Here is a 64,833-nt window from a genome sequence, read left to right as displayed (position 1 = left end):
GTGGTGTGGGCAGGGGATAGGGGAGGAGGCCCATGAGATGAGCCAGGGATTGATCTGACAAGGTCCTAATCAAATGGTCAATATCGCTGACCTGACCACTTAACCTATTGATAAGCTGGCAAGGTTGGAGCAGGCAGTGAGTGGGCTCAGGGCGGGAGGCAGTGAGAGGGCTGGGGGGAGCCCGATGGGGCAGGGCTCAGGCCTACAGCGTGCCTGGGTCTGGGGGCCTGGAAGAGGGTGGTCTCCTCCTCAAGTGCCCCCACCACCTCCCCTCTGACAGCTCACATGTCTTCTGTCTGGGGGCTTCCACCCAAGCTGCTTCCTCCGCTCAGGGCCCCTCAGCCCTGCCCTGAATGAGACTGGGAACCATCCCCAGCACCCAGGACACCCCCAGCTCTTCTTGGATAGTGCCTTAGCTTTTCATCCGCGGGAGGGACTTCTCCAAGCCTCGATGTCCTCGCCTGTTAACTGGGGATAATTATAATAGGGAATGCCAGGAAACAACCTAAATGTCCTATGACCAGGGACCAGAATGATAAACCCCAGCACAGCTGCCACAGAGCGGAGGATCGCAGGCTTGTAGAAAATATGCTCAAAATAAATCCATTGACAAGGGAGCGAGGCTCATAGTCCATTGTTAGGAAGAAAAAGGCAGGTTATAAACTGGTATGTCACATAAGATCTCCTTTGTATGAAACACATACACATACACTTCCCTCCCGCCCCTCAAAGAAAGAGGTTCAGAACAAAAGTCAGAATTCTGAGTTTGGTCCCAGGCATCTGAATTTGAATAAGTTCTTTGGGTAAACTCGTAGGGATGCTCCTGTTTGAGGAAAAAATAATCCAGAAAGACAGGCATCGAGAAGTTAATTTTTTTCTCATTTAACTAGATTATCACGGTGGGTTTTCCTCTCAACTCTCTGAACATCTGCATTTTCTCTTTTTTTCTACAATGAGCATGTGTCACATCAGTTAACATCTGTAATTGCAAAAAGTGGGGCTGAAGCCTGGGTGGCTCAGTCGGTTAAGCGTCTGCCTTTGGCTCAGGTCATGATCCCGGGGTCCTGGGATCGAGCCCCGCATCGGGCTCCCTGCTCAGCGGGGAGACGCTTCTCCCTCTTACCCCTGCTTATGCTTTCTCTTGCTCTCTTGCTCTCTCAAATAAATAAATAAAATCTTTTTTTTAAAAAGTGGGGCTAATTAACCCTGCCTTGGCAGGACTGTGGCGAGCTGCTCAGTGTGCTCACAGTGAGCGCAGTTTCTCTGGCCCTCTTCGCTCTCCTGGCCAGGCTGCTCTTATGCCCCACTGCATCCAGGCCCAGCAGAGTCCAGCGCCCCACAAAAGGTGAATGAATCTAAAGCCTACTGAGCAGAGAAGCGCTTGCTCCTCTAACTTTCTCCTCTATCAGAGAAGGCAGGGTAGGCCCAAGCCAAATTCTGTGCCTTGTGTCCTCATCGGGAAACTGGCCAAGGGCTTATAGATAGGAAGGACAGCTGGAGGGGAAGCTACAGCCCAGAGGGGAGGAAAGAATCTTCCCAAAGTCACGGAACTGGTTGGGACAGTGCTGGGACCAAAGCTGGGGCTCCTGACTCCTGGGTCATGCCCTCCCACTGCTGGGAGGGGGACAATCGTAAGAAAAATTGTTCATGCAGGTCAGAGGGCTCTCAAGAAAGCGGAAGAGCATGGTGGCCAAAACAGCTCTGCCGCCGCCTTGCTGCGTGACCCTGGGCAAGTCACTTCACCTCTCTGAGTTTGCTCAAACATACAATAACAATAATAATAACATCTGTCTCACGATGTTGGTGTGAGAAGTCAACAAGGCCAGGCTTACAACAAACTCAGCAGAGAACCTGACACAGAAAGGTCAAGGGAGTGGTGGAAATGATACTGGGATCACCAGCCGCCACTGACATACATGAGTAGGGTGTGCAGCAGGTGGAAGGGGGTGGGCGGGGGGAGGAGGGGAAGGGAGAGGGTGTGTCCTGGCACTCTCTCTTGGGGTGAGCAGATTCAGTGAAGGCACCTGCCTAAATGTGTTCCTTTGTTCATTCACTCATTCATTCAGTAAGCATTTCCTGAGGCCAGTTCTAGGCCAGACCCTGTGCCAGGCCCTACAATCCAGATCCAAACAATGGAAGCTCCCACTAGGTTAGGGAAGGGGAATTAGGGACGGCTGGGGCTGGTCTCTCCTCTGAGAGTTGCTGCCTCGGTGGCCTCTGGACTATCCCTGGGGGGCTTCTGCTGCAAGGGGGCCGAGTCCAGGAGCACAAGCCCCCACCGCCTGACCGATGCGGCACTTCGGGCGTGTGCGTGTGCATGCACATTGGAATAGTAAGCTCTGTGCAGAAGGGTTATGTTCACCTTTGTGATTCCCAGCACCGTGCACGGGGCCTGACACTCTGGGGACACACCACGCTCAGGGCTTTTTTTTTCCTCCGTTTTTTTCTAATGAAAAAAAAAGGTTCAAAGCACCTAGCACAATGCCTAACACCTGGCAGGTACTGGATAAATAGCAGCTATTATTAGTACCATCATCACACGGGTACGCTCACTCTTCATCCCTACAAAAACCTTATTTTGCTGAGGAGGAAAGTTGAGGCTTGAAAAGCGTGATGTGATTTGCCCTTGGCCTGGGATGGGACTGGAAGCAGGGCGTGTGGACCCCACAGTCTGGGGTCCCCTCCAGACGCTAGGGGGCAGGGCCGCCAGGGTGAGTGCTAGGTAGAAAGGAAGAAGGGAGGCAGGTGGGGAGTGGGGGTGAGCAGGTGAGATGAGGGGGGACAAGGATGAGTTGGCTGGGGTGTGCGGAACATGGTGAGGGAGACAGAGTAGAGCGTACAGGCCCAGGGTGACAGGTCTGGAGTCTGGCTGCTTTGGGGTTCAGGCAGGCAGGGGCCTCACTTGCCGACACCCAGGTAGGTGCAGCCCCCCCCCCACACACACACCCCCAGGAAGGTGAGCTCCTTCCCCCCTTCCCCAGCACAGCAGACGCCCACCTCCCCCATGCATTATAGCTGGCAACTAGGATGACAGAGGACTTGCTCCTTATCATCTGATAAGCATCCACTGGGCATTTACAGTGTGCTGGGCACCATTTTAGGCACTGGGGATACACCTTCAAACAAGACAAAGTCCCTGCCCTCACAGTATTGACCTTCTAGTGGAGGGAGAGATACAATAGACAAGAATACATACCTAAGAGCTAAGAAGGAAAATAAAACAGGTGAAGGCACAGATTACAAGAGAATGTTTCTTTAGACTGAGAGGTCAAGAAAGGCCTGTGGGGGAAGGTAGGTTTTGAGTAACAGCCCAAATAAAGTGTGGGGTAGGAGCTCTCCTGGCAAAGGAAACAGCAGGTGCAAAGGCCCTGAGGCAGGACCAATGTTGGTGTGTTTGAGGAACACAAACAAGGCCAGAGTGGCCTGAGCTTCTGGGGGCAGGAAGAAAGGAGTAGAGGGACACCTGGGTGGCTCAGTCGGTTAAAGGTCTGCCTTCGGCTCATGGCATGATCTCAGGGTCCTGGGATCAAGCTCCGTGTTGGGTTCCCTACTCATTAGAGAGCCTGCTTTTCTCTCTCCCTCTCCCTTTGCCCTCCCCCCCGCCCCCGCTTGTGCTCTCTCTTTCTCTCTTGCTCTCGCTATCTCAAATAAATGAATAAATAAATAAAAAAGAATGATAATCATGTGGGGGAAAAAAAGAAAGGAGTGGAAATTGAATAGGCAGGCAGGCGTCAGCTCATAGGGGACTTCTAGGCTAAGGAAGATGTTCTAAGTAGAGAGGGGGAATGACAAGCTTTCTCACTGTGGCAGATGAGGGTTGGTCTCACCTTCAAAAACCAGGCTCCATCCTCACCCTTTTCCCATATACCCTTTGGGGACTTCTGACCCATTCACTCTCCAAGAACAAGCTCAAGAAGCCTTCAATAAATCTGTGGAGTTGCTGACATGGCTTTGTTAGGGGACTAGGGACTCCCCTGGAGCAGGGAAAGGTCTGGCTCCTCCTTGTGCCCTGGCATGCAGCTCAGGCCTGGCCACCGGAGGCCTCAGAAAACAGTAGCGTACGGGCAGTCACTGAGAGGGACTGTAACCCTTGACCTCCAGCTCCCAGCAAATCTCCGTGTGGGAGAAGTTGTAGGTTGTTCAACTCTGCCCAGAGGCCAAGAGATGGGGCTGGGAGCAAGGGGAAGATAGTCTGTGTCACTTCGCTGGCCAGGCCTTGTCCAGCGATCCCAGAGTGGTTGGGCAGGGCAGGAGGTCCCTCTCTCCAGGTCTCGTCATCCTTGTCCTGTCCCTCCTCCACACCAGGGGATCCTCCAAGAGATCCCTGACTTAGTTCCCAGCTCACATCCTGTGGAGTCTCTCCTCAAAATGCTTCCGGGCTATGTGGTTCACCTGGAATAAATCCCGAGCCTTAGAGACCTTCCCAGTGATGTCAAGCCTCGTCGCTCCCCCCTCCCTGCATACCCTGCTAATCCAGTGACTTCCCACACTGGCTCACACCTCTGTACCTGTGCACAGGGAATGCCTCCATTTGGAAAGCCCTCTGCCTCCCCTTTTTCTCTAGACCCCACCCACCATTTCCCATGTCACCTCTTCCGGGGAAGCCACCAGACCCTCCCAGGCAGCTTGCCCTCCTGCTCAGCATGGCCCTAGCCAGTAGGGGAGAGCCCATTTCCCACCAGAGAAGTTTTCTAGAGGGGGCAATGAGGCACAGCGGAGTGGTGGTGGTGGGTGAATCTGTGTCCTACATTGTTTATGCCTGTGTGGTCTTGGTGAGTTTCGGGAGGGATGCATGTGCACATTTAGAATCTGTGTGTTGTGTCTAACGCTCAGCTTAAATGTCACTTCCTCAGAGGTGTTCCACCTGACCCACCAATCTAAACCAGGCTCTCCCATGACCCCTCCCACAGCCTCTTGTTTCTTTCCTTCCCAGATGTTATCACCGCTTATAACTAACTATACACTGAGGTCCGATCAGTGCCCATCCTGTTGGCTCAGAGCTCTTGGAGAGCAAGGCCCAGGTCTGTCTTGTAAATCATTGTTTCCCAGCTTCTAAGACAGGGCCTGGCTCACGTAGGGCTCAGTTCCTACATGATGAGTGGATTTACTCCATGAATATTTTCAGACTTAAGCATCTACCCATTTTCATTTAGCTTGAAGGGGATGAGTCTAAAGTGGGGGATGTTTATTTCTATAACTCAGAACATGACCCTTCCACTCACCATGAGTGTTTTCCCCGTGGGACCTCTGAACGTGGCCTACATGCACCCACCGGCATGAGGGCTGGGATGCTACCATGTTTTGGTATCCATGTTTGTACCTTTTCTGTTGAAAAAAAACCTTCTCTAGGGGAGGCACCCTGGTGTTTGGATATGTCTTGCTCTGTGGTGTCTAAAGGTCTGCCTTCGGCTCATGGCATGATCTCAGGTTCCTGGGATCAAGCATGCACGAACATCTGGGCTTTCCTACCTGTGTGTATGTGCCTCCCCTTTTCAAATCTGGCATGTCCATTTCAGCCTCTCCACATATGTATGCGCAAATGTCTATGTGGATCTGTAGGCTTTAGAACCTATGCGTTTTCTAAGAGAATCTCTGGCCAAGGGTCTATACGCCTGGGTCTCAGGACCCACAGGTGTACATGGCCAGCATGTGTCTGAGAATCTATGTGCGTGTCCGTCTCAGCACCACCACATATGTGTATCTACTTCAAAATTTGCGTGTGCATCCATTCAAGACTTATGTAGCCTCTGTAGTTTGGAGAGAGAGAGAATGTATGTGTATGCGTGTTGTGTGTGTGAGTCAGGGGTGACATAGACATTTGAATACCTGTGTGTCTCTCTTCCCCTGGAGGCTGCCGCCTCCCCAGGCTGGATGAGTACCTATTCTCTATCTCTCTCCCTCACACCCATCCACACTCATGTGTGCGGTGCGGATGGGGAGGGGGCCGGGGTGTCAGCGAGCTCCTGTGTCATAAGGTTAATTTCTCCGCAGCCAGGCAGGCTGGGCCCTGAGGGGAGTGGTGGGGGAGGGGCTGGTCCCCACAGCCCCTCTGATAAATATGTATTTGGGGCTGCTGTGCTCAAAGGTCATGGGGGGGAGAAGGAGGAGGAGGGGTGGTCCGCACTGTGCCGTGCTGCTGGGTCCCGGCCCAGGCCCAGTGTGGGTTGTGCGTGATCACCTCCAGAGGGATGATGAGATTCAGGGAGATGCCCCCCTCATCCTGATCTGGCCTACCCCACCCACAGCCATGCTCAGTGGGAGATGCTGTTGTGGACACACAGATATTCCAACTCTGGAGCAGGCAAGCACACAAGCCCACGCCCGCCCATACCCAGACAGAGGCTCAAGCGGATGCACAAAGACAGCCTCGTGAGCTACCAGATACACAGACAGCTGGGAGCCCAGAGCCAGACCCACAGCCTTTCTTCCTCACCAACCCTTCATCCCAACGCCAAAAAAATACAAGCCCACAAGAGTGCAGAGCATCTCACAATAAGAAAGGTCCCTATGCGCTCAACCAACACACGCACACTTGAACACAAAGGCGCACAGGGCCCAACGAGAAAGGTGCCCGGACACTTTGTGGGTGTGCATGTACACACACAAGCAGGTGGACACACAAAGGTGCACACACAAATGCATACCAAGAGTCCTGAAGACGCGAAGTTCTACGCAGGTAGATGCACACTGACAATCGCAGATAAACGCGCGTGCGCACACACACACACATCCACAAGCACATGCGCACGTGCGCACACACACACATACAAAGACCCCAAAACCCACACACCAGGCAGGACGCATGGTGAAGCCAGGCTGGGAAACCCACCCTGCTGCGGCACAGCCCGCATTGGCCCTTTCCCCACTGAGGTGAGAATGGCCGCCTGGTCTCGGGTCTCTGGCCCCCTGGCCAGCTCCAGCCAAATGCGCCGTCATTTGTCCAGCCCCGATCACATCAATTGTCGAGCGTCCCCTCCTCGCTGACCAGCCATCTCGGCCATCAGCGGCCTCGGCCATTAGCCGGCTCCTGCCTCTGGCCCGAATGTGTTGAATCTCCCTTACCTGGCAGACCCGTTCAGACCAATGGAGCCCTTCCAGGGTGGTCTCCCTGACCCTTTCCTCAAGGGAGGCTGAGGTCCCTGTTGTGTGACCCACGGCCCCTGGCTCAGCGCGACCCCCCCCCTCGGCACACTGCTCAGGCTGTCATTCTTCAATGACCGCTGGCCACGGTGGTTCTGGTGGATCGGGAGGCTGTGTGTTTGAGTGTGTGTGTGAGAGTCCGCTTGCAGGCATGTGTGTATGGGTGATGGGATGGCTACAGCTGTGCTTTAGGTCAAAAGGAGTGTGTGCGTGCGTGCGTGAGTGTGTGAGTGTGTGAGTAAGGGGTTAGGATACCAGCAGCTGTGCTTAAAGTCAAAGAGTGTCTGAGTGTGGTTGTGCATATGGGGAGTTGGGACGTCAGAGGCCAGGCTTCACATGTGTGTACACGCATGTGTGCAGGGGTGTGTGCTTTAATGCAGGGAGTGACTCCGTGGATAGGGCTAGCCTTGGCATGGGGGGCCAAGAGGGGCTGTCTTGGGCACGGGGGGCAGCCCAGCACAGGGGTCTGCCTCTCAAGTGCTTGGGAGCAAGTGGAGTATGTCTCTCCCAGACTCCGTTGCCTGTGTTTGTGAAAGTGACAGATGCTGTCTCCCTGGCCTCACTGCGGCGGATTAAGTCTGTGAATGCCACATGAGTCCGCACCCCAGTGGGGGAGGGTCCCCAGCCTGCTCTTCCGCGCAAATGTGTGGCCACAGCCCTGGACAGTATAGGATCCTGGGGAAAAGGGCTAAAGTTGGTTGCTGCAAGGAGACTGTGCCTCCATGGATGCCAGGGCGAAGGGCTCTGCGTGTGTGTGCAGGTGCCTGCACTCATGCTCACATACTAGTCCATGTTGTCCAAGGCACATTGTCGCGAGGCACACACGTGTGCCCGTGATCGCACTAGTGCTAGCTCTTCACGGCTGGCCAGATCAAGTCCAAACTTCCCAGAGCCTCCACAGAGGGGTCCTGCAATGCTTGTGTCAACCTCTGGTCCTTGGGCCACACGCCCAACCTGGGCTGCGTCCTCTCAGGTCCCCTCGGCCAGCTTTCTGTCCTCCCACCTTTCCCACTTCCTTCGTGCCTGAGCATCCTCAAAGACCCAACTCCCTGTTTAAACCCATGCCTCCCTCCTTGTCCAGATTCCCAGTGACCTGGAAACTCCCTCTGATCTCACAATCCAGGCACCAGAATCTTGTCTGAGGCTGGGATGGGGTCCACTTCGGAGTCTATGGTTGGTGTCCAATAATTGTTTGCAGGGAAGGAATGATGGTGCCACCATCACCTGAATACCCCAGGGAACTGTACTTCATTTTTTCAGTGACTCACACTGCTCAATAAATACCCATTGAATGAGGGGACCTAGTATGTGGGGCCACTACCTCCAGCCTCCTTCTGACTGTGTCAGAGCTGGAAAAGCTGCCTGCTCCGAGCCTCTAATGAAAGTGGGGCTGTGGGCAAGTGAGGGAAGGTGCACCTGCCTTGCAAGGCCACCATGTGCACCGGGAAGGAAACTGTGCAGCCTGGGGCTCACCAGAGGGGGTTCAGGGGGCAGGTAAGCTCATCTGTACCCAGGCCCAGCCCCAAACTGTCACCAACAGAATGGGCTCTTGACCTCGCTCATTTGCCAACTTTCCCTTCAGGATACAAAGCAAGACCCAGGTCCTCGACGCCCTCACTGAGCCACGTAAGGCATCTATCCACCTGACAGGTCCTGGGAGACAGGTCTGTGGATGGACGTCTCAGGGGGCAGGGAGTAAGCGGGGAAGAGGCTGAGCCCAAGAAAGGACATGGTGCTGGGACAGCTAAAGGGAGGGGGACAGACCTCTAAGGACAGACCAGGTTTGGTACCAGGAGTCCAAAGGCCTCGGTGCTAGCATTCTTGGCAGCTTACAGACTAGGAGGATGGTATGGACCTCAAACCCTCACCTGTGAAAGGGGCACCACCAGGGCTGCTATAAGAGCTAGGTGGATGTAAGAGGCATATCATCATCATCATCATCATTATTAGATCAGAAGGTGTTGAGCCCAAGGGGAAAATGATGAGTGATATATATATTTAGAAGAAAGAACAGACCCCAGTCTGAGACCCCACACTCACTCTCTCTTTGAACAATTCTCCATACCCGGGTTTCTCAAGCATTTCAATCCTGAAAAGAAATCCTGGAAATTAACCAACACATCAGACACGGAAACTGCTCCCTTTCCCCCATTGAGGTCCAAGCAGCCCCTGGCGTGGCCATCTGTCCCCCCAGGCCTGCATCATGCCCCCCACATTAGGATTATAAGCTTGGGCTCTGACAAGCCCTAGCCAGTGGGGAGCTGAATTTGAGGCCCCTAGCTTGGCTGTCACACTAGTAGGAGAAGGGGTTCTGGCCTGTGGCCCCTACGCATAAGGAGCTACTGTGTATGAGCCTGAATGGAGGTGGCCTGGGGTGGCCATTGATGGATCCGCTGGAAAATAAATCTGGCCAGCATGCTGTCTAGGATATATAGGTAACCTCTATGACACACACAGCATGGGTGTGGGCATGCACGCACACACCACACACACACACACACACACACACTGTGGCCAAGTTCTTTCCCTACCACGGCCCCTGTCGCAGACACCCTCCATTTTCCCTGCAAAGACTGACAGAGGGTAGTGAGGGTAACTGAGGCCCTCAAGAACAGCATTGCAACCAACCAGAGGGTTGGCCAGTGGCTCAGGGGAAATGAGGATGGGGATCCGGACCTCTCGATGGGCACAAATGGGCCTCTGTCCAGCATCACCCAGAAATCAGGAAGTAGACACAGAACTGCATTAGCAGCAACTAGAGATGCAGACTGCAGCCCTGATCTGCTTCCCTCCTGGCCTGCCTGCCACCCCCTGACACGGGACGCTTTGTTACCAGGGAAGAGCCAGGGAAGATTTCTGTGGGTTGGCTGACTTCGGGGAGGGGGCATCTTTTCTTGTTTTGTTTTCTTGAACCCAGCTTCAAGGTTGCTGTGCAAGCATGCCAAGCCCACCCATACGCCTGTGACCTCTGCGCGCATCTTTCATCACTGTACCCAGACCCTGCTTCGTAAGCCCACCCTCTCCCTGACCCAGGACCCACAGAGACACCTAACAAAAACAAGAGTAATAATAACAGCTCTGTCCAGCAACGGTACTTTCACATGTGACTTTATTTAACACAGATCCTCGTGTGCACGCACCACCTTCAGACCTAGTACACACACGCAGAACCTCTACTCCAACCACGCTGCACGTATGCGCTGACGCACCCACTGCCGATGGCAGACTTGGCACACAGAGCTGCACACGCGTGGATGGCTGCCATGCACAGAGCCAGCGAGTGCCTCCCAAGTGCACACTCAGCGAGGGGCCCCTGAATGTCTAGACAAGGGAAGAACTAGGATAAATGCATGTAATGCCCACAATGGGGACCCCCGGTACCCAGCCCCCTGCTGAACACACATGTCGTCGTTCTACACCTTTGGCTCCTCGCTCTGCCCAGGCTCCCGAGCCCTGCACATAGTCAGTCCATCCTGAACACCTCTTGCAACGCACACGGGCCTTGTACACATGTACACACACACACACACACATGCAGCCACCATGGTCTGAGTCCATACACACCAGCCCCCCACTGCGCAATGACGCTATAGTCTCATGCCCTGGGGGAGGGGGGCAAATTCACCAGACAAGATGGCAAGAGACTAAAATCTATGGAGTTAAGCAGCTCATGGGGTTTTTCTCTAAATCTAAGACTTGCTCCCCAACTCCGCAGGCCCCAGGAGCTAGGGAGAAAGTGGGGAGTGGTCAGCAGGCCAGAGGCTTTCTCTTAGGACCTTTTACTTGGGACTCAGAAGCTCTAAGGACCCTCTCAGATGGACCACCCCCCCTCAATTTTCTCCCCTTTTCACTTCCCACTAGCCATCCGTGTCATTTTCTTCTCTGTCCACACCCTTCTCTCTCAGTGGGGCTGAGTCCACAGCCATGAGCCCTCACTTAAGGTATTCCCCTCCCCCTCCGATGGCCCCAGTGAGCATCCAGCGGGACTTCCCTAGGAAGCCAGAGGAAATAGGGGGTGGCGCTAGAACCCCAGGGCAGACCCAGGCCCCCAGCAGGGAAAAAAGACGGGAGAAATACTTGGGGGGTATGGAATGGGGTTAGACTGTGGTGGGAACGCGGGGGATTGTCTTTGCACAGAGCCCCTCTCCCTGGCACCCTGCTCAAGGCCAATGCTACCAAAGTGATGCATAAATGAAACTGAGGGAGGGGATAGAAACGACAGGGCAACAGGGAAAATGAGTGGCAGGGAGGAAGAATGAAAGAAAAGGGGAAAGGGGGGAGGGAAAAAGGAGAGAAAAAGAAAGGAAGGGGTGGAGAGAAAGAAGATAGGGAAAAAAGAAAAACTGAGTGGGGAGGAGAAAGCTTTTATTGAGAGGAGGAAGAGACAAACTGGAAAACAGGGAGAAAGAGAACCGACAAGGGGATGGAGGAAAAGCAGGCAGAGAGAGGACAGGAGAGGAAGAAAAGAGAAGGGGGCACAGAGGCAGGAGGAGGCCGCCAGAGGGGTTCCCCAAGTTACAGACTTTGCCCAGAGAGCTGAGGGGTGCACCCCAGCTCCCCAACATCACTCCCAGGCCCTGGAGCTTCGCTCCCACCTCTCCTCCTACCAGAAACGCCGCCGCCTCTCCGCGCCCCATCCCAGCTGCTCCCTCTCCCATCTTCCACCCTGCCGGCAGTCCAGAGCACCCCGTTTCTTTCTCTTGCCCCTCATTTACACCCCCAGCCCGTTCTGGTCCCCCATGCCCTCTTACCTCTCCCCCCCATGCACCCTGCTTGCTTCGGAGCTTCAGACAGCATCAGCCTCTGAATATCCTCACCATCATCACACTAAACCGGCCCCCACACCCCCAGGAAAGGAAAAAAAAAAAAAAAGAAAAGAAAAAAAAGCAGGCGGCACCACCACCAGCCCTGACCCCCTCTCGCCTCATTTTCTCCACAGTCGCCCCTTCCCCAAATGCAGGGTCAAAAATGGGGATCCCGCCCAGCCCGGGGAGCCTCTCCAAAGCGCCCAAGCCAGCCGGGAGCGGATGCCACCTCGCCTCTCTTCTCCGCACTCGCTCCTTTTTGTATACGATGGCCCCAGCTGCGATGTGTTTTATTTTCATCGGCTTTTTATTGGTATTAGTGTTTTTCTCTTTTTCTTTATTTTTTGCCTGGAGGCGGCAGCGACGAAGCGCCCACCGCCTGGTCTCCGTCGCCAGCTCCCGGCCGTCGGCTCTTTCTCTCTCGGCGCTGCTCTCGCCTCCCTCCTTTCTCTTCTCTATCTCCGCTCGCTCCTGCGTCCTCTCGGCTCCGTCCTCAGTCACTGGGCTCTCTCCTCTCTACGGCCTCCCGCCCCACGCCTCTCCTTTCCCCATCCTTCTTGCCCCTTCTCCCCTTTTTCTCTCCCTCTTCACCTCCTCTCCGTCCCCATTTCTTCCCATCCCTCCCCCCACCACCAACCACGCACATCTCCTTTGGATCCCTCGTCGCCACCGACAGCAAGCCACCCCCCTCGCCCCCAAATAATAAAAATATCCAGCCGGGGGCAAAGCCCCGACGCCGGGCGCCCGGAGGGAGGCGAGAGGGCCGGGGCCGCAGCGGCGGCGGGCAGCCCGAGCGCGGTGCGGAGCGAGCGGCGCCCGCCTGGCTCCCGCCCGGAGAGCTCTCTGCAATAGGCCGAGCCGGCTGCATTAAGCTTCTTGCAATCAATAAAGCGCGGGTCAGATTATGCAAAGCGCAGATATTAATATGCAAAGTTTTAAAGATTTTTAAATGGAAGGGCGAGCGCGGCGCGGGCGGGCGGGCAGGGGCTGCGAGGGGAGAGGGAGGAAGGGAGGGCGGGCGGGCGGGCGCGCAGGCGAGCTGGGGAGAGGAGGAGGCTGCCCGCCGCCCGCCCGCCCGCCCGCCCGGCTGCGCCGCGCCGTCTTGCCTTACCGCTGCTCCCATCGGTAGGCGCCGCTGTCTTCGCCATGCGCGTCAGCTGCACGGCTCCGAGGGGATGGCCGAGGAGGAGCCGCCGCCGCCAACGCTACCCCCGCTCCCGCTCCCGCTCCCGCGCCCGCTCGCTGCCTGCTGCTGGCGCTGCTCTGGCCGCTGCTCCTCGCCTGAGCTGCCGGCGCGAGCCCAGGCGCGCGCCATCCCCGGCTCCCACCTTGTCCCCATGGCAACCCCGGGCCCAAGGATGCTCAGAGAGAGAGCGCGAGCGAGAGAGCGAGGGGGGAGAAGAGGGAGAGGGAGAGGGCGGGGAGCGCAGGGGACACGGAGGCAGGGAGAGGCCCGAGACCCACAGAGACACAGAGACACGCAGAGACGGAGCGACTCAGAGATACGCAGAGATGGGCCGAGACAGACAGAGACGCAGTGACAGAGAGAGGGGAGACGGGCGGGGAGTAGAGGGGGACACCGAGACAAGGAGAAGCCCAGAGACGCACAGAGATACACAGAGACACAAAGAGACACAGAGACACAGAAAGAGACAGAGTGGAAAGGGAGAAGGCGGGGAGCAGAGGGGGACTCAAAGGCAGAGAGAGACCCTGAGGCACAGAGACACCCACGGATAGAGAGACATCCAGAGACAGAGAGAAAAGGGAGAGGGGAGAGGGCCAGGAGCACAGAGGACACAGAGGCAGGGAAAGACTCATAGAGACAAAGAGATGCCCAGAGACAGAGACACAGAGATACACAGAGACACACAGAAACATATAGACCCAGGGACAGAGAGAGAGGGGTGCGGAACAGAGAGAGACTCAAAGGCAGGGAGAGACCTCAAAGAGATCCCAAAGAGACACAGGAGACACAGAGACAGGGAGGAAAGCGAGAGGGGAGAGACAGTGGTACAGGAGACACGGAGGCAGGGAGAGACTAACAGAGGCAGAGAGATGTCAGAGATACGCGGAAACATAAACACAGGCTCGGTGCAGGGGGTGAGAAAGAGAGGTGGGGAGCAGCAAATGGGGGCACAAAAGCAGAGAGGCACCAAGAATTACAGAGACACTCAGAGACAAAGAGATAAGGAGAAGAGGTCCATGCAGAGAGAAAAGAGATGAAGGACCAGAAAGACAGCCACAGAGAAGCAGACACACAGACAGGAGATAGAGTTATATATCTATATCTATAGATACAGACATATAAAGAAAGAGAGAGTCAAAGAGATAGATGCAGGAATAAGAGACATAGACATGCAAGAATCAGAGATAGGAGAAAGAGCTACATTCAGAGTTGGAGAGATACAGAAACAGGAAGACAGAGACAGAGAGACAGGCACAGAGAGATAGACATGGAGATAAGAGAGACATGCAGAATCAGGGAGTATGAAAAAAGAGCCGTTGGTGGGGGGGGCGGGGAGCAAAGTCAGAAAGACGTGGGCAGAGACCAAAAGATACAGGGATAGAGGCAGGGAAGAAGGCACAGAGAGAGAGAGAGACAGAGAGACAGAGGCAGACAAGGAGACATATTAGTGAGAGGTAGACAGAAACACAGAGAAATAGGGATTTTGAAAGAGAAACTAAGAAACAGAAAGAAAGAAGGAAATGTGCAAAAAGAGACACAGAGGCCAAGACAGAAAAAGAGACAGAGACAATGAGAGACAGAAAGCAAAGACAGAGATCTTGAGAGTCAAAGTGCTGAGCAGAGAAACACAGAGACAGGGACAGAGACTGCAGGAGACAGGGAAGGAGACACCAAAGGAGACAGAGAAATGGTGAGACGGAGACAGACAGACACCAGAAGAGGCTCTCTGGTGGACAGAGACCCATGGGGAGATACAAGACAGAGACAGCAAGAGACAAATGAAGAATCAGAAATTGAAACTAAGACTTGGAAGAGGAGGGGGGACAAAGAGACAGAGCCTAGGGAAGGCAGAACGGGGCAGGCTGGGGGGAGAGCAGACCAGGAGAGTGACAACTGGGTCTAGGGGAGCACCCACAGGGAGAGAGCAGGTGGGGGGGAAAAAAACCCCATGAGAACACCAGGGATAAGGAGGGGAGGGGAGGAAGGAGGGGAGTATCCGCTCAGTGAGCACCAGCCCTGTGCCAGGCACAGTAAGGCCCAGAGGGAGAGGAAGGAAAGGGGGACTGAGGGGGAAGGAACCCTGGGCAAGGGAAGGTCGGCTCCGGGTCTGGGGAGGGCACGTGGCTCCCGCCCCAAGTCAGAGGGGGGCGCTGCGCTGCGGGGAGGAGGATGGGGCTGCGAGTGGTACCCAGACCTGACGGGGCTTGGGGGAGGGAGGAGGAGGAGCATCGCGGAGTCTCGGCTCCGCGGCCGCAGCTGCCCGACGCCGCTTTGTTACCCACCCCGCTGCTGCCCCACAAGGACTGCGTGGGCACGCGGGACCCTGGTGACATGTGTGTGAGAGAAACACAAGAATCACCTCCTGCCCACGTGTACAGAGAAGGCTCCAGGGACCTACACTGCAAGCGCGGATCAGAAATAAATACAGGAAACACCTACCCCGCGGGCGTACAAAGTAAGTACACGGGGCATGTGCGGCGCAGAACAGACTCGGAACTACCTCCTAACCCCCATACTCCGCAGCCTCTTGGGACCCACACTGTGTGCACAACACAGGTAAATGCAAGAAATACCTATCCCGTGTGCATACAAAGTAGGTACGGGGATTTAGGCAGCACATACATGAGCCGTGGAACCACTTAATAATACCCCCATACAGAGCAGGGCCCCAGACTCCACATGCTTGTGCACAACACAAATCAATACAGGAAACGCCTGTCCCGCCTGCACACAAACTAGGCACACAGGACCTATAGGGCATGAACATAAGGGACACGGAACCACCTAACAAGCAGCTGCCCGGGACCCACACTGTGTGTGCACCACGTAAATAAACGCAGGAAGTACCCTATGGCTCGTGCCTAGAAAGTAGGTGCACACCTAAATATTAGGACCTCCCTGGTGTGAACATGACAGACACCATGAGCAGGTTCTGGAGACCCACAGAGTGCATAGAACACAAATAAATATAACAAATACCCACCCTGTTTGCCTACAAAGGCACAGGGGTCCCACTAATGAGGAGGGAACTCAAAAGGGGTGTGTGTAATGATAACACAGGAGCAGCCCGCCATGGAAGGACCAAGAAGGACCAGTGGAGCCTGCGATGAGTGTACCCAACAGAGTCCGGAGCACCCCATTGTGTGTGCACCGACACCCTGACGCCTGTTAGAAGGGAAGCTCCGGGCCAGGACTAAGGCCAAGAAGATCCTGTTCTCTAGCTCACCCCCAGCACCTAAAACGACCCGAACATGGTGGGAGCTTCTCCCCTCCAAGAATGAGCAAGTAGGCAATAATTATATATATGATGAGTTCACATTAAGCACTCAAGTACTGAGGTTAATGATCCAAAAACGTTGACTGGATACATGCGAAGTCCTTATCAGACGCTTACTGGACAGTATGCTGAGCAGTGGTAGTCTGCTGCTGATATATGAAAGGTGCCTTTTAATTATCCAGAATACCCCCGCGAAGCAGCGGCTTACGCCGCTGACACACCACAGGCAGATCCAGAAGGAGTCTCAAGTGAGCCGTGGGGGCAGGTTGCCCTAACTGCTCTCAAGGGCTCCACACGCAGCCCTGAGTCAGGACCCCACAAGGCTTGAGGCAGCCACCAAGCACACACAAAGATGTACACGGTACACTGCACACAACACGGGGAGAACGTGCGTGTTCCCCTGCTTCTGAAGGAGCCCCAATTCCAGAAGTACTGGATTCCTGTGAGGAGCGTGCGGGCATGCAGGTCTAGGTGAGGCCATATCTGGGGATGGGTGTGCAGCAGGTGTACAAATAACAGTACCTGATGTATAATAAGTGCAATATATTGCAAGCTATCGGGGCGCCTGGGTGGCTCCATCCGTTAAGCGTCTGCCTTCGGCTCAGGTCATGATCGTGGGGTCCTGGGATCAAGACCCACGTCGGGCTCCCTGCTCAGCGGGGAGCTTGCTTCTCCCTCTCCCTCTGCAGCTGTTCCTTCCTTCTCTCACTCTCAAATAAAATCTTAAAAAATATATTGTAAGCTATGGATACTCTTAATCGTGTGTGTACATCTGAATGCACGTCTAGATGGATGCACATGTTCACTCATGCAATGTGTCTGTCCATGCATCTGTGGCCACCTCTCTGTGTGAGTTTGCGTGTGTAGACATCTTTGTGTCTGGGTCCTCAGTCTTGCATCTCCCTTACAACCTGAGGATAAAGGGGGTAAGGTAAGGGAAATTGAGGCACACAGAGGGGGAGGAGCACACTGAGAGAAGGAGGAGGGAAGTGGACAAGAAGAGGGAAAGAAAAAAAGACTCAGCACTGGAATGGGGCCTAGGGAACGAGGAAAGGGGCCCCAAGGATGGAAGCAGTGGGAGAGGGTATGTGAGGAAGGAGGAGAATGGGTTGGGAGGAAGAGGGAGGCTGGCAGGAGAAAGGGAGGTGAGTAGGACCCACTGGAGAAACAAGAATACGGAGGAAGGTGCCAAGAAAAGGAAGGGGCCCAGGGATGGAGGGAGGGAGGCAAGGGAAGGAAATAAGAGAGAGAGAGAGAGGTTTTTCTGGTCTGTACAAAATTTAGAGATTCCCCCAAGGGTCTCTCAGGGAAGGTGTCTGAGTGGGGGATGAGGGGAATGGCAGGAAACAGAGGAGAAAAAGGAAGAGAAACCATAATGTAGCTCCCCAGAATGGGACAGCCAGCTGCCACCAGCATCCTAAAAGGCGCTCAGGAGAGAGGGGCCCCTGAGGCCCAGAGAAAGAGGTACACAGAACACGTCAGGCCGAGGCTTAGAGGCATCTGAAGGGGGTGGGTCCCACAGGAGGTGGGAGGAGAGCTGAGGGACTGGCAGACTCAGGGAGGCCAGGGCTCAATGGTGGAGACTTCCAAAGGCCAGAAGAAAGCTGGGGTGGGCAGGAGAGGGGGACAGAGGACCAGGTGGAGGCACGAAGCAAGGGGCAGAGGAGCAAGGACTTATAGACTAGAAAAGTCCAGGGCAAGTGGAGGAGCAGCTGGACGGCGACTTGAAGACGTGAAGGCCACGGGCACCTGGCAGATGAGCCCTGCCTTATGCGCATCCAAGGTCCAGAGGCTCTCCTAGGTGGTCTCTCCCAGAACATTCAATTCAGTTCCATTTAAGAAAACATCTACCGAGTGCTAGTGTGTCCTAGTACTTTGCTGTGAGTCGAAGACACAAAGATGACCGAGGCACAACTCTGCCCTCACAGAGACCTGGTCTGGGGGGAGATAGACAACAGAGGCAGCAACACAGATAAATCCCAGAGCAAAGGGAGAGAAGCTGGACACAGAAGACTACATACTGTAGGATCCCATTTACAGGAAATTCTACCCAGAGCAAAACTATAGCAACCAAAAAGCAGATCAGTGGTTGGAAATGCTGCGAGTAGGAGGGGACTTGTGGGGTAATGGGCAGTTTTGCATCATGATTGTGGTGGTGGCTACATGAGTCTTTGTGTGTGTGTGTGTGTGTGTGTGTGTGTGTGTTGGGCGGCGGGGGGGCGCTCATCATACACTCAACTAGTAAGTGCTGTATTTAAATTATACCGCAATAAAACTGACCAAAAATAAGTAAATAAATAAGCAATTATAAGCCAGAACATTAAGACTCAAGATAGGGAACACTCAGTACTCTGTAGGAACCAAGAGAAGGTAGAGGGGACAGTGAGAGAGGGCTTCCAGGAGGAGGTGATGCCTGAGATACGACCTGAAGGATAGCAGTGAGTGGCGAGATATTTCCATGGAGGAGGGACTTTCACATGGAAACAGGTGAGAACTGGAAAAAGTTCAGTATGTCTTTTTTTTTTTTTTTAAGATTCTATTTTTAAGTAATCTCTACACCCGACGTGGGGCTCAAACTCACAACCCGGTGTTCGAGAATCACGCGCTCCACCGACTGAGCCAGCCAGGAGCTCCAAAAGTTCAGTGTGTCTTCAAGCCCAATGCAAAGTGGAACTAATGAGAGTACAGAAAATCGAGGTCCAAAATACAAACCCCACAACTGTTGGGAGTACCTTGTTGAATAAGACCCCTGCAGCTCCAAAGGCCCACAAGAGGGAAACTGCAACACAGGACTGGGGATTGTGAATCTGCCGGTCTACCTCACAAAAAGGACTTCCTTCCTCTGCCCTTCTAGAACTTCTTCCCTACTCCCTTCACGTCAGGACCTCCCTCCCCCTAGGAAACAGCCTCTGCAATGGGTCAACCCCCTAATCTATGCCACAGCCCACAACAACCCCACAAGCTGGCTGGTCACAGTAAATCGCTCCAACAGGGATTCCGTGTGGCCACTGCCCCCTGGTGGCTAGAGCCATGCATTACTGAGGATGAAGGGACAGTCCCAAAGCCAGGCCTAGTCTCTGCCCCTCCAGGGCCCATCCATTCCACTCCCATCCACTCCCTTCACTGTCCCCTTCCCTGACTGCCTCCTTAGTAAATCCAACAGGCGCTTTTCAGTCCTATGTGACTTGCCTTGTCCACAGCACACGGGCACAACCATCTTTTAAAAATCCTCTTTGCATCTAAGAAAGCTCACTCTCTTGGTTCTCCTGCTCTGTCTCAGCTGCTCTCTCAGGGTGAATTTTCCCCTTCCACAAATGCCTTCTCTAAGCTGGTAAACCCAGATATTTCTCCATCTTATCCCTCTCGCCTAAGCTTCAGACCCAGATATCCAGCCACCTCCTGGAGGTCTCAAAGGCACCTCAAAATCAAAATGTCCAACCTGAACACACAGCCTTCCCCACTATGCCCCACCCCCAACCTCATGTGGGTTTCCTCTCCCCATACTTGCACCTCCATCCGATCCAGCAATCAAGTCAGAAAAATGGTCCCTAGCCTTGACAGCCTCTTTGTCACATTCACCTCCAAGTCAGACTCAAAGTCCCATCCAGTTCATTTACCTTCTTAATATTAAGATGAGCCATATAAAAATTGCCAGTAGTCAACACCGGCTTTTTCTTACAAAACAGCAATTTCATAGGTTTCAACCTATTTCTCAAATCTATCCCCTCTTCTCTTCCAGTGACCCCCGCCTTCAGGTCCTCATTCAGGCCTCAACGCCTCCTCCTAGGCCTGATGCACCTGCTTCCCACCTGGCCTCGCAGCCTCCAGTCCTGCCCTTTCTAGTCCATCCTCCACAACTGGCCACTGGGGCGATCTTTCTACAACATGGCTTTGATGAAATCACTCCCTGCTTCAAACTCTTTCAGGGCTCCCTGTTGCCAACAGGATGAAAGCCAAAACCTTCCTTAGCCAGTTTTTCAGGGCTCCCCTCCTGCTCCAGTCAGCACCCACTACGCACTGTATATGCCAACCAAACCAGACCAGCACCACTTCCTTGAATTGGCTTCCTCCAACTTCCTACCCTTTGCACATTCAGTTCTCTATAACTGGAATGTCCTTCCCCCTCTTCTCCCCCTGGCTAACTTCAATTTGACTTCAAGAACCATTTCATAGGCAGCGCCTGTCTGGCTCAGTCGGTAGAGCATGCAACTCTTGATCTCCGAGTTCAAGCCTCACGTTGGGTGTACAGATTACTTGAAAAAAATAAAGCTTTTTTTTTTTTTTAAAAAAGAACCATTTCATAAATCCTAGGCTATCATAAATCTCCCGTTTATACATTCATGCATTTAATATGCACAGCTGGAGTACCAATATAAGTATGACCTCCATGGAAGGTGCTAGGGATGCCAAGAGGGAGAGAATACAATTCCTGCCCTCAAGAGTTCATGGTCCAGTAGGAGAGACCAAGCACATCAATAAATCAAAACAATGTGGTGTGCTGGGACACAATACCAGCCTGGGAAATTTTTCTTGAGTCTTAAAGGGGAAATAGTTCTCCTGAAGTTGGAGGGGCATTAAAATCAGAGAGGACAGTATGAGCAAAAGTATGCATGTGAGGAAGAGCAGGTGGTATGCAGGCAGGCAGTGGGTTTGCTACCATATAAACTGTGACAGAAAGATGCTGCTGGAAAGGCTGGATGGGCCCTATCATTAAGAATCTTTTGATCTCAGAGGCCATGGGGGTTTTCATCAAGGGCAGCTCTGTGTTTCTGAGAGGGCAAGAGTAGAGGCAAGAAAAACCAGGAAGCTGTTGCAATAACCCAAGCAAGAGGAGCTAAAGGCTGATATTGTGACATTATTATTAGCCATACAGAGCAGGTGACTGGTTTGAAAAACCTTGAGGTAAATCAAGTCAGCAAGGCTTTATGTTTGGATGTGAGGGGGAGGGAGAGGGTGGTGTCAAGGGTGATGGCCATGTTTCTCCCCTGGATGACTGGGTGGATGGAGGTGCCATTCATTGAGACAGGAGAAAATACGAGGAGGCACAGAGCTTATTCAGAGAGGTTCTTTTCGGAACCTCTGATGTCTGAGGTGCCCTTGGGACATGTGCTGGATCCAGCAGTCTATATTGGCTCTGCAGTCAATATTAGGATATATTCATGTGCAGTATCACGGAGAAAGTCTGGGCTGAAGTTTTGGACATCATCAGCATACTGGTGATAGCTAAAATCATGTGGGTGGATGATGTCTCTCAGGAAGACCATGCAGAATGAGAAGAGCTATGGGCCAAGAAAGGAGCCTGGGAAAGAGCCACATTTCAAAGATGTGCAGAGGAAGAGGAGTCCCTATATGGACCAGAGAAGAAGCAGTCAGGGAGGAAGAAGAACAATGAATATGCTAGGTCATGGAAGCTGTGGTAGGCAGCCTCTAAGAGGCACCCAGTGACCCCTGCGTCCTGCCTTGTGTTAAGCCCTCCCCATGAGTGAGGCCTGGACTTAGTGACTCACTTCCCATGAACAGACTATAGCAGCAGTGATGGGTTGTAACTTCCAAGATTAGGTTATAAAAAGACCACAACTTCTGTGCGTGCTTGCACATCTTTTTTCCCTTCTCTCCTCTCTCTCCTTCCCTTCCCTGATCCCTTTGTTGGATCACCCACGCTGAGGAAACTATGGCATGCTATATCCCCCCCACACACAACCCGAGCCTTCAGACAAGATCACAACCCCTCCGCTAAGCCGCTCATGGATTCCGGACTCATAGAAACTATGAGATAATAAATGTCTGTCATTCTGAAACACTAAGTTTTGCAGATCGATTTGTTACGCAGAAGCCAAGGGAGGAAAGATTTTCCAAGAGAGAGGTACTGGTCAATGGAATCAGATAAAGACTGAAAAATGTCCTTGGATTTGGCAAGAGAAGGTCACCCACAAGCTCAGTGCAAATGGTTTCAGTGAGTTGAGGCTCAGATAGGAGATGAAGGCTGGGCTGGTGAGCAGGAGTGCTCCTCGTCGCAGACATCCATTGTTTCTGCCTGCCCAGCATCCATTTCTCCCTCGTCTATGACAGCTCCCGGATTTTTCTCTGAGTAACCACCCTTGGCCTACCAGATACGATTCCATGAGACTGTCCGTCAGGATGCCCAGCTGTCCACAGGCCAAGAGGAGGCCACGTGACTCAAGCCGCACCAATCAGAGGCTCTCCCTGGAATTTGAATCGTGAGCTTACGTGACCTGCTGCTGGAACCTGGTTGGAGCTGATTCATGCGGCAGCCAGGGCCCTGAGGAAACTGTTATTCCTTCCTGCTGTCTCCATCCCTGCCACTGCCCTGGTTCAAGTCCTTTCAGAAGCGGGGCTCTTCAGTCTCTCCCTCCATCTTGTGTGCCACCCTCATTTCCTTCTAATCAATTTCTTTCTTGCTTAAGCTCACAAGTCAGTCTCTGTTGCTTGCAGCCAAAGAACCCTAACTCATACATATCTTTTCAAGAATTTTGGATGGGATGAGGAGAAAAAGGACAAGCACTAGAGGTAGAAGGAGGTAGAGGCTCTTTGTTAGTTTTTAAGGCAGTAGAAACTTGGACATATGTATAGGCTAAGAGGGAAGAGAGAGCAGGAAGGACTATCGAAACAGAGAAGGGAAGGATGACGGAGTGATGCTCTGGGAGTCATGATGGGCTGGGTAATGCACGGGTGGAGAGGCTGCCTGCAACACAGCCTGGAGAAGTGAAGGAAATCTGGGTGTGGATACCTATAGGTTTGAATAAGAAGCTGAAAGAAATCACAACTGATTCGCCTTAACTGTATTTGTTGAGACTGAAAGGGTAGTGTCAGGGGTTAATTGTGGGAGAGTGGTGACAGAGAGAGGCTGGCCAAGAAGTTGGACTACTTTGCCACCATCCTTCTCTGAACAGGTCACAACCACCTGGACTGAGGCTAGGGATATGCTGCTAGATGAGGCAACGTAAAGCAATCAAGAGTGTGCTGGTCATTTTCCCTTTGCCCTTCCAGGTCCACTCTCCACCCTTCTCTACCCATATGGACAACATCCCCTGGGCTCCCTTGCCGTCTGACATCTAGCTGGGACCTCCACAGAGGCACCAGCAGGATGTTAGAGTGGGAGAAGAAAGCACCGTTCTGGATATTTCTTCTCCTACTCCCAGTTCTGTGTCAGTACTGTGGTTCTGGCCGTGGCTCTACCTTTCACTTCAGCGCCTCTCAGGCATGTCCCATGGCTCTTGCTGGGCTCCAGTAGTACCATTTCCTTTCCTCACCCCTGCAGACCTAAGGGTGGTCACAGCTTCCTGTTGCTTTCACCTCCCTTGTTGGTTCCCTCAACCCTGCCCACACTTCTGCAAATAGTTCCTTCATTAAATTATCTTTGAAATCCCAGCTGTGATGCCCTCTGTTTCCTGCTGGGACCCTAACTATTAGAGAGCTAGCGAGAAAGATCAGATAGTCTAATATGAAGCTCTGGCTGGGCAGGGAAGGGAGAGAAGCCAGAAGGGGTCTGGCCAACTGGCCCCAAACAGAGAGATCACGGGAGTGGAGCTCTCTGTGAGCTAATCTACAGGTGTGATGGCAGTGGGGGCCTGGGGGCCTGGAAGGCAGGTGCTGGGATCAGAGTGCAAGATACTGGATTTCAGGCATGGAAATAGTAATGGGTTGTGGTTAAAACAAGGGCTTTTTTTGTTTTGTTTTAAAGATTTTATTTGTTTTTAAGTAATCTCCACACCCAACCGTGGGGCTTGAACTTACAACCCCAAGATCAAGAGTCACATGTTCTGGGGCGCCTGGGTGGCTCAGTTGGTTAAGCGACTGCCTTCGGCTCAGGTCATGATCCTGGAGTCCCGGGATCGAGTCCCGCATCGGGCTCCCTGCTCGGCAGGAAGTCTGCTTCTCCCTCTGACCCTCCCCCCTCTCATGTGCTCTCTCTCTCTCTCTCATTCTCTCTCTCAAATAAATAAATAAATAAATAAATAAATAAATAAAAAAGAGCCACATGTTCTACCAACTGAGCCAGCCAGGCACCCCTAAAACCAGGGGTTTTTAATGTGAGACCCAGAGAATCCTGTGTAGCATCCTAGCCCTGCCACTTCACTATGCATCAGCCAGGGAAGTGACGTCACCTTCCTTAGTGTGCATCCTCACCTTTAAAATGAGGCTACTAATACCAACCTTGCAGGTTTTTGTGAGGGTAAACACATGTAAACCACTTGGCACTATGCCTGACATGTGGTATGAATGCTCAGCAAATGTTTGCTATGTGCACTGCACTTCCAAGTAATGACTAAGTCCAAGGTGTGGTCACGGGAATGAATGGCTGGAGTGGGATGAAGGTCAGCAGAGATGAGGTGGAAGGAGACCAAGAGGCTAGATAATTGGAAGACTGAGTCATCAACCTCCCTCCAACCAGGGAGGTTAAGTATTCCAGTAGGACCATGGCATGGGGTAGAGATACAGTCTGTGAGGAGGTGCTAGAGTCTTCAGGAATGAGGGCAAGTGACCAGAGTCAACAGATGTCAATGAGGAAGTGGCACTGAGGGTGGTAGAACCTGAAGACATAAGCCTCAAGGAAGCCCGAGTTCCGTGAAGCCAGATTAGAGTCAGTGTGTGCCCCTTCTGAGCTTCCACAGCTCCTTGTATGTCCCTTTGAGATGCCCCCAGTGATCATGTCCCCCACTAAGCCAGAGCCTGTCAAGGGAGGGGTTGGATCTGACCCATCCTGTAGTAGCCAGAACAGACGATGGGCAAATGATTGTTGAATGATTTGGGGGGTCAGGAAAGGAGCACAGTTCTGGGTGACATTTAGTAAAGTGGTAGGGCCAGGATGCTAATGCAGGACTCTCTGGGTCCCAAATCAAAAAGCCCTGGTTTTAACCACAACCCATTACTGTTTTGCGAGCTCAAAATCCAGTATCTTGAGCTCTGATCCCAGCACCTGCCTTCCAGGCCCCCAGGCCCCCACTGCCATCACACCTGTAGATTAGCTCACAGAGAGCTCCACTCCCGTGATCTCTCTGTTTGGGGCCAGTTGGCCAGACCCCTCCTGGCTTCTCTCCCTTCCCTGCCCAGCCAGAGCCTCATATTGGACCATCTTATTTAAGTTTGACTTTGTCCCATTTATCTCTCTGCATTCTCTTTTAATAACCTAGTGCCTTAAAAAAGACCTCTTATTCAATTTAAACAAATGTTCCCTGAGGGGCACGTGGGTGGCTCAGTCGGTTGAGCATCCAACTCTTGATTTCGGCTCAGGTCATGATCTCAGGGTCAAGATTAAGCCCCACATCGGGCTCCACACTGGGTGTCTCCCCTCTCTCTTTGCCTCCACCCCTCACTCGCTCTCTCAAAAAAGAAAAGAAAAGAAACAAAAAGAAAAGAAGACAAGCGGTGCCTGGGTGGCTCAGTCATTAAGCGTCTGCCTTCAGCTCAGGTCATGGTCCCAGGGTCCTGGGATTGAGCCCCACATCGGGCTCCCTGCTCAGTGGGGAGTCTGCTTCTCCCTCTCCCACCCCCCCTACTTGTGCTCTCTCTCTCGCTGTGTCTCTCTCTATCAAATAAATAAATAAATAAAATATTAAAAAAAAAAAAAGACAAATGTTCCCTGAGATCTCATACATTCTATTCCACCTATCTGTAATACCCTTGCCCATTCTATCCACCAAAGACTTCCTACTTGTCATTCAAGAATGAGCAGAAACTAATCATCAGGGAGAAGAAAAATAAACCACAATGATACCACACGTTCATTAGATTGGCAAAATTAAAGTATCTGACAATACCAAGTGTTGATGACGATGTGTAAAGAGAGGATGCAAAAAGAATTCTCATTCAGTGCTGGTGGGAGAGTAACCTGGTACACTTCAGAAAAATAGTTTGGCAATGTGGCAGTCTGCAAAATGTCCCCCAAAAGGTGTCTACGGCTTAATCCCTGGAATCTGTGAATGTGATCATGGATGGCAAAAAAAACCTCTGCAGATGTGGTTAAAGTAAGGATTTTGAGATGAGGAGATTATCCTGATTATTCAGGTGGTCCTTAAATGCCATCACAGGCATCCTTATAAGAGGGAGGTCTAGGGAGACGTGACTCAGACAGAAGAGGAGGCAATGTGATCACAGAGGCAGAGATTGGAGGGATGTGGCCACAAGCCAAGGGATGCTGGCAGCCACCAGAAGTTGGAAGAGGCAAAAAGCAAATTCTTCCCTAGAGCCTCTGGAGGGAGTATGGGTCTGCTGACACCTTGATTCTAGCCCAGTGAACATTTTAGACTTCTGGCCTTCAGAAGTACAGAGAATACGTTTCTTTTGTATTAAGCCATCAAATTTGTGGTAATTTATTACATCAGCCATAGGAAACTAACATAGGCAGTATCTACCTGAACATATGCATGTCCACCAGTTTCATTTCCCGGTATATCCCAACAGAAATGTAGGCATTCATTCACCAAAAACCATGCACAACAATGTTCGCAGCAGCCTTATTTATAACAGCCCCAAACTGGAAACAACCTAAATGTCCACCAACAGTGCAATGCATGAAGTACTTGGGGGATGTTCATAAAAATGAGTTAACTACTAACAGACACGTGGAGGAACCTCACAAACACACCACCGAGCAAAAGAAAGCAGACACAACAGAAGATATATTGTACGATTCCATTTATATCAAGTGCAAGAAGAGATAAAATGAACTACATCATCGAGGAACATAAAACTAGCAAAAAAAAAAAAAAAAGGCAAGGAATTATTACTGTGAAAGGTGGGATAGTGTTCCCAGCTAGGGGAAGTGGTGGGGGGGGGCGGGGAATGTGGTCAAGAGGGAGCACATGACAGCCAGGTGTGGGGTGGTGAGGGGCTTCTGGGGTGTGGTAAGGTATTCCTTTTTTTTTTTTTTTTTTAAGATTTTATTTATTTATTTGACAGAGACAGCGAGAGAGGGAACACAAGCAGGGGGAGTGCGAGAGGGAGAAGCAGGCTTCCCGCCGAGCAGGGAGCCCGATGCGGGGCTGGATCCCAGGACCCCGAGATCACGACCCCAGCCGAAGGCAGACGCTTAACCGACTGAGCCACCCAGGCGCCCCTGGGGGTACGGTATTTCTTAATGTGGGAGGCACAGGTGTTTTACAATGCACTAACACCATCTATCCGTTGTCCGAACTTTTCGTAATGTTCTATTTCGCAGTTAAAACATATGATGGTGGTGTTGATTCTAAACAGAATGAACAGGGGTCCGATCCACGAGGCCTTCCTGGGGACCTCCACTCATGTCCTCTGGGCTCCCCCAGCCTCTGCTGCTTATTCAGTCACCGCCCACCCTGGGCTGTGACCCGCGGGGGCCCGGGGGCCCGGCGTGGCTCGCCCGCCAGCACAGGAGCTGCGGAGCCACACGGGGCCCGCCTCATCTACCACCTTCTAGTTAATCGTACTGTCACTGTCATCGTGGCCAGCCCGATGGGGCAGATGGCCGCTGTGCCAACGAGGGGGTGGCTGACTCCGCACCGCCACTTACCTCTGACTCTGCCTGTCCATCCGTCTCTCTGCACCCCGTTCAGGCACGTTCCCTAAGGCCTTCCCGGGAGCTGTTCTCTCTGCTGGAAGGCCCCTCTCTGTCACTCTGTTGAACTCCTACTCATCCTTCAAGAGCCAGCTCGGGGCTCCTCTCCTCTGTGAAACCTGCCTTCCTCTGAGCTCCCACAGGCCCCTAGTTCGCCTGGCCGCAGCCTGTCCATGCCCTGCCCCACAGAATCCTTCATCGACTCCTGAAGCTCTTGGATCTCCCTGGCTTGTCCTCATGGCCTGGGTCTGACCCACTTCTGGGCCTCAGGGGTGTGTCGGTCACCCCGGTGTCCGGCGCGGGCTCTGGCAAGTCCAGGCCAGCTCCACAGCGCAGGCGCTCACGTAAGCTCTGGAGGCGAGAGACATCTCCTCAAGGTTCCCGCCACCGCCGACTCCTGGCACGCACTGCGCCTGCGCGGCCTCCCGCGGCCTCGCGGTTAGGCGTCTCTACTTCCGGCACGCGCGTGCCGGCGAGAGAGGCGGACCCCCGGCTGAAGAGGGCGGGGTGGGCGGGGCCTCGAGAATGGGGGAGGGCGGGCCATGGGCGGGGCCCATGTCACGGAACTGACGCGTGGACAGGGCCTGAATCTCTCCCCGGAGGGGGCTGGGCCCCTCATTCATAAGGGGCGGAGAGACAAGCCTCAAAGCTCAATGATGAGGCCGACTCCGCGATTCAGCCCAGCCGAGGCAGGACCAGCAGCAGCTCCCACCCCCAAGTACGGAAAGCCCCAAACCTTGAAGAGAAAACCTACTCCCGCCCAGACCAAGGACAGTCCCCCAACCGGAGAGAAGGGGCGTGGAAACCCCCCACCTGCCTCCCCAACCTGCGTCCACTAGGGGGGAGAGCCTCTGGAGCTCAGTGCTTCTCTATCCCCCAGGCAAGTCACCTCCTCCGCTCTGAAGCCCATTTCCTGTCAAAAATGGAGGTAGAATCCCTACTTCACACAAGCTAAGCATTAAATAGATCTTGAGGAGGTGCCCAGCAGACCTTAGCTCCCTTCCAGAGAGTAAAGGTATAGTCTGAAGTCAAAAGCAACTAGCTAGACCAGGTCTTGACTGCAGGTCAGGACTCCACCCCTAGACTTGCCACAGTGTCCCTCTACACCAACACAGGCCGGGGGTCTAGGTTCCCAGATGTGGGCAGGAGCACCTCTTCCCCAGAAAGGCCAGCAGTCCCTGCCCACCCCCTCTCACCCACCCCCATTCCCCAGCCCGGTTCCCTTCCCCCACAGGAAGGAAAACCTTGGTTATTGTGTAAGAAACCTGAGTTCCTAAGCCCTTAAACAAGGGGTGGGGAAAGGGGCCACAACCTCCGGTAGCCACAAGGGAGCAGGAAGCAGTGTTGGGCTCGGGAGGAAGAATGTAGGTCCAGATTTAAGAGGTGACTGTCCAGAAGGCATGAGGAGCCATCTGGGGAGGGATTCCAGGCAGAGAACTGTAGCTCATGACCAGTTTGGTTTCCAAAGCTTTGGGCTAGATAGCTGGCACCTCAAGGAATAAAATAAAAACACTTGTACTCCCAGGAACCTAACAAGAGCAAAGCATATGCAAATGGGGCTGGGAAAGGTTATGACTCCAAGGCAGTATTTCCTTTGACAGATGAGGAAACTGAGGCCCAGAGAGGAGGGCAGGCCTGTGGTAGCAGCGGCAGATGATGCTCCAGCATCCTGCCCTTCCTCTAGCCAGATACTGGGCCAGGAACCCCAGGACTGGTAATAGGCCCAGGTCCTCATCAGCTCCTTCCTCCAGCGCATAAAGAAAGAGTCCTAGGGAGCCTTGATGCCCACCCTAAGCCCCAATCTAGGGCCGTTTTATTGGCGCCATTTATAAAAGGCCTTTCTCATCAGCCCCAAGCCTTTGCCTTCCCTTTCGGAGAAGGAAGTTGGTTTCTGATCCTGGCCCCATGGGCAACAACACACTTGGTCTGATGCTGCTGCAATGCACGTGTGACACTCCGGGTGCAGGTCCTTGTGCAAGTCTGCGTCCAACTGTTGCGAGGAGAATGTGGAGAGCCAGGTCTGTGTATGGAAGCTGGGCAGAGAGCCCTGGCTGGCTAGAGAGATGTGTGGGCAAGGTGAGCAGGCCCCGTGTGCACCCTAGCCCCAGTGCCCAGCGTGGCTGAGGTCCAGGGTTGGGGGAAGTAAAATCAGAGATCCTGAGAGAGAAGCCCTTAGGCCAGACATGTGTGGAGCAGGCCAAGGCAGGAGCCCAGGGGAGATTCCAGAGGGGGGCCGTGTGCATGCGTGCACGCAGCCCACAGTCAGGAACACGGTGTGCAGGGGGCCTTTGGTGAATGTGTAGCTATGCCTCCCTCCCGTTCTGATCTGCATGCCTGAGTCCCTGGCCTCCTGAAGCTGAGGGAACACACCAGAGGGTAGGGTTGGGAGGAGGCTGGGAAGGAAACTCAGGTGGAAGTGGTTTCGGCCTCAGAGCCCACATCCTGTGGGAGAGTCTGTCAAGGGGCCAGGCCATCTGTCCCAGTCCTCAGGGCTGCTGAAGTGACAGTCCTCTAGGGGCAGGGATGGATGTCCTCCGGGGGAGAAAGTGGCCCGGAGGCTAGGAGGTGGGTTCAGTCCTGCCAGGTCCAGGATCAGGAGGCCTCAGTCGGGCGCCGTCCTCCCTCCTCCTCCATCAGCAGCAGGCGGCGCCGGCCAGCCTCGTAGTCGGCCTCGTCCACACTGACCAGCAGGCGGACAGCCTCCCGGCCCACGGCCTCGCGAAGGGCCTCAGTCAGGAACACGCCCCGCAGGGCCTGCAGCAGGGCGCCACTCAGGTAGTCGCCCCAGAAGGCGTCCAGATAGGAGAGCTCGGAGAACTTGATGTCGCACACCACGGAGCCCAGGTCCCGGGAGCGCAGCACCGCTGTGGCCTGCCCAAACACGTCCAGCTGCCGGGCCAGCGCCTGGGGCCGCCGGGAGGCCACACCCTGCTCCAAGGCAGGCCCGTGCTCACAGTACTCTGCTCGCACCCTGAGCCGGATGTCTGCGGAGAAGGAGGGACTGGTCAGGGAGGGGCCAACGCTCCACACAGGGCGGTGCAAGGGACCAGCTCAAAGGACCAGGCCCCGCAACCCCTTCCTCCCACCCAGAGCCTCCTCCCACAGGCTCCTCCCACTGCCCCATGGGTTGCACTGCACCTACCCACATCCTTCCCCCTTGTGGTAACCACACCCAAGTACAGTGACACCCTCCCCTGGCTTCTCTCCTGGGGCCTGGCCTCTGTTACCTCCCGTCCCGGCGACCTCGGCGACCTCCTCTCCCCACACGTGCTGCACTCCTGCCTCAGCACCCTGCTGCACCCCTACCCACCAGGCAGGTTCTGCTCAGCCCTGCCTCTCCTTCAGCTGGGGATGCTCTGGCCCGCCCCGCAGCACTTGCTCCCTCACTTCCTCCAAATGCCACCTTCCTAATGAGGCCTCCCCTAACCTCCCGATTTAAAACTTCACCACCACCACCCCGGCCCCCGGCACTCCCAGTCCCCCAGACCCTGCTCCCTTTCTTCCCAAGGCACTTACCACCTTCTAATCTCGGTGCTTTCCCTTATACTGTCAGGCTTATCACCTGTCTCCCTGGGTGAGCCCCCTGAAGGGACTGTTTTATTCACTGGTGTAGCCCTGGGGCACACAGTAGGAGCTCGATATATATTTGTGCAAGAACCCATGCCTGGACTGATGGACTTGCCTGGCAACCAGGCTCACCCTGTCCTGCCCTCAGTGAGACTCCTGTGGGGCCACCACACCCAGCACGCGAGCGCCGCCCAGGGGTCTCAAGGCTGGGACCGGGCCAGCTCTGCTGGCAGCAGGCGCCCTCTTCCCTCAGAGGCCGCTAAGATGATGGGCCCTAAGCCCGGAGCTGCTGGGGGCCCTTGGCCACCAGGAGGGGAGAGCGTGAGGCCTACCCGGGGTCACGACAGAGAGGAAAAAAACGGAGTTCCTCACGCAAGCTCTGGAACTCCCAGATTCTCAGCCAAGATCAATTCCCTTTTTGCTCAGACCAGTCTGAGCTGAGTTTCTGCTACTCACGACCCTGCCCACACCTGCCCAAATAAGGGGGCAGCTCTGCGCAGGGCACAGGACCCAGGACTTTCTAGACTGTCCCTGTAAGTGTGACCTCAGGCGGATCACCTCCGTGTGGGATTATTAAAGCTCTACCCGTGACTCAGGCTCCTAACAGAACCCCCTCTCGACACCACACCGGCTGCGAGGGTCAGCTACAAGCTGGAAAGGACAACAGGCACTACCCACATACGAACTCATTTAATCCACGACCGCCCCGTCAGACAGGCCCTACTGTCACCCCAATTTACAGGTGAGCAAACGGGGGCAAAGAGAAGGGAAGGAATCTGCCCAAGGTCGCGCGGCCAGGGCGTGGAGGGGCTCCACAGACGTCACTGAGCGTCCTGTGCCCCAGAGGGCAGCTTTGGGCCAGTGGAGACGATTCTAACCCAGGAGTCTTCGGGCACTGCTGTGTGACCTGGCACAAGTCAGCACCTCTCTGAGCCCAGGTTCTTGCTGGAACCTGGGAATTCCACTCTGAAAGGCTGTTGAAAGGATTAAAGTGAGAGCAATGGATGGAAAGTGGCTAGCGCTGCAAACAGCGCCCAACGGGTGCTCCAAGAAGGGCAGCCACCAACAGCTCCGATGTGCCAAATGCTTCACCCCCGCCATTCAGCCGGACCGGCCCTGTGGGGGCGGGGGCCACAAGCAACCCGGCGGACAGATGAGGAAACAAGCTCGGGAAAGGGAAGTGCCAAGTGCCTGACTTCCTTCGCCTTCCACACACGGTGTCAGCAGCAGAGCACAAGGTGGAAGGCAGGTCCCCACTCCCCCAGATGACTTCTCAGTACCACCCACTTCCTCCTCCCACCCCAAACCCTTCCTCTTTCTGCGAGGGAACCTCACCCTCTCCGCTCGAGGCCCAGGGAACCCAACCTGGCCTTGGGGCCCAGGACTTCCCACGGCACTCAGGCCTGGCTCCCTCCATGTTAGGAACTACACAAGACCTTCAGCCCCACAGCCTAGACTCCCCTGACTGTCTGACCATGCCCTCAAGTGGTGTAGACCAGGGAGCAGGGGATTGGGAGGGGCAGCACCTGTCCAAGGCCACACGGGGCAGCTCAGTGGCAGAGGCACAGAGCCAGGTAGCGGAGTCCGACAGACCTTGAGGCGAGTCCCGGCTCTGCCACTCTCTAGCTGTGGGGCCTTGGGCATGTGACCTCACCTGAGCCTCAGTTTCCCCATCTGAAAAACATAAACAGACAAACAAGAGGTCCCTGCTGCATGGTGTGGTCATGAGAATTCAAAAAAGCAACTCATGAAACACTCGCCAAGTCCTAGGACACAGAAGGCACCCAGAAACAGGAACTGCGATTTAGACACCCATCTCTCTACCCCATGGCCCCTGCGTAGGCCTGACCCTCTCTCACTTGGGCCCCTGAGTCAACCTCCTCCCTCAGTCCCAGCTGCGTTCTCCCCTGCCCTGCCTCCAGTCACAAGGGCAGTGCCCCCAGCACAAGCCTTACTCACACAATGATCTGTCCACCTCTTCTGTCCACAACAGCTCCACTCACTCACCAAGGCCCAGCTCATAGGACCACACATCCCGAGCGGGTGAAACCCTCCCAGATGGCCTTTCTCCTCAGCACCGGTCGGTACTCAACCTGTGGCAGAAACTGTTCAGAGCCTACCCCCAACATGGGGGGTGGAAGGACGAAAGGACCAGGACGGACTAGTGTGTGTCCCATCCATTCTTCCATCCAACAGATCTATTTACGAAGTGCCAGGAATGTGGGGTGACATGCATGCCCCACCACCAGTGGGCCTGCAATATATGGAACCCCAGTTAGGGAACACCTCTCATGGGCCAGGCCCTACCCAAGGGCTCTCCCGATCTCCGGCCCTAAATCCCCACAGCACTTTCCTTATCCCCATTGACAAATGACGAACACCTTCCCCAGACCACAGTCCAACCTCAGGTCTGGAACACAACAGTGTGGCATACACAGAAAAAGGACAAGGAGACTCCACGAGGGAAGAGGAGAAGACCTGTGTTACTTGAAGCCACCCCGCCACCCCTGGCCAGAAATCAGGGGCACCAAGCTCCATCTCTCCTTTAGTCCTCAACAAAATAACCAAAGAACAATAGGTGACGTGTATAGAGTATTTACTGCAGACTGGCAACACGTCACATTTATTGACCCCTTGATTCTCCCTGCAACCTTCTAAGGCGATGCTATTACCTCCTTTCTGCAGATGGGGAAACTGAGGCACAGAGGATGAGTCACCTGCCCAAGGGCACAGAGGCAGGAAATGGCAGAGCTGGAATTCCAACCGGGGTGCCTGGCTCCAGAGCCTGAGCTCGTAACTCCCCCTGTCCTGTTTGCTGCCTCTCACACAATGACACACAGAAACCTATAATTAAAAGACACCCCAAGGGCCACAAGAGAAAATTAGAGAGAGCGAGGTGTAATTTAGATTGCAATGATCAGATAGAACCTCTCTAGGAATGACACTGGAAGTAAAATGTGAAGAAGTAGGTCGAGAGAGAAAAACAAGGAGAAGGAAGAGCAGCTTTCCCAGAAAAGAGAACAGCCTGCATCAAAGTCCAGAAGCAGAAAATGAACTTGAGGCATTCACAGGCTAGGGGCCGGGGTGGCTGGACCACGTGGAGGAGAAGGGCATCAGGGGATGACTGGAGGGACGGGGCCTCACGAGGCAACCACACCCCCCCCCGCACCTCAATGGCCTCCCTCGTAAAACCTCACCCAGCACCTGCTCTCGAGGGGTCACTTTGGGGATTACACCACTGGCTGCAAGTAAAGAGCAGAGGCCAGTGCCTGGCATACAACGAGCCCTCCGAGGGCCTCAGGAAGGACGTGAGCTCACGCCGAGATGACTCGGGCTGCACTGCGGAAGCGGTAAGGCGGGAGGAACAGAGCCAGGGCAGGGGTCAGGGAAGGCTAAGGGGCCAGGACAGATGCAGCAGACATGGAGACAAGTGGACAGACTGGGCCACGTGTGTCCGTGAGGAGCAAGGTGGGAAGAGCGTCTGGCCCCCGTGTGACCTGGGCTGGGGGCTGGCTGAACTGCTTCCTCTGGCCAGGAACACCAAGCATTTAGCAACAGTCCCTCCTCCACTTGGGCAGCTGTGCAGAAAGGCTCCCTGTCCCCAGGACACAGGGTCTGGCGATGCCTTCCTAGTGAGGACAGCTGCTCTTGTTCCTGCACGCAGTTCGGCCCCAGCATCCTCTTGTCCCCCAACCCCACACCTCATCCCTCTCTCTTCTAGGGCAGAATGAGATGCAGAGGGAAATGGGCAGGGATTCCCAGTGGGGGGTCAGGGAAGGGACAGGCACAAGGGGGAGAGAAGCAGCCAGAGTGCTCTGATGGAAAGACCCCTGCCCCTCCAGGGCCAGTACCACCCTCCTCTGGACAACAGCGGCACCCATCCCCTGCTTTAGTCTCTTCCCCGGGACGCGGCCAGCGTCGTCATGTCAGATATAAGGTTTGACTAAACTAAAAGATCAAGGCAAAGAGGAAACGCTGCCACCAACATCAGAGAAAGATAAGCAGCCACTCACTACCTGCTTCCCGATGGAAGGCCACAATACCACCTGGGAAATGAACTTGAAAATAAAACATCATACCAGAATCTGATCAAGCCTCTCCAAGCCAACCACCAATTTTCAGGAAACATGGACAATAGGGGACCATATCAATCAACTCGACTGCAGGATGCAATTGGCAAAATTCAGTCTTTAGGAAACACTACATGGGGCGCCTGGGTGGCTCAGTCGTTAAGCATCTGCCTTCGGCTCAGGTCATGATCCTGGAGTCTGGGATCGAGTCTCACATGGGGCTCCCTGCTCCACGGGAAGCCTGCTTCCCCCTCTCCCACTCCCCCTGCTTGTGTTCCCGCTCTCGCTGTGTCTCCCTCTGTCAAATAAATAAATAAAATCTTAAAAAAAAAAAAACAAACCTACAGGACAACTACTTTCAACAAATACAAAGTTAGAGAGATGGGGGAAAAGACAGCTGACATGGCGGGGGAAATCTCAGAGACCAGGAGACTTACGAGAGCCAGCACTAGGGTGCCTGGGTGGCTCAGTTAAGCGTCAGACTTCCACTCAGGTCATGATCCCAGGACCCCGGGATCAAGCCCAGCATTGAGCTCCTTACTCAGTGGAGAGTCTGCTTGTTCCTTTGCCCCTCCCCCTGCTCGTGCACTTTCTCTCTCCCTCTCAAAGAAAGTAAATTTAAAAAGAGAGAGCCAGCGCTTTTTTTTTTTAAGTTAACTTTTTTATTATTTTTTTTTAAGATTTTATTTATTTATTTGACACAAAGAAAGAGAGCGCGCGCACAAGCAAGAGGAGCGGCAGGCAGAGGGAGAGGGAGAAGCAGGCTCCCCGAGGAGCAGAGAGCCTGACCGATCCCAGGACCCAGGGATCATGCCCTGAGCCGAAGGCAGATGCTTAACTGACTGAGCCACCCAGGCGCCCCATAGAGAGTCAGCACTTCTGAGACAATGGGACAACATAAGAGCATTGACTGGACATTTGACAGTACGGAACTTAATGTTTTTGGTGCAGTAATTTTTCCAAGAATTCTGATCTTTTAGAGGTACACAGTGAAAAATCCACAGACGACATAACAGGACCCCTGAAAGTGACTCCAAGACACCGTGGATGGTCCAACAGGATCACCCATGAGCTGCCAAGGGCTGAGGCACAATAAAGGGGGTACCAGGTCACCACGCTGGTGTGCCTACCTATCCCTCCTCCAGAGAAACAGGGAGAAAAGCAAAGCTCATCCTGTCACTCAAATCCTCTGGCTGCTTTCCGTCACGTAAAGCAGTGAAAGCCCTGGCCCCCCGGCCCGCAAGACGGGCCCCCCACCTCTCCTGCGCTCACCTCCCAGCAGCCCCCTTGCTCGGCCAGATTCCTCACCAGCCCTTCATCACCACTGGCTCACTCCCACTTGACTTTGGCAGCTGCTGTCCCCAGATCTAGAAAACTCTTCCCCAGCCATCCACACACTCGCTGTCTCTTCCAAGAGAGCTTCTGAGACCACTCTACCTTGAAGATACATCTAAAACTGCATTTTCCATCACTCCCTCCCCCCTTGCCCTGCCTTCTCTTCTCAGCTGCCCTCTGAAGTTTCTGTCCACTTTCTCCTCCCACCAAAACACGTGCTCCGTGAGGACAAGCGCCTCCCATCCCTGCTGTGCCTAGCGCATAGTAAGCGCTCTAAGAACACGCGTGGAGTAACAGCATGAAGCAAGCCTGCCACTCTGCACAGTGGGGGCTGTCACCCCTACCTCAGGGCTGTCTTGAAAACTCTAGGCCAGGCGAGTAGCGTGCCCAGCCCAGGGCCCGGTGGATGGCCCTGAAAGGGGTGTGGAAACTCAAGAGGCCCTGTGTCCAAACCTGGGGTACTCCAGACACCCTTCCCCTTCAGAAACCCAGAGTTTGGTCCAATTCTTCCCCTCTGGGGAGGGCAGTTGACTAGGGATTAAGCCCCACAGCTATCACACACTAGGGGGCAAGAATGGCAGGTCACTCCGGTCTGAAGGAGCCTCCTTCCACCCCTGGTCTTGGGCCTCATTAAAGGTGAGGCATCCTGGCTTTCAGGGGGAACCACCAGGGCCCTACTGGGGAGAGCCTCCCTCCAGCCCCACCCTGCCTAGTGAGTCAGCAGTCAGACCTGCTTACAGTCCTCCCAGCAAGACCCAGCCACACCCTGCGTAACAACCTCCCTGCCACAGCCCTGCCCTTGGGGAAGAGACCTGAAGCCTCCACAGGCAACAAGACCCCTCCCCAGCCTCAGCTCAGCAGGCTCCCTAGGGAGGCAGGGATTCCCTCTGCTGCCCAGCCAGCCCCGTGGCTCTGCTCAGGACTGCCTGCCTCGGGGGAGAGTCACACCGGGCAGCTGAGGGTTGTCAGAGGACATCGGCTGGCTCTGTTGGTCTGTTCCTCCCGGCAGCACCGAGCACGGCTATCTGCAGCCTCATCGGTGGAGTGGATGGGACACTCAGAGGAGAGGGAGCCAAAGAGGTGTGGGCTGAGTGAGAGTGCACCCACCCGTGCCCGTCTACGACCCTCAGGGCCATGTGGAATTTCCCGAAGGCAAGGTCAAAGCATGAATCTCTAAAGCAGAGCCCACAACCCACCTGGCCTACCACAAGTGCAGGCCCAGGCAGCCTGCACAGTTAGTCTCCGCCTTCCCCCCAATAGAACTTTCCCGGGCCAGACCTCCAGCCTCTCCTGCTCAGGCTGTCCAGCCTCTTCACTCTGTTCCCTGCTTCCTTTGTGTTTAATTTAAACACACACCAGGCACGGCACCACATATATATATATATATATATACACACACACATACATATGTATATATATATATATATACATAAATATATATGCCTAGTGCAGTTCTACATACTTTATAAATCATCATTCGTTAACTAATTTTCCAGATAAAGTCAGAGTTCCGTCAAAAACAGGTGTCAGATCAACCTCGCTCCCCTGCTGAAAACCCGAGGTAACACCTGCCGTATGGAATAAAATCCACACTCCCATCCACTCCAAGGTCTGCCAGGCCCAGTAGCTTGGCTCCTGCCGGGCTCCTCCACCCACTCCCCACCCTCTGTTCATGGCACTATCTAAAGCGAGCTTCAGTTTCACTGATCTGTCACCCTACTAGAAGGTCGCCTCCCCAAGGGCAGGGCCCCCACTGCTGTTCCTGTCCCAAGCACACTGCACAGTAACAGCAAGAAGACGCACCAACCAGTACGCAGCGCCTAGCACGGGCCCCAGGCCAGGCACTGGGGCAAACCTATTATCAAGCTAATTCGTTTTCTCTCTCAACAACCCCAGGTGGGAAGCACCCTATCAGCCTCCTTTTACACAGAAGGGTTCAGCCACCTGCCCAAGGTCAGACAACCTATCTAAATGCCAAGGCTAAGGGGTGAATCTGGCAGCCTGGCCCAGGATCCTCAATTTTTACCCACATGTTACTCCACTACAGAGTAAGGAAACCTATAAAAACGTTTACTGAAAAAACAGACGAAACTGAAAGGGGTCATCAGGAAAAGCTTCCTGGAGGAGGTCGCACACGTGATCCTTCCACGACACGCAGGACAGAGACAAGCAAGAGAGGATGATGAACGGAAGCCGCTGCCTCCCCACTGGGTGTGCCACACTCCGCACGAGTGTCCGCGTCTGCCCCCCTCAGGCTCAGCAGCCGGCCGCGGGCACCATCCAGCATTCGCCGAGGCCCACAGACACCTACCACAGGTCACTTTGCCTTCTGAGGCAGGTCTGGCTGGCTCCTGCGGCTGCTGGGGGGCGGCGGGGGCCCCTCTCCGCCGCCGTCGGGCACCACCACTGGGCCGGCCCCGACTCCGCCGCTGCCGCTTGGTCGGTGGGGAACCTGAGGAGAGAAAGATGGGACACACTGAGGACCGGGATAACACGTAGAGCACGGAGGCAGGGGCCTGCAGAAGAGCTCAAGGCTGGTCTCCATGCCATGAGACCCTGGGTGAGCCCCTCTGCTTCCTGGGCCTCAGTGGCCCGGTCCATAGGATGAGCAGTGAGTAGAACCTAGTGTCATCTAGAAGAGCACACCCCACCACCCAGCAGCCCCACTCCCAGGTCTGACCCTGAAGAAAGCCCTGCAAGCCACGCCAGGAAACAAGCGTGACAACAGACCACTGGGGCATTGCTCATTAACTGTCTAAATGTGAACACAATGTAAACATCTAGCAAGCAGCACACAGGGTAATTCCCTCAGTAGACTGTTTAGTGAAGTAAAAGCAAGGTGCAAAACAAGTGTCTACAATTTGTTACATGTTGCATTAAAAAAAATAAGAATATATACAAGCTTGCTCTTTTTGCAAGACAAAACACTGTAAAGACAAATAGGAAATGAATGAAATTAGTTACCTACTCACTAAGGGTTGGGGACCAGTGGAAATGATTCTAAGAACATCCTTCTTACATATGGTAGTTTTGACTTTTGAGTCATAAAACTACTTTACATACTCAAAAAATTAGAGACAAAAAAACACACCAACCATAAAATTAAACAGAAAGAAACGAACCTAGCTGTATATAAAATTGGTAACGCGAACTAGAGAAGAATTATTTCAAGTAACTTGGAAGATCATTTTGACTGTAAATTCTCGGTGGGATATACTCCTAGGACAGGAAGAACCACAAATAAACGGTATGCTTCATTCAGTAGATCTAGTCGGCAGCAGTACTGTTGTACTTTCAAAGCTACAACTGTCATAAAACGAAGCAAATAAATCTGTTACCTCAAAACTTTTAATAAACAAAATTTTTAGTGTACAAGAAACAAGTCTTTGTATATTAATTTTGAAAACATTAAGACGAATCTTTTTGGGGGGGTGGGATAGAGCGTGTGCGCCCAAGAACAGGAAGGACAGAGGGAGAAGGAGCGAGAGAATCTCAAGCAAGCTCCACGCCCAGCGCAGAGCCCGACACCGGGCTTGATCTGAGATCATGAGATGAGAAAGATGGGGCACAATGAGATTACGACCTAAGCTGAAATCAAGAGTTGGACACTTAACCGACTGAGCCACCCAGGGGCCCCAAAAAACTAATATGAATTTTTTTAAAGCAATTTCTAGCTCTGTTCACTAAAAGAGCCCAGAAACAACACACACACTCAGCACCCAGATCTTGGTCTCTAAATGTCAGTGCCTCTAAAAGAAACCAGACTTCTTCTGGAAATAGCTGATTCCAGGGCTGGGGAAGGAAAAGTACAAGTTGAATGCAGGACATCTTGCAGTGCCCCAGAGCAGGAAGTCCAAGGAATGATGGAGCCACATCAAAAAGACAGTAGGAGCTAGTCAATTTGAACCTCAGGAAGAATGACTAATGGATTCTAACACAGTAAATAAATAATTATACGGAAATCCACAGTGCTGCTCCCCCTCCTCCCAAGGAAAGAGAGAGAAAAAAAGGAAAAGTCTCGAAAGAATGCCAGCTAATAGACATTGGAAAAGAATAAGAAAATCACCATTTTGTGATCACCAATGTCATCACTGGTTCGGGAAGAGATGACCGATGCCTGCTAAACCCACTGGGGATGCTACTGGGGAACAGGATGTGCCAAAGTGTCACCCCACAGATTGACTAACCATTAAAGGGGGAAATGTCCCTTTACGGAGGACAAATATGGCAGACACCACCTTAACCAAGTATTCAAACTTGCCCACTCACAGCAAGAAAACGAGACCGTCAGCCTCTTGATGCGCTCCAATGCGAAGCACGCAGCATCAACCAAGGAACATTCCTGCCAAAACATGTAACCTGAATCTCATCAAACCTCCTGACCCACTTTTTATTGCACCTTACTTTACTTCACTCAACTCTCAGTCCTGGAAATTACCCTCTACTCTTCTGGCCACACGTTTACAGGGTTTTCGAGTTTCAAGTCATAAATTAGAAACAACGCCCAGTGGCTGCTACCGTGCTTGTTTCCTAGGGTGAGGGTGTGGGGGCTCCCCGCTTCACGGGAGATACACCAGTTCCGGGACCCCACAAGGAAATGATCGGACACTTCCAAAACAATCGTGACATTCTACAAAACAAGTGGCCCAATAAAGTCAATAAGTCAACGTCATGGGAAGAAAATAAACAAATCTGGGGCAGGGGAAGAGTTTGGGTTCTCAAGTAAGAGATTAAGGAGACATAATAAATGAACACAGGAAGGCCTGGGTGGCTCAGTCGGTTAAGCATCTGCCTTCGGCTCAGGTCATGATCCCAGGATCCTGGGATCGAGTCCCACGTTGGACTCCTTGCTAGGCGGGGAGCCCGCTTCTCCCTCTCCCTCTGCCTGCCACTTCCCCTGCTTGTGCTCTCTCTCTCAAATAAATAAATAAAATCTTTTAAAAACACCAAGACACAGAGAAACTCAACTATGAGTGGGTCCTGAGAGTAGCGACCATCTTGGGAAGACATGAAAATGAAACATTAGAATATCAAAGGATTAGTATTTATTTTCTTAAGTATGATAATGGTCTGGAGGTGATCTAGGAGAATCTCCTCATTCTCAGGAAATGCCTGCTGATTTAGGAATAAAGTATCCTGATGGGTGTAACTTACTTTCAAAGAGTTCAACCGAAAATCCATTGTTACATATATACACACACGTAACAACCAAAAATCCATCCTTACGTATATACACAGTAAAGCAAAAGTGGCAAATGTTAAAATTACTGAATCGAGATGGAAAATAGGAGCACGCTCACTGCACTCATCTTTCAACTGCTCTGTATGTTTGAAATTATGCTTGATTAATTTAGTAACTAGGGAAGAGGAAACAGCCTAAATGAACTGGCAGGGAAATTCAAAAAAACAAATTAAAGGTACCTAACGTGAATAAATCTCAGAAATGTGTCCAGCAAAGCCAGCCACGTGAAGACTACCCACCACGTGATGTCATTCAGATGCCCTATAAAACCACCACAAACAATTGCATTCGTTGCTTCCGGACACATGCTTTTGTAGAACAAACACCACACATAGAGGAGTGTGGAGACAGAAGGACCCCTCGGGCCCCTTCCTTGATGGGCCGGGATGGAGAGGGTTCATCAGGGCTCAGGAGGAAGACAGTGACGCTGCCATCACGCCCACCAGCGAGGCTCACCTGTCTCCCACTGACCCTGCTGGGCGTCTGAAGTACCGCTTGACTGCCGGCGGCGGCGGCGGCGACTGCCTTCAGTCCTTTTGGAAGAAGAGCTGGAGATGCCGTAGTTGTAGCGTTCCGGAGACACTTCAGAAGGAGAAAAACGAAAAAAATATTCCCAGCCTCCAGCCCCTCCCCAGCCCAGCCTCAATTCCCAGCTGGAGATGGGACTCCTGCCCCACTAGGTGCTCGAGTCCCCCAGAACCCAGAGGCCAGGTAGCTGCTCCCTCTCAAACACTTCCTGCCCAGTGGTTGTTGTATGCCTACAGAGACAGGCGAACTCGTGACCTCCTGGGGCTGTCCAAACCATGTCTACAGCAGCTCCAACTGTCAGGGTTGGATTCTGTAAGCCGAGTCATGGTCAGGATCCCTGCAGTGTTGCCCGCCCCCCACCCCCGGCCGCCTCGAACTGCCCCCAACACTCCGAGCCCCCAAGGAGTAAGCAGGCTCCCCAAAACCTCTCTTCCATAGCCTAACCTCCACATATATTCTTCCAAAAACACGGTCGGTTCTTCTCTAGTGATGCCCTCCTCCTGGTTATCCAATTCCCAAGGGCTTCCTCTGGGCAAGGGAAGTTCGGAATCCCCCTCCGGAACTAGCCACTGCACCGCTAATGACCCAGCCAAGGCCTCAACAGCTCGAGGCCTTCACACACACAGGACTCCTATCCCTTAAACCCTTGGGTTCCTCACCTCAGAACTGCTCCTCCAGGAGTACTTCCCTCACAGGACTAGGGGCATCAACTCGGAGCCAAACTTTCTACCTGTGTCATCTGCAAGCCCCTGTGTGAAGTGGCTTCTTACTTCCCTCTCTGCTCTTGCTTTGTCGGTCTCCCCTGCTCCTGCCACGCTGGTCTCGATACCAAACTCATTACTGACTCAGGGCTTGAAAAGCTTGTCTTTCCCTCTGCCTGGCATTTTCTCCTCTGAGATCTACGCACAGCAGGAGTAGAACCTCCATTTAAACATCGCTTTTTCAGAAAGGTTTTGACTGGTTATCCAATCTGGGGGAGGGGGGCTCCCTTCACTATGAAGCACTCCCTACTCTCTGTATTCTTTTTTTTTTTTTTTTTTAAAGATTTATTTATTTGAGAGAGAGAGAATGAAAGAAAGAGAACACATGAGAAGGGATAGGGTCAGAGGACGAAGCAGACTCCCCACTGAGCAGGGAGCCCGATGCGGGACTCGATCCAGGGACTCCAGGATCATGACCTGGGCCGAAGGCAGTCGCTTAACCAACTGAGCCACCCAGGCGCCCCTCTCTGTATTCTCTTAACTTTGCTTTAGTCTTTCTATAACCCTATACAAAAATAAACTATCTGCCTTAATGGCTACTTCCCCCCACTAAACATAAGCTTCATGGAACGAACACTCTGTCAGTCCCAACACCTTGTACTTCCTGTGCTCAACACGCAGGATTCAATTCTTATATGTGGGCAAGCTGCTTAACTTCTCTTAACCCTGTTCTTTTCCCTGTAAGACGAGGACACTAACAGGACTTCCTCATGGGATTACTGGGAGGATATACGGCGACAGTTCACACGAAGGGCTTACCACTGTGCCTCGCATGAAATAAGCCCTCCATAAACAGTGGCCACAAACACCACTGATGTGGCCAAATTCCACAAACTCACCTCTCCCAAAGCCATGCCTCCTCCCTGCTGTGTTCCTCATTGATACTGAGAGAAGGGGAGGAGCGAGTTGGGACACAGGCTGATACGGTGCTGTCCGTATCAGGCCACCATGGAGACCCAGCCAGGACAAGGCCCCGTCCCCACCGGAAGTCTGTCACTCTCCCATTCAACCATACCTGGCCGGCGCCTCTTGCGCGCCAGGTGCGGCAGCAGGTCGTGGCGTGCCAGCACGCGCAGGAGTTGCCCCAGCAGCCGAAGGTTGCTCTCGTCGCACTGCCCGCGGCGCTCCAGCTCCAGCAGCAGCTCCAGGCCGCTTCGCGCGCGAGCCAGACCGCCGGCCGCGCCGGGGGCCTCGTCGAGCAGGAAGGCCAGCAGCTCCAGCTCGCATTCGGTCAGCTGCCCGCCCACCACCTCGAACATACGGTGAAGCGACAGCATCCCGTAGTAGTCCAGGCATTCATCCTCCTCCCAGCTCGGGGCCGGGGTCAACCCGGACAGCGCCATACCCGGGGGAGGGGGGGGCGGCACAAGCTCTGAACCAGGGCCTAGAACCCACACAGTGGGGAGGGGGCAATGGTCAGCGACGCGGGGACCCGGACCCCGCCCCCGCCGGTGCGTCGCCCCCGCCCCGTCCTGCCGGGCAGGACCACCTTCGCACCCCTGTCTTCTCTGCCGCTCCCCTTCCCTCAGAAAGGAATGGTACCGCCCGAGGTCCCCTAGTAACAGGTCGAGACGCTAGACCCCGCTCGTCCTCCCACCAGTTGGGCCGGCCCAGCCCGAACGCCCCTCCCCAGGTGGTATGCCCCGAACCAGCCTCCGGACCCGACCAAGTGATTCGGTCCGAACCAGCGTGGGGGCCCATCCCGGGGAACCCTGCCAACTGCCCTTTGACTCTGGGCAGCACTGCCCGGACGTGCCCCCTGGCTCCGTCCACTGGTACTGTCCGATCAGCGCCGCGGCTCCACCCAAATGGTAGCGTCCGAAAGTAACCCTCTGCCCCCCACAAGTGGAACCGACCAAAGCAGCCCGTCGCCCCACACAGGTGGTGCTCTCCGATCCCGACCCCCTCGCCCTGTTAGGGCGGTACCGCTCTCCCCCCAACACACAAGTGGTTCCGTCTACCCGCCACTAGCCGCCCTCGGGCCTCTCTGGATCCTCACCGGATTCCGGCGTCTGACGACTCCTGGGCGACGGCCGCAGCCACTTGTTTTGGATCTTTCTGGCACCTTCTCTATTATTACGCCTGCGTCACCTCGCCCCTCCTCCTTCCCCCAACTCGCGCAGGTGCGACCGCCACGCCCCTTAGGCGCAAGCGCAGAGCGAAGCTTCCAAGCCCCACCCCCCTGGGCCCGCCCCCATCCGTAGCGTCTTGCCCGCCAGTGCTGCGCCTGCGCAAAGCGAGAGTGATTTCCGCGTCTGAGTTGGATCTGGTACCTGTTTGCATGCAGGGTTGCTTCTGTCCGCCCGTGACTTAAGCCGCTGGGTCCTTGTTGCCCCACGTCAAGCCCTGTTGGAAATACTCATCTCATGGACTACAGCCCCATCCTAAACATGATTTAGACGCCCACATTACCACTGCTCCCAGCTGCCCAAGGCAAAGGACCACAATAGCAACCGTCCTGGCTTCAAATAGCTCCCAGACCCCTTATGATCTGGACTTGCACGCTCCTCCATCAGCCTGCCCCTTACTCCTAATGGCAACCAGGAACCTACGTCACAACCGTGCCATCTCATGACCCCAAATGGAATCTCCTTTCACCCAACAGAAGCCCCATCTGATTCCTCATTGATACTGTGTTCCTCATTGATACTGTGTTCCCCTGTGTTCCTCATTGATACTGAACTGTCGCCTTATATCCTCCCAAGTTCCTTCCCCTGATCAAGACAAGGAAGCTCCCCCATCTCATGTTAGGAACCAATACCTCCTTCCCGATTGCAACAGGCCCCTCCATCCTGACTGTTCACTTCCTGATGGCATCCATCACAGTCCCCTATTACAGCCTCTTCCTGTCTCAAATGCCCCCCACCCACCCAACAACCCTTTCCAATCTCAGCCTCCCAATACCCCCTCTCTAACCTGCACCTACAAGTTGCACTCTTGCGAGGGCAGGTCCCTATCAAGAGAACTGGAGTCCAGGCTGCATGTCTGAGCAGCTCCCCTGAGGCGGAGCCTTGGGCATGGTGGCCACACCCCCAACACACACACTTAGGTGACTCAAGGTCAGGGCTCGCACATACCTTGAAACAAGTCTCTCCAGAGTGGTTCCCACCCCTGAATTATCTCCCCTTGAAAGGCAGGGGACCTAGGTCCTGCCTGGCACTGCCTCAGCACTGGCTCTGCTTGGGCTGCAGCAGTGACCTTGGAAGAGTCCCTATCTCTAATGTCAACTGTCACCTATTGAGGCCTACTCCTGGGCCAGACACACAGTAGGCGCCCGATAAGTGACTATCGTTAAATCAAGTGAAGAGTGGGAGGGAAGGGAAAGCAATTTTACAAACTGGGAAGGACTACGTCCATGTTAGATGGGTTATAGTGAGCATCCACAGTGTATCAGTGCTGAGCGCTTTTACGTGTCTGATTTCATTCAACCCCTCAACAGCCTTTGAGGTGGATGTGATTCAAGCCCATTTTACACAGAGTAAAAGAGAGGCCCTGAGAGAAGTACGCCAAGTGTGTCTGGCTCCAAAGCTATGCTCTCAGAGATGCTCAGCCTCTTCAGCTACAAAATAACACCTCTGTCAAGGTCTCCGGCCACCCAGTTCACTCGTCGCTTTCCAATGATGCCCACTTCTCACCACTTAACTGATTTTTGGCAGGGCAGCCCAGAAGAACTGCGCAGGCGCTTGCCTGAGCCGCCCCCCCCCCAAGCTCCGCCCACAGGGAACAGTTGTGTGCGTGGAGAAACTCGTCGAGCCCCGCCTGAACGTCAACACGCAGGCGCAAGGGCGCGTGCCCTTCGCTGACGGCTCTGATTGGCTGCCACGGGTAAGAGCACCTCCCAATGGGAGGCGTGGATAGTGAGGGGTCCCGCACGCCTGGAGCAGAGAGGGTCTGTGTCAAGAGCGGCGGGGGCTGCAGGAGGCAAGAGAGACTGGTGAGGGCGCCGCGGGGCGGGCGGGGGAAGAGTTCGCTGGGCGTAGGGAGAGGGCTGAGGTAGAACGAAGGGGACACCGGGGGACGAAGAGCCTTGGGGCCTGCGCTAGGGCGGGAGCGGCGTGGAGTGGAAGGAGAGCGCTCCTTCCTATGTGCCCTAGAGCATTGATTCCACTCGTGCGGCGTGCAGGACCCTACCCTGGAGCCCGCCGCCCCCACCCCTGCAGGGCGCTCTCATGCAGCGGAGTTGATAAGTCTGGTCGGTGAAAAGGGACGTGTAGCGGAAAAGTTGAACTTCCAGGCCCCTGGTGGGTTCTTTCCTGGGAGGACTTACTGGTCTACCGTGTAAAAAGCCCCTATCTCCTCCCCACCAATAGTACACAATCCCACAATTGGGAAAGGAGGAATGTAGACAAAAAGTCCAAATTTTAGGTTGCTTGGGCCACCTTCCAGAGGGACGTGTACTGGGTGCCTACTTTGTGTGTAAGCCTTACACCAGGCCTTGGGCCTCGCCTGATGGGAGTTCTGTTTGGAGTGCGGCTGTAAACAAGGAAAAACTGAACTCTGGGGATCCGGGCTGACTCCTTCCAGGAAGATCCTTTATTGGGTGGCTGTTGTGTGCAGGGCCGTGGCAATTCAAATATTAGTGAGGGAGTTGGAATAGGTAGTTAGGAAAAAGTAAGTCCTGGGCTTTTAGTGAATCATTTATTCAGGTAGCATGTATTGGGCATCAACTAAAAACAGGGTCATGTGCTCGGCTGTGTTATTGTGGGAGTTCATGGTCCATGGGGAAAGTTGGTCTGTTGGGAGAAGTGGGATGGGCGCAGGGAGAGTTAGACTCTCATGGCCTCACTTCCTGGAGGGAGCATTTTTCATTCACAGAATATCTACTGAGTACCTGTTGTGGGCTAATCATTGTTCTTGGTGCTGGAAATATATCAGTGATGAAAAAACTAACTTCCCTGCTCTCTGGGAGCTTAATATGAGCATCTTTGCCTGCCTGGCTGTAAGCTGAGCTCCACCTGCCCTCTGGCACTAACAGATGAGTTAAAGAAGAGATGGAGACAGTGGAGGTTGGATTCAGAAACTAGGTTGTAAGGGGCACCGTCATTTGCTCAAGTGGCTCAGAGGCCTGGGTTGTGTTGAGCCCACACATGTAGAAAGGGAGATGGGGGCATGTAGAGGGAAGTTCAGAAGTTAAAGATCCCCGTCCCAGGTCCGTGGTTTTGTTGGTAACATCAGCACCTACAGTGAATCAGACCTGCCATGCCTGCATGCTCAGTCTGAAGAGGAGCACAGACTGCATCCCGGGCTCGTGATATTGGCTTTGCTAGAGGTGGCACAGATTACCACAGGAACCCCAAGGAGGCAGGAGTGGACATCCCCCTGGGCGCCTGGGTGGCTCAGTCGTTAAGCGTCTGCCTTCGGCTCAGGTCATGATCTCAGGGTCCTGGGATCGAGCCCCGCATCGGGCTCCCTGCTTGGCGGGAAGCCTGCTTCTCCCTCTCCCACTCCCTCTGCTTGTGTTCCTTCTCTCACTGTGTCTCTCTCTGTTAAATAAATAAAATCTTTAAAAAAAAAAAAAAAAGGAGTGGACATCCCCCTGAGGATGTAGAGATGTCAGAAAAGTCTTCACAAAGGAAATGCTGGGCACGGTTTTGCTAGACCAGAAAAGGAGAGAACTTTCTCGGCAGAAGGAATAGTAACAGGAAAGACTTCGGGTTCAGGAACAACAGTTCTGGAGAACCACAAGTCATGGTTCTGTCTGACCTTTCTCGGGCACCAGGGCCTTTGTGGTCAGCACTACTTTTACGCCCTTTCACAGGTGACAAAACAGCATCAGAGAGAGAAAGTTAATAATGTGCTGGAGCTCAGATTCAAGCCAAGGGCAGTCTGGTCCAGGAGCCTGTGCTCTTGAACTCTTTGCTGCTCTGTATGTGTCCATATGGCAGGAGGAAAGGTGGTGCCCAGTGAGAAAACCATCCAGGCAAAGGTCAAGAGGCGTAAAGAGACACGTGTTCTTAGAAAGGGTGCAGGTGGGGCGCCTGGGTGGCTCAGTTGGTTAAGCGACTGCCTTCGGCTCAGGTTGTGATCCTGGAGTCCCGGGATCGAGTCCCGCATCGGGCTCCCTGCTCGGCGGGGAGTCTGCTTCTCCCTCTGACCCTCCTCCCTCTCGTGCTCTCTGTCTCTCATTCTCTCTCTCTCTCAAGGGTGCGGGTGGCCCTCCGGGTAAGGAGGGACGGTAGCATCAGGGGCCAGACGGAAGGGGGCTGTCGCTGTCTTACAGATGTCTGGCACCACGGGGTGTGCATCCGCTTCGGAGTCACATGTTCATTGAAAATTGAGGTACCAGCACTGGATCCAGGCTTGCTGATTGATAGTCTGGTGAGTGAGGGGACGAGCGGGGAAGGTCCTGAGCCGCCCCCCCCCGCCCCCGCCGCCCCTGGGTTCCTGATGTCTCACCAGCTCCCCCTGCTTTCTCCAGGCACTGCCCCCCCCACCATGGCAGAGGTGGCGGCTGAGGTGGCTGAGCTGCCCACGCAGATGTCGCCAGGGGCCGTGGAGACGTCAACACCGATGTTCGGGGAGATGTCAGCAGAGGTGACCGAGATGACACCTGGGGAGGCGCTGGCCTCGTCCCTTTTCTTCCAGCATCACCAGTTCATGTGCTCTGAGTGTGGCAGTCTCTACAACACGCTGGAGGAAGTCCTCTCGCACCAGGAACAGCATGTGCCCACTGTCACTGAGGACGAGGCACTGGCCGCCCAGGATCCTGGCCTGGAGCCCGAGCTCATGGCAGGGCCTGAGGAAGGGCCCTTCCAGTGTGGGGAGTGCAACCAGCTCATCCTGTCCCCCGGCGAGCTCCTGGCCCACCAGGACGCCCACCTCCGGGAGTCTGCAAGCCAGATCCAGTACCAGTGCGGGGACTGCCAGGAGCTCTTCCCCTCGCCTGAGCTGTGGGTGGCTCATCGCAAGGCCCGGCACCTTTCTGCTGCAGCCACCGAGCCACCAGGGCCGCCCCCGCTGCCCCCGCCGACGCCACCCCCGCCACCCCCCGCTCCACCCGAAGTTAAGATGGAGCCCTACGAGTGTCCCGAGTGCTCTACCCTCTGTGCCACTCCCGAGGAGTTCTTGGAGCATCAGGGCACCCACTTTGACTCCCTAGAGAAAGAAGAGCGCAACGGGCTAGAGGAGGAGGAGGAAGAGGAGGAGGAGGAAGACACAGAGGAAGACACAGAGGAGGAAGAGGAGGTGGCGGCAGAGGTCGGTGAGGATGCTACGGGAGGCGACAGGTCCACAGCCGGCCGGGCCCAGGGCTGTGCGGATTGTCCCCAACCCTGGACGGCCGCGGAGGCGCGCCGGCGACACCGGCGGGCCTCCCGCGGCCCAGCATCGGCGGCCCACCCCTTCCACTGCACCCAGTGCCAGCGCAGCTTCAGCTCGGCCAACCGGCTGCTGGCGCACGGGCGGGCCCACATCGGGGGCACGCACGAGTGTACCACCTGCTCCAAGGTCTTCAAGAAGGCCGCCTCCCTGGAGCAGCACCTGCGGCTGCACCGCGGCGAAGCGCGCTACCTCTGCGTGGACTGCGGCCGCGGCTTCGGCACCGAGCTCACGTTGGTGGCTCACCGGCGGGCTCACACCGCCAACCCGCTGCATCGCTGCCGCTGCGGCAAGACGTTCAGCAACATGACCAAGTTCCTCTACCACCGGCGCACGCACGCCGGCAAGAGCGGGGCGCCCCCCTCGGCGGCGGCGGCCTCCCCGGTGCCCGCCGAGTCTGCGCCGCCGCCGCCGCCGCCGCCGCCGCCTGCCCCGCCCGCCCAGCTGCCCTGCCCGCAGTGCTCCAAGTCCTTCGCCTCGGCCTCCCGGCTCTCGCGGCACCGGCGCGCCGTCCACGGGCCCCCCGAGCGGCGGCACCGCTGCGGCGTGTGTGGCAAGGGCTTCAAGAAGCTGGTCCACGTGCGCAACCACCTGCGGACGCACACGGGCGAGCGGCCCTTCCAGTGCCACTCGTGTGGCAAGACGTTCGCTTCCCTGGCCAACCTCAGCCGCCACCAGCTGACGCACACGGGCGTGCGGCCCTACCAGTGCCTGGACTGCGGCAAGCGCTTCACGCAGAGCTCCAACCTGCAGCAGCACCGGAGGCTGCACCTGCGGCCCGTGGCCTTCGCGCGCGCGCCCCGCCTTCCCGGCCCCGGCCTGTACAACAAGAGCCCCTACTACTGCGGGACCTGCGGCCGCTGGTTCCACGCCCTGGCCGGCCTGCGGCTGCACCAGCGCGTCCACGCCCGCGCCCGCCCCGGGCCCCCGCCGCCGCCGCCGCCGCAATCCCTGCCCCCCGCCCCCCCGCCGCCGCCGCCGCCGCCCGAGCCTCAGCAGACTATCATGTGCACCGAGCTCGGGGAGACCATCGCCATCATCGAGACGTCGCAGCCGCTGGCGCTGGAGGACACGCTGCAGCTGTGCCAGGCGGCACTGGGGGCCAGTGAGGCGGGCGGGCTCCTGCAGTTGGACACGGCCTTCGTGTGACACGGCTGGGGAGCAGCAGTGAGATGGCCGTTGTGGGCCCCTCTGGGGGGCGAGGGGAGCCCCCCCACCCGCACCCCGGCAAGCTGCTCCGGCACCCACTGGGTGCCGGGATCCACCCTGGCCTCGTACCCCCGGACTCCTCACAAGGGCCCTGCCCTGGTGTCTCTTGCCACTTTTCTCTGCCTGTGGGGAAACTGAAGCTCTGAGGCCTGATGGCGATCCGTCCCAGGTCACCCCACTGCGTTGCAAAACAGGGCTCGCCAAGACTCTTGGCTCTGCATCCATCACCCTGGTGCCCGGCAACGTCAGGTAACCTTTCCTGAGCCCCGACCACGCGCCAGATCGGTGCTGGGCACCGTCGTATGCCTCTTCAGGCTCTCGCTCGTCCCCAAGCCCTCCCCTCCCCTGGACCCCGGGGCACCGGGACTTGGCTCTGCCTGGTGGAGAAAGGTACTTGAGTTCTCTGGGCTCCCTTAAGCTCCCTTTTGACAATGTCGAAGGAAATGCCGGAGCCCCAGGGATGATGACTCAGAGGCAGGCGCTGCCCCAGGAGGCACACGGCGGGGCAGGAGGAGCACCCAAGTACAGATGGCCTTGCTCTCTTGAGTGTGTCTTGTTGATTCATTCAGCCTTGGAGTCCTCAGGCCCCCCTCGCACATGCTGGGCGATGCTGGGGGCCGGAGAGGAGTCAGGCCTCTGCCCTGCCCCTGGGGAGCAGGCAGATCTCAGCCCCGCCGTCCTCAGGGCTGTGATGGGGATGTGCAGAGACAGTGGGATCCCAGAGCAGGGAACAACCCCTCCTCCCCCCCCGCCCCTCCCCCCACCCCGAAGGAGGTAGTCCTTGAGGGAACACTAGGAATCTGGTAGCGAAAGAGGAAGAGAACATAGGCAGACAGCACCGCAGAGGAGGGTGAGTTCTTGGTCTGCTTGGAGACCGTCCAGTTATTCACAGCTACAATAACAGCGAACGCGGCTGCCTAGCCGTGGCAGGCACGCGGTCAGCGCCGTTCACGGATTGTGACCCAGCAGGCCTGTGAGGTGATCTCAGCGTTAGCCCTGTTGTACGGATGAGACTCACCCAAGGTCTCACAGTAGGCAGCAGTGTCGCGGAGATTTGAATCCAGGGTGTCCGTTCAGCCCATGTCTCTAAGCAGTACTGCTGAGTGAGTGTGACCTGAGACTGGGGGGAGGGGGGCGGCGCCCAGAGGAGGGTTTGCTACAGCTGGAGGAAAAGTGAGCTGGCGTCACAGAGCAGTTGGGGTTTGTTGGGGCCCCCAAAAGATCAAAGGTCTTAGGAATAGGAGGGGATCCCCAACCTTTTCAAAGGTTACCTAAGGTGGCAGTCCTTCCTTCTCTAAACAGCAGCAGATGATTTATGGCAGGTCCCTGGGGCAAGCTCCCGCCGGGCCTCTACAGAGCGAGGTGTTGAGGCACGGGAGGCTATGGCTGAGAGTTGTCGGGGAGGGAGGCAGGCCCGGACCTGGGAAGGCAGGGAAAGCCTGCCCCAGAAGTTGGGGCAGGGTGGGATAGGGGGGAAGAGAGGGTCAAAAGTGGGGCTTAGGGCTTCCTGGCATGAAGGTGGAGCCAGGGGGAGGCCGAAGATGGTCTAGGAGGGAAAGGATGGGATCAGACTAGGGCAGAAGCCACAGGAGTGGGAGGGAGGGTCAGGGACCACCTCAGTGACCTCGTGGCTGAACAATTGTGAGCAGCAGGGAGGCAAGGGGACCAGCCCTGCTGCCGTCTCTGGTCTACTTGCTGTATGTATTCATCTTACAAACAAGGTGGTATCCAGAGGGTATCGAGCGGGGAAGGCCAGGGATTGTTCTGGGCAGTATAGTTACCCCTGGGGCTGGCCTAAGCAGACTGGAGAGTCCAGGTACCACAGGAACAGCCCCTGAACTCTTGGGACATGTTCAGAATTCCCCTTTTGGGGCACCTGTCTGGCTCAGTCAGTAGAGCATGCAGCTCTTGACCTCGGGGTCGTGAGTTCAAGCTGAGTGCGCCCCCCACCCCCCGCAGTGGACATAGCTTACTTAAAACGACGACAAACTCATTCCCTTTTTCTTCACAATTGAAGTCCAGTGGAGGACATATCAGTTGCTCCTCCCCAGGCCTCCTTCCACTTCCGGGGCCTCCTGCCCTCACATACTATTGGCACCACATGTAAGAGATGCCATTTCCCTCTGCCCTTGGCCCCACCATCTGGCCCCAGCATGTTTTCAAAGCAAGGGAAGAAGCCAAGTTCTCTGCACCAACCTTCCCAGGCTTGTCGCTTCCCAGCATCCCTAGATGGGGGCCAGGTATGTGCCCTGTTTGAAACAGAAATGAAAGCTTGGAGATCTGTTAGGGTTTAAGGACTGCTCCTCTGCCCATGTCCGTGCCCACTACGAGTCTACATCCAGGCTGTTTTGGCCTGAGTGACTACGTGTCATCTGCTGTCGCGTGAAGCAGCAGGTAGCTCGGGCTGTGGGACACAGAGCCCTCTGTTCAAGTCTTGACTCTGCCACTTTCTATGGCCTTGACCCCTGATCCCCAGTTCTCAACTGTCACCTGGGGAGGACAGTGCCTGCCTCCCTCCTGAGGCAGAAGAGGACGATGGCAGGGTCCATGAGGCCGGCTCCCCCGAGGCCTCTGCAGCGGATGAGCCAGACTCTGTTCATCGCATGTGTGAAGGAGAGCGGAGGCCCGGGGAGGCTGGGCACGTGAGCCAGGGCCGGGACTCAGGCCTCCGGCAGCCCAGCCTGGCTTCACTGTCCACGGTGCCCCTGCCTGAGAGGTCCTGACCCAGCACAGCCCCTCAGGGCACCTCCCTCACCTCCATGGAAACAAGGCAACCAGACAGGAAGCAGGTTTTCATGCCAATAATTTATTGAACGGAGGTCTGTACACAGGCAAACCTTACTGTGGAAACTAAGACATGGGGAGCTCCCCCACACCCACCCCCTCAGCCCTCCAGGGTGGGGAGAGGAGGGAGGAGATCTTAGGGGCCGAGGACAGGAGGGGGGACACAGCTGTAGAAGGGGGACGGGCCAGGTTGGACGGTGTGAATCGACGTTTTCTTTAAGAAAAAAATTATAACAATCTATTTACACCCGAGGGGGGGGGGGCGGGAAGGGAAGAGGAGCAGACGGGCTGGTCTGGTTCTATTTACAAGGGACACAGGAAGGGAGGAGGGGTTGGAGGAGTGTAGGCCTAGGAGGAGGGGAGGGGGCCAAGGGGGTAGGAGGTCCTCATGCCTCCCAACCCCCTGTCCTTCCTTCTCTTCCCTCCCCACAACCAGTTAAAATCCTCTTAAAAAGCCCACCATAGGGTGAGGCTGGTGAGGGAGGGACTGGAGGTAGGGACAGGGACTCATTTACCTCTGCCCTCTAGTCTAGGGGCCCAGCCAGGTCAGGAGCTTGATGGGCTATGGTCCCCCTTCCCAGCCCCACTGGGGGCTCCCAGATGGAAGAGTTGTTGGTGGGGCCCTCAGGAAGAGTTAGTGAGGGGAGCTGTGGCGTCAGGTGACTGCCAGTCCGAGCCGGTCTGAGCCTCACTTAAAGCTGAGGGGGAGGAAAAAGCAGACAGTTACCCTTTGCCTCTCAGACCTCCCCCAAGAGCAGGAACCCAGTGGGGGATGCTACATCAGAAATGGACAGCTGCCGCTCTAGGTCCAGCGCTGCATACTCGGACGCCAAAGGGCCAGGCTGCTCACTGAGTGACTCACCAAACAGCCGGGCCCCACAGAAGAGAGGGTGGCTAAAACTTGGCCCCAACTCACAGCACTGCCCTGAGGAAAGGCAGGCCCACTGCTGCCCAGTCGGATTTTCTTCCCCAAGAGACATAGGAAATCTGGATTTGTAACATGCAGTGCCCTCAATTTTTAAATGTGGACAACAAATTTAACGTTTTGTTTGTTTGTGCAAGCCAGACCTAGGTCTTTGGTTTTCCAGTTGGCACTTAAAACACAAATACAGGCAATCAGACCCGATGAAGGTGGCTGTTCACGTGTATGCTATCAGATGTCAACAATTTCCACACCCGTGCGGGGAACTCCCCAGGGCTGTAGGCACAGGCTGGCCTCCCAGGCTGAGAAGCAGAGGGCCCCCGACCTACCTTGTGAGGATGGAGTGAGGGAGGCAGTGCCCGCTGGGGACCTCAAGTGAGGAGGGAGGAGAATGGCGTTGAGAGATGGTTGGATGGAGAGTTCTAAAGACAGGATTGGACATGCCCAGTCAGGAGGCGGGGTGTTGGGAGACGGGGTCGGGGTTAGAAAGGGGCACCAGGTAGCAACCCAGCTCTTGGCAAGGCCAGCTGACACGTGTAGCTACTGAACGCTTTAAACGACAAACCAGAAGGGGCCCAGCACACGTGACCGCAGAGCCCGGGTGAAGCAGCTTCGAGGCTCCGGCATCGGGGGCATCTCCCGAGCGCCCCTCCCTCAGCATCCCGCTCCTCTCTCTAACACCAAGCCCTCCTCCACAACCTTTGCCTGCCCTTCCGGCTCCCTGCATCCCAAGCCGTGCCCTCACCTCCAGGACTGAAATTGAAGAGGGGGGGAAGCGGGCGGTTGTTGGGGAGCTGGGTTCCGTGACATCGCAGTTCATCAAAGAAGCTGTGGGCGCAGGCTTCCAGAGGGGAGAGCCTTGAGGACGGTGTGTACTCCAGCAGGCTCGAGCAGAGTGCGATGGCCTCCGGCGGCGTTCGAGATTTGAACACCTTAGGGGGTGGTCAGGAGGGTGAGCCGCCCAGGCACTGTGGACTCCCGCACCCCCACTTCCCATACGAGGCACAACCACTGAGGGGAAACCACGTTCTTTGGGGTGAGCAGCTCGCGGGGGTCCCGTCATGGGACAGGCCCTGCAGGGAGCCTGTTTCCCCAGCAGAGAAATGGCACTCAAACTTACCGTGGACCCTCAACTTCCGGAGGATGGGAGATGCCATAAACTTTGAAATCTGATGAGTTAACGGCCCCATTCCCAAGCCCTGACTCTATAGCCAGGTCCCAAGACCAGCTGGCCTCCAAAGGGGACCTCGGCCATGCTGCTTGAGCCCCTAGCCCCGTCCCACCTTTGTCCAGGGGTGAGCTTTAATCTGGGGAAACTTGAACTCCGTGTAGTTGGGGTTCATCTCTCGGATCTGTTCCCGGGTTGGTGTTCCCAGCACCTGGAGAAGAAGGGACGGGTCTGAGCCAAAGCCCCTATCCCTCAGCCCCATCCCTGCCCATCCCTGCCCACCCCTGCCCACCCTGCCGTGCCCTCACCTTGATGATCTCCACCAGCTGGTCTACCCCACTGTCCCCGGGGAAGATGGGCTGGCCCAGGAGGAGCTCGGCCAGTACGCAGCCAGCTGACCACACATCTGAGGGGGAATGCGGGGAGGGTCAGGGCTGCCCCACCCATCCCCTTGCCAACGCTTCTCTCCCCCCACAGTCATCCTGAGGGTGCCAGGAGGGAGCCCCATTTTCACTTGGCCCCGAGAAGAAGCACCCTGCTCAAGGTCCTGCAGGGTTTAGGGACACGGGAGCCCGCTGTTGAACCTCCATGTCTGCCTGACGGCGCCGCACTCTGCGATCCAAGTGTTTGCCACCTTTGTTGCCTCTCTCCCCGCAGCGACCCCAGGAAGCCCCTGCTCTACCTCCAGCCTCCAGCCAGCCCAATGTAGCTAGCACAGACCTCTGTGTTCTTGGGCCTCGGGAAGGTCCAGCCTGAAGTCCTGGGCCCAGGCTCTATCCTGCCCACGGGAACGGCTACAGGCTGGTACTCTCGGCCCCTCCCTGCTCTGTACCTCGACCCCCCGAGGCACAAGTTCACCCCTAAGAACCACACAGTTCACACTGCTGCTGAGTGTTCTCTCCCAACCCCCTCACGCCCTCTCCTCAAGCCTGGAAGGTAGCACCGTCATCCCCACCAACGGGGCCGGCCCCCGGAGGCCTGGTGAGATGAGCATGTCACACCCTCGGGCTGGCAAGCCTCGGCTCCAACGTCACCGGCAGCCCCTCCCCGGGGCCTCAGCCCGTTCCCCCCCCAGGCCGGGAGGAGAGGGCAGACTGGGAGGTTCCAGAGCCCGAGTGGACTCTGAAGTCAGGTCAGCTTTCAGAGCCCAGCCCTGCCCAGCCCCAGCGGGGCAAATGCAGGCAGGCGGCCTCACCGCTCTCCGCCTCAGCCTGCTCGTCCGTGAAGCGAGCAAGACGCCAGCATCGCCCCCCGAAGTTTGGGAGGACTGGATAAAAGAACACAGGTTAGGCTTGTATCACCGAGCGCGGCCCACAGCCCACAGAAAACGCAAAAGCTGCTGCACCTGCCGCTGCCCACCCCCGCCCTCCCGTAAGTCTGACCAATGGATGAGGTGTAATCAGTGGCTCCAAAGATCAGCTCCGGGGCCCGGTAGTAGCGAGAACAGATGTACGAGACGTTGGGCTCCCCCCGGACCAACTGCTTTGCACTGTGGGAAGAGAGGGGCAGGAGTAAACAGAAGGCGAGGGTTGGAGTGTCCCCCCTCCCCCCCCCCACCGCCCCTTCGGCCAACCAGTGCACTCCAGGTCAGGCCCACCTGCCAAAATCGCAGAGCTTGAGGACAGCAGTGTCGGGGTCCACCAGCAGATTCTGGGGCTTGATGTCGCGGTGACACACCCCCTGGGAGTGGATGTAGGCCAAGCTCCGGAAGAGCTGGTACATGTACACCTGGGAGGGGCAGGGGACAGCACAGCTGCAGCCCAGCTCCGCCCGCCTGGCCTCCAGGGCCCTCCCGGCCTCCAGGGCCCTCCCGTGCTCCTCTCCCGGGCTCAAAATCTCTCCTGCTGCCCCCGGGACCTCAAGCTTTAGTGTGTGCCAGAATCACTGCAAGGGCTTGTTAAAACAGGGACCCCTGGGTCCCGCTCCCAGAGTTTCCGATTCCGTAAGTTCACGATGGGGCATTTGCAACATCCGGGCCGCTGCCGCTCCCCACTTCAAGAATGCTACCTCGGCCACACACCTCAGCAGAAGCCCGACGTCAGGAAGGCCTTGTGGGAGTCAGTCACTCAGCTCCAAAACCACCGGCTATAGGAAGGGCTCAGCCTCCTTCGTCTGCCAGTCAAAACCACCCACGGACTAGCCTCTCTCCGGCTGGATTTTCCTGCCACTCTCCCTCCCACTGATTACAACATAAGTGCCAAGAGAGCAGGGATCTTGGTGTGTTCATCTCCGCCGCCGCGTCCCCCAGGGCCTAGACCAGTGCCCAGCACACAGTAAATGCTCAGGCCAGCTTCCCGGGCCCCCCTCCTCCTCTCTTTCCGCTGCCCTTGGCTAGAGATGCCGCTTCCTCACCCTGCACCTGATGAGCTCCGGGAAGCCTTCCTTGATCCTTCTTATCCCCCAAAGCAGGCAGGCCTGGGGGCCTGTTTCCAGAATTCCCTGTGCTCCTTCTAATATGGCAGTTGCTAGTCGTTTTATAGTTCTTTGTGACAACAGCTGTCCGCTCGGCTAAACAGAGCTCTCCCGGAACAAAGTCTGGTCTCAGTCAACTGGGCTTCTGGAATTGCTCGGTGCTGGGTTCAGCACACAGGCAGCCATGGTAGGGATTCACCAAACCAGAGGACTCCCCTCCCGGGAAGCAGAGTCCCCCAACACCAACCACCAGTAGAGCTCTGTGGCCCACCTGGGCCCAGGGTTCTTAAGACCGGCAGGAGGAGCGACCTTCATCAAACCTGAACCCACCCACTTCCTCCCGATGCTGAAGGCGGCTGCAGCCTCTACTCTCCACATCAGCCCTCAGCTCTCTGATCCATTCACCCATTCATTCAAACACCAGCTAGGAGAGTAACACCCGGGCCACAGCACCAGGCCCTGGGGAATGAGCCTGCACAGACGATGGAGAGGCAGGCTTTCCTCCAGCCCTGCCTCCTTCCCACCCCCTTCTGCCAAGGCTCCGAAGGCCAGGACTCGGACCTCAGTGTCTCTCCCTCGGCATTCTCAGGCCCCAGCCCAATTCCGAGCTAACTCCACCAACACCACTGGTGCCGCCGGGCTCCCACGGTGGACCCGAGCAGGTCCCTTGCAGTCTCCCCAGACCCCAGTCAGCCTGCCTCCCTGATTCAGTCAGGCCTCAGGGTGGCCTGCCCAGCACTGGGCAAGCTCCGTCTATGGTGGTTATGGAGACAAGGACGAGCAACGCAAAGTCTACAGACAGCAACATAAATCTGGAGAATGAGGGAACCCACAGAAGACAGGAGGATCCAGGGTCCCTGGCTTTGTAGGCCTGGGTCCCAACAGCCTGCCTGCCTGCCTGCCCACCTTGACATAGATGATAGGGATGGTCAACTTGGCCTTGGTGAAATGGCGGGCCACCCGGTACACTGTCTCGGGCACGTATTCCAGCACCAGATTTAGATAAAGCTCGTCTTTCTGCAGAGTGCAAAGGAGAGGTGTGAGGCACTGTGAGGAACGGGGTGGGGAAGGGGAGGGAAGGCTCGTGGGGGTAACGGGGGAAGGACTGGCAGTCACAGGAAAAGGCAGGCAGGAACACGGGTGGAGGACTCCCCCGCACACCCAAGGTCTCACCTTCTCCCCACTAGAGTAGAAGAAGTATCTCAGCCTCACGATATTGCAGTGGTCCAGCTTACGCATAATCTGCAGCTCTCGGTTCTTGGAAGCAAACAGAAAGCGCCTCAGACAACAGCCGACTCTCCCTGCCTCCCCTCCCTGGCGCCCCTTGCCACAGCCCTGCTCCTCCACTCCTGCCAACGGAGCCAGGCGCTGACTCCTCGCATCCCAGCTCCAGGGCCCCTCTGGGGCAGCCCCTAATTCCTCACCCCAACCCATTCCCCTTACACACAAGCTGGAGGCCTATGGGCTAAACCCAACCTACAGATGGGTTTTTTTTTTTCAGCCCACCATTCAAAAGTGTCCGATTTATTGCTGACCTTCGAAAATCAAATGTCTTCACATATAAATTCAGTTTTCCAGCTTGTCTTGAATAATCAGATGACATGGCCACACAAGGCCTGAGTGACAAAAGACAAGTACTGGCCACCCAATTCACCCTGGTCCCCACTCCTCTCTATTGCTTCCCCTAGAGGCATCTGGGCCCTTGAACCCTGACTTGGATCCTGAGTCCCAGGCTCCAGACTTCCATCTTCCCATAGGGGGTCCGGCCTCAGCCTCTTCTCTGAGACACGGTCCTGGTCTCTTCCCTATCCTCTGTTCCCCTGAGTTCTGGCCTCGGGAACTCCTGCCCTCAGATCCCTCTCACTTCTGGGACTCAACACTAATCAAATTCTGACCCACACTCTGGAGTTCCTCCTGCCCGAGGGTTCTCACTGCCAAGACCCAGGCCCTGACCTGGTTCCCTCCCAGCTTAGGCTCGGGTCCTTTATATCCAGACTAGCCTACGCTCCAAAACGCCAGTCCTTACAACGCCAAGTAGCCCTCAACCTCCACCTTTTCCATCTTCTCCTTGTTCCCTGGGCTTCCACTAGGTTCCAGGGCACAGCTGTATGAAGGAGGAAAGGGCACCCCTTCCTCAGGGAGATACAGCCCCACACCAAGGCACAATGGTTTGGTGAGCATAGGGCAGGCTGGATTTCACCCTGCACTTGCCAAGCACCTGGGTCAGAGCATGACCTTCACAAACACACTCATCACCTCTACCAGCGTCCTTCCCTCTCTGTGCAGAAGGGTAACTTAGTGGGTAAGGTGGGAGGCTTCGGGATCAGACAAGCCAGAGTCTAGTCTTGCCCTCAAGTTAATTCTCTTATCCGAGTCTCAGTCTTAGCAACACACCAATACCTACCCTCAAAGAATCTCCACGTGAATTAAATATGAACTTGCCTACAAAGCACTTCACACCAACCCAAAGCCCAATAAACAGCAGCTCTGGGCTCTCGTGGAACCCGCACCCCCATCTTCCACACAATTCACTCTCTTCTTCTTCCCTTCTCTGGCCCATGTTCAGATCCCTGTGGAAACCCAAGTCCAGCACTCTCACTAGGGCCCTCTCGCCCATCATGCCTGGTCACACTTCCTTGTCCCCATCTGCCCCAAGCTACCTTGAACCTCTTGTCCTGGAGAACCTTCTTGATGGCCACCAGTTCCCTGGTCTCAGCCAGCCGTGCCTGGTACACGACCCCAAAGGAGCCATTGCCAATCACTTTGATGTCTGTGTAAGCCACCTCCTGGGAGCGCTCCGGGCCTTGGCCTAGAGTGGCTACCACTGTGGTCACCTTCCCGCTGTCACCTGGGGAACAAAGGGGACACACGATCCACTGACCTTCCCCTTCTTGCCGCCACCCGATCACACAGGGCTGTGGGAGGGAGGAAAATCACTACAGGATGCTCACTGGGGGCCTCCTTGTCCCTTCCTTGTCTTTGAGCAAAGGTGGGTGTTGGATACCTCGAGGCGCCCTTTCTCCTCTTCCCTTCAGAGAACCCTAAATCCTGCCATTTCTCATGTGGGGGGACAATGACAAGTAAACCTCTTGCTGTTCAAGTGTTGATAAGCCGTAATTTCTATCGCTGGTAAGCAGTAAATCACTGGTCCCTCTTGGTTTGAGGGCATCCTCACACTCTATCCACTCTTGAGCTTATTGCCTGCTGGGGTCCCCTCCTGACTGGGGAAAGCCTGACCCAGTCTCTTCCACTTTCCGGAGCAGTAACCCTGAGGTACTTTTGCTTTTTTACTTTTGCTTCTGACAGCTTGGGGGATAGTGACCTCTAAGTCCTACTTGGTAGAGCTGGTAACCGCCACTGGGTTTTGGTGGCAGAAAGGACTCCTCCAGGTGTGAGTGCCCAGTGCCATGGCTCTCACTTTTGGGGGACAGTTAGCCCTTCCCCAAATACTTCGGGGTTCGAAAAGGTGCTGACCTGACCTCCTCATCTGTGTGGTCCAGAGCCCCACACCCCTTCATGTATTTGGGTGACCCCCAATGGACAAGTACTAAGTGGTGGGAATGGTGAACCTGACCTCCGTTAACAAGGGGCTATCCAGGCCTCAAGCATTTGAAGGAAAGTTGTAATTCCCAGTTCCATTCTCTAGACAGCAGCAAACCTTTATGGCGTTCTTGGGGAAGAGTGATCCCTTTTCTTTGGGGAACCTTTCATCAGTTCCCCAAAGAAAACAGGTCACTGATAAATCAGATCGGTTTTGAGGGGTCAGTGTCACCGTCTTTTGGAAGAAGATTATCCTATAGCTATTCTTCCAGAGCCAGTGACACCATATCTCCGGATAACGAAGAGGATTTAACCTCAGATCCATCTTCTGTGGGGAACTGTGACCCTTCCTGATTCTGTTCCATTTTTGTGGAAAAAGACCCACCATGACAAGTTTTTTTGTTGTTTGTTTTTTAATAAATTCTACCCCAAACGTGGGGCTCGAACTCATGACCCCAAGATCAAGAGTTGCATACTCTACCGACTGAACCAGCCAGGTGCCCCAAGCCAAAGAAAAGTGACTATGGACTTGATCTGCAGGATGCACTGATTCCCAGTTTGTCCTTATTTCTAAAAAGCAGCAACCATTAATTCCTACCATTGGGGATACAGTTCTGTTATAGATGGGTGATGATAACAGGTCTTGCGTTTTAAAAATCAGACTGCCTGGATACCAGGTTTGGGAAGCCGTGACCCTATCTTTTGGGGACAGAGTAAGCCCAAATCCGTTTCTATGTGATAGTCATTCCAAATCCCCATCCTCTAAAGGGAAGCAAATTCAGATCCCCCTCCTTTTGGGGTGATGGTGATCTTATTCTTTTTGGGAACAATAACTCTCTAGCCCCATTTGCAAGCGACGATGACTCCTGGTCCTGTTGTCTAATGGATGGCAACATCAGATTCCTGTTTTTGAGGCTCAAGGATCCAAGACCTCGGTACTGGAAGAACAGGAATCTGTGACCTCTGTTTTTTGAGGATTACTAATTCTAATCCTAAACTCCAATTGATGGTAACCCCTCAATCCCTTTCTCTGCGAGGGGGAGAGCTCAGATCCCATCTTTGGGAAGCCCAGTGAGCTGGAGCTCCTATCTGGGCATATGGAAGAACCTGATCGACGTCTGAAGGGCTTCAGGAACCCTGATCTCCACCCCCCACGGACGCCGCTAATACTCACGGCCCAGCTTCACTCCGGGCGGCGGGAAGCTAGTGCCCGCACCGGGGCCGCCGCTGCCGCCTCCGCCGCTGCCGCTGGGTCCGCCCCCGGAACTCGAGGCCCCCACGCCCCCACCCATGGCTCCGACCGACGCCTTCCCACCGCCGCTGCCGCCGGGGCCGGAGGCCGAGCCCCCGGGGCCGCCGCCGCCGCCGCCTCCGCCGCCGCCTGGCTCCGCGAACGAGCTGGTCCGCGCCCGGCCCGAGCCCCCAGGGCCGCCCCCTGAAGGCGCGCCGCCGCTCATGGCGCCGAGCGCAGGCCCAGGCCGCGGGGCTCGGGCTGCCCGGGCTGCCCCCGCCGCCGCCGCTGCCGCCGCCTACCCCGGGCTCTGGCCTCTTCCAGGCCGCGCCGCTCGGGCTCCGGCTCCGGCCCAGCGCCCGCCGCGGGGCACGCCGGGAGATGCAGTCCGCCTGCCCTACGCGCCGCCGTCGCCGCCCTCGGTCCGCACAGGGAACCGCGTGGCACGCCGGGAAATGGAGTCTGCAAATGCCTCAGAGCCGACCGCGGGGGATGACGGGTCGCGCTGCACATCAGGAAATAGAGTCCTGGGCAATAAATCAGGGGAATGTGTCGACGGCGGACTCTGAAGCACTTTAGGACGTGGAGTCAGAGTCACACACTCACTCCACTGCAGCAACTGCAAGCCCTAAGTGTGTTTCAGAAATGTAGTTGCAGCCACTCTTTCGGTGAGCTTCGTAGGCCTGATGCACGCCGGGAAACAGAGTCCAGACGCTCATTTAGTCTATTGGCTGTGTATGCCGATCGGCGCCAAGTGCACTGTGGGAAATTGAGTCGGCGCCGGTGCA

General features: G+C 55.3%; 3 protein-coding genes across 6 annotated transcripts; 1 reads left to right on the top strand and 2 right to left on the bottom strand.

The window, feature by feature from the left end:
• Positions 1–29,741: 29,741 nt before the first annotated feature.
• DEDD2 (death effector domain containing 2) lies at positions 29,742–45,608 on the bottom strand. 2 transcript variants are annotated; one of them, XM_006748279.3, is made up of 5 exons: positions 45,462–45,608; positions 44,478–44,846; positions 42,630–42,755; positions 39,243–39,383; positions 29,742–30,943 (listed from the first exon to the last, which is right to left on the bottom strand). In XM_006748279.3, exons 2-5 carry the CDS (start codon positions 44,803–44,805, stop codon positions 30,552–30,554), a joined length of 987 nt encoding a protein of 328 aa, XP_006748342.1. In that variant the 5' UTR covers positions 44,806–44,846; positions 45,462–45,608; the 3' UTR covers positions 29,742–30,551. The 2 variants fall into 2 exon arrangements, with proteins under 2 accessions (XP_006748342.1, XP_030875145.1); XM_031019285.2 differs by lacking the exon at positions 29,742–30,943 and adding an exon at positions 32,198–33,200.
• Positions 45,609–47,282: 1,674 nt separating this feature from the next.
• Positions 47,283–55,898, top strand: ZNF526 (zinc finger protein 526). 3 transcript variants are annotated; one of them, XM_081806967.1, is made up of 3 exons: positions 47,283–47,396; positions 49,683–49,780; positions 49,881–55,898. In XM_081806967.1, exon 3 carries the CDS (start codon positions 49,898–49,900, stop codon positions 51,926–51,928), a length of 2,031 nt encoding a protein of 676 aa, XP_081663093.1. In that variant the 5' UTR covers positions 47,283–47,396; positions 49,683–49,780; positions 49,881–49,897; the 3' UTR covers positions 51,929–55,898. The 3 variants fall into 3 exon arrangements, with proteins under 3 accessions (XP_081663093.1, XP_081663095.1, XP_081663094.1); XM_081806968.1 differs by having other exon boundaries at positions 47,295–47,396; positions 49,606–49,780; XM_081806969.1 differs by lacking the exon at positions 49,683–49,780 and having other exon boundaries at positions 47,293–47,396.
• On the bottom strand, positions 54,775–64,343 carry GSK3A (glycogen synthase kinase 3 alpha). Its single transcript, XM_006750261.3, has 11 exons — positions 63,989–64,343; positions 61,935–62,122; positions 60,448–60,531; positions 60,181–60,291; positions 58,460–58,590; positions 58,245–58,351; positions 57,171–57,268; positions 56,978–57,073; positions 56,440–56,626; positions 56,024–56,116; positions 54,775–55,470 (listed from the first exon to the last, which is right to left on the bottom strand). Exons 1-11 carry the CDS (start codon positions 64,269–64,271, stop codon positions 55,397–55,399), a joined length of 1,452 nt encoding a protein of 483 aa, XP_006750324.3. The 5' UTR covers positions 64,272–64,343; the 3' UTR covers positions 54,775–55,396.
• Between the last annotated feature and the right edge of the window lie 490 nt (positions 64,344–64,833).

The sequence above is a fragment of the Leptonychotes weddellii genome, chromosome 16 (genome assembly GCF_054177405.1).
Source record: "Leptonychotes weddellii isolate Sample4059 chromosome 16, ASM5417740v2, whole genome shotgun sequence".
In the NCBI taxonomy this organism is placed as follows: domain Eukaryota; kingdom Metazoa; phylum Chordata; class Mammalia; order Carnivora; family Phocidae; genus Leptonychotes; species Leptonychotes weddellii.
The sequence above is the reverse complement of the archived record's forward strand: the minus strand, read 5'-3'. Positions and strand labels throughout refer to the sequence as shown.

Bases quoted from the DNA above. Each gene is read 5' to 3' on its own strand.
- DEDD2 (XM_006748279.3), bottom strand. From the start codon at position 44,805: ATGGCGCTGTCCGGGTTGACCCCGGCCCCGAGCTGGGAGGAGGATGAA. The intron at 42,756-44,477 runs GTATGGTTGAAT...CTCCTTCTGAAG, and splicing joins GCGCAAGAGGCGCCGGCCAG to TGTCTCCGGAACGCTACAAC. The intron at 39,384-42,629 runs GTGAGCCTCGCT...TTCTCTCCTCAG, and splicing joins GCAGGGTCAGTGGGAGACAG to GTTCCCCACCGACCAAGCGG.
- ZNF526 (XM_081806967.1), top strand. From the start codon at position 49,898: ATGGCAGAGGTGGCGGCTGAGGTGGCTGAGCTGCCCACGCAGATGTCG.
- GSK3A (XM_006750261.3), bottom strand. From the start codon at position 64,271: ATGAGCGGCGGCGCGCCTTCAGGGGGCGGCCCTGGGGGCTCGGGCCGG. The intron at 60,532-61,934 runs GTAGCTTGGGGC...TTTGCTTCCAAG, and splicing joins TCCAGGACAAGAGGTTCAAG to AACCGAGAGCTGCAGATTAT. The intron at 56,117-56,439 runs GTGAGGGCACGG...TCCTGTCTTTAG, and splicing joins CTTCAATTTCAGTCCTGGAG to AACTCTCCATCCAACCATCT.